The sequence below is a fragment of the Cynocephalus volans genome, chromosome 5 (genome assembly GCF_027409185.1).
Source record: "Cynocephalus volans isolate mCynVol1 chromosome 5, mCynVol1.pri, whole genome shotgun sequence".
NCBI classification, from domain to species: domain Eukaryota; kingdom Metazoa; phylum Chordata; class Mammalia; order Dermoptera; family Cynocephalidae; genus Cynocephalus; species Cynocephalus volans.
Window position 1 is genome coordinate 40979085 of NC_084464.1, and position 72089 is coordinate 41051173.

Here is a 72089-nt window from a genome sequence, read left to right on the forward strand (position 1 = left end):
GCAATCCGCATCAAAATTCCAGTGATATTTTTCTCAGAAATGGAAAAAACTATCCAGACATTCATATGGGATAACCAAAAACCATGCATAGTCAAAGCAATTCTGAGCAATAAATAAATAAATAAATAAATAAAATAAAAAATAAAAAATAAAAATAAAGTTGGAGGCATAATACTACCTGACTTTAAACTATACTACAAAGCTATAATAACTCAAACAGCATGGTACTGGCATAAAAACAGACACGCTGATCAATGAGAGAGAGATTTTTAAAACAAATTTTATTGGTTATGGATATTCATGGAGTACAGAGCTGAGTGTTACCACTTGTGCCCAAGATGTGACAGCCAGATCAAAACTATCAGCATTCCCATTCTAAACATACTCTTATCATACAATCCAGCAATCACGCTTTTTTGGTATTTACCCAAATGACTTGAAAACTTATGTCTACACAAGAATCTGCACATCAGTGTTTATAGTAGATTTACTTGTAATTGCCAACACTTGGAAAGAAAATGAAGTGTCCTTCAATAGGTGAGTGAATAAAAATACTGTGGTATATCCATATAATAAAAATATTTTTTAATTTTAAGAAAAAATGACCTATCAAGCCAAGAAAAGACACGTGGGAAACTTAAAAGCATCTTACTAAGTGAAAAAAGTCCATCTGAAAAGGCTATATTATATATGATTTCAACTACATGATATTCTAGAAAAGGTGAACCTATAGAGGCTGTAGAAGATCAGTGGTGCCAGGAGCTCAGTGGGAGGGAGAAAGGGTGAATGGGTGGAACACAGAGGAGTTTTAAGACAGTGAAGCTGTTCTGCAAGATACTGTAATGAAGGAGATACATCATTATACATTTGTCAAAACTCATAGATTGTATAACACAAAGAATGAACCCTAGTGTTCACTATGGACTTTAGTTAATAATAATGTATCAATATCAGTTCATCAATTGTGACAAATGTACCACACTAATGCAAAATTAGCATGGAGAAACTGGGAATGGGGGGAGAAATGGTATATGTACTTTCTGCTCAATTTTTTCATAAACCTAAAGCTTCTGAAAAGTATTTTATCAATTTAAAAAATGGAAGAGATTGACAGAATAAATCAACAAAACATGCTCCAACCATATGCTGTCTATAAGAGGTTTACTTTCAATTCAATAGCACAAATAGGTTGACACTGAAAGGATGAAAAAAAAAAACAATTCCATTTAAAGAGCACCCAGAGAGAGCATTAATATCTATACTGATATCATACAGTGGAGGAAAATGAAGGAGAACACCTATTGAAGACGGAGGAACTCTTGCTCTTCAGGATTTAGACCGTCAGTAGAAATGCAAAAAGTCTCGGTCAGCAAAAATTCACAAAGCTTAACCACAAACCACAGACCTCCTATTGAGTTACCTAGGAGACAGAGAGGTGTGGGAGGGGTTTATAGCTGACCAAAACATATATAAGACATGCCTGTGCCCAATAAATTTGCTTAATGCGTGTGCTAAGCCCCAGAACTTTGTGTCTGGTTTCTGGTTGACCACCTCCCCAGGCAGCAGCCCCTAGCCCAAGGCGTGCCTTGAGTAACTCACCTCGCTGCACTCTCTTGGCAGGGCTGCATGTGGCCCTGCTCCCTGGGGGACTCCTGGCAGAGGCTATGTGTAGTCCTGCCTCCTGAGACCCCCAGGACCAAGAGAAAAGTGCAATACAATATCAACAAAAAGACAAGAATTGTTACTTTAGACAAAGAAGGACAATTTATAATGATAAAATGGTTGATCTATAAAGAAGATGTAACAATTATAAACATGTATGTACTTAGCAAGGGATTCCCAGATTACATGAAGCAAAGACTAAAAGAACTGATTGATTCCACAAAAATAGTTGAACTTCAACACCCCTTTTTCAATAATGGATAAAACAACTAGATAGAAGATAGCAAGGAAATAGATGTGAACAACATTATAAACAAACTATTCCTAACAGACATCTAAACAACCTTCCACTCAATAGCACTACGAAACATTTTTTTTCTCAGAGCACATGGAACATTCTACAGGATAGACCATAAGTTAGGCTATAAAATAAGTCATAATGACTTTAAGATGACTGAAATCATATAAAGTATGTCCTCTAACCACAATGGAATGAAATTAGAAATGAATAACATAAAAATATTATAAAATATACATGTATGTGGACATTAAACAACATACTCCTAAATAATAAATGGCAGAACCTTACTTAATCATCACACATTGTATTCATGTATTGAAATATAACTCTGTACCCCATAAATATGTACAACTAATACATGTCAATTAATAAATAATCATTTTTTAAAAAAAGAATGGAAACAGAAACACAACATACCCCAACTTATAGAATGTAGCAAAAGTATATCAGATAGAGATGGGTTTAAAAGAAAAAAACTTCCATTATGGATTTGCCAATTTCTCTGAAATGAATAAGTACATGTGTGAGTGTGTATGTGTAAAAATCAAGTGATATAATATGTACAAGATGGTTCCATTGTATTTTTTATGTTACTATTGCCATGGAATTTACATTCTACAGGAAGCAAAATTCATTAGGAAGCAAAATAAATAAATAATAAAACTTTAACTCTTTTGCTAAAAATCAAAAGAGAATATAATGTATAGAGACTGGGTAGTATATATTAGGTATTCCATCGTAGATGTTATTTAAGCTCAAACCTGAAATACAGGAAGGAATCAGTTATGATAAAATCAGGGTAAGAGCATTTTAGGCAGAAGAAAAGCTAATTCAAAAGTCCTGAAGTAGGAAATGACTTTGGTCTGTTTGTAAGGAGAGTTATGTCAGCTATGGTTCCAGCAGAAAATAGATTGCACACTCCAATTGGGATATTGAGGGGTGATTAACAAAACAAAGTATTTACAAAGGTGTGGGGAAATTTTAGGAACAAAATCAGGTGCTATTTGTGTGTATTATATATGTACTACCTTGAAGCTAGCAACAGTGGGGAGCCTGTTACCAACCCACTGTCTGATGTAGCAAAGGGAGGAAGTGGTATTGGAAACCAGAAAGTGAGAGAGTGTCTGTATGTACATGGTTACCTCCAGGAGTTGTGACCTTTGGTTGAACAACACAGATAGATTCATGTGTTCCAGCTGAGAGGAAGCTAGAGGAACATACCTCAAATTACCTGTTCTCTCATTCTCTAATCCTCAGCTGATGACTCCCATTAGCTGAACCCAACCAGAAGCCAGATATTAGGGAAACCTATTGATTCAGCTTTGAGAGGCATAACACAGCGTAGAAACATATATAATGGGATAGAGAGTGGATCTGTGGCATGCGAGGGAAGGTAGAAAATATACAGCACATGAGTGATGTGGAAAGATACACACCCATATGATACTAGTGGTTACCTTTAGAGAAAGGAGAGGGATTATGGACCATGGGAGGAAGTTTTCAAAGAGAAACCTTTCCATTTGTACCTGCTATTTGATGCATTGGAATTTGTTTTCGAAGCTATAGTAAACAAAACGCCATTGTACTGGCATAAAAACAGACACGCAACAACGGAATAGAGCAGAGAACCAACTGATTTTTGACTAAGCCATGTGTTTACGGACACCTGATTTTCGACTAAGGCACTAAGAAATACACCAGGGACAGGGAAGTCCCTTCAATAAATGGTGCTGGGAAACCTAGATATCAATATTCAGAAGAATAAAACTAGTCCTGTATTTCTCACTATATACCCAAATCAACTCAAAATGGGTTAAAGACTTAAATGTAAGACCTGAAACTTTAAAGCTGCTGGAAGAAGACATTGGGGAAACACTCCAAGACTTGGTCCAGGCAAAAGTTTTATGGAAAAGACATCTAAAGCACAGGCATAAAAGAAAAAATAGACAAATGGGATTGTATCAAACTAAAAAGCTTCTGCACAGCAAAGGAAACAATCTGGAGTGAAAAGGCAACATGAAGAATGGAAGAATATATTTGCAAACTAGGCATCCAACAAGAGATTAATATCCAGAATATATAAGGAAATTAAACAACTCAATGGAAATAAAAAAGACAAACAATTCAATTAAAAAATGGGCAAATAAGCTGAACAGACATTTCTAAAAAGAAGACATACAAATGGCCAACAGGTATATGAAAATATGCTCAACATCACTAATCATCAGGGAAATGCAAACCAAAACAACAATGAGATATAATCCCATCCCAGTTAGACTGACTACTATCAAAAAGACAAAAAAAAAAAAAAAAATGCTATTAAAGATGTAGAGAGAAGAGAAATCATACACTGTTGGTGGGAATATCAATTAATACAGCCAGTATGGAAAATAGCATGGAGGTTTTCCCCAAAAAACTAAAAATAGAACTACCATATGATCTAGTAATCCCACTAACTGTGTATTTATCCCAAGGAAAAGAAATTAGTGAAACAAAGAGATATGTGTATCATCACGTTTATTGCTTCACTATTCACAATATCCAAGATATGATCAACCTAGGTGTCCGTCAACAGATGATTGGATAAAGAAAATGTTGCACATAAACACAATGGAATTCTACTCAGCCATAAAAAAGAATGAAATCCTATTATTTCTAGCAACATGGATAAGCCTGGAGGACATTATATTAAGTGAAACAAGTCAGGCACAGAAAGATAAATATCACATATTTTCACTCATATGTGGAAGCTAAAAATAAATAAGTTAAACTTTCAGAAGTAGAGAGTAGAATTGTGATTACTAGAGGCTGGGAAGGGGAGGGGAGATGAGGGATAAGGAGAGTGGTAACAAATACAAGATTACAGCTTCATAAGAAAAATAAGTTGTAGTGGTCTAGAGTAGTGATAGGTGTCTATACTTAACAACACATGTTTTAAAATGGCTAGAAGAGAGGAGCTCAAATGCTCTCACACAAAGAAATGATAAATTTTTGTGATGATAGATGTTCAAATTGCCCTGATTTGATCATCATACATTGTATACAGGTCTTGAAATATATAACTCTGTACCCCATAAACATATACAATTATCATGTTTCTATTAAAAACAAATAATAATGGATTAGGTATGTAACTGTTAAAATCTGATGTTATCTACATGTCTGACTAACATTAGGTGATGTGCATGTGGTGAGAGAGAGAAAGAGAGAGACATGAGGAGAGAGGATTGTCATTCCTTCTTTTTGTTGAAAAAACATTAAATATTTTGAAGTTTTTAAGTATCACTTGATTGCTTGTCATTGGAAAGATCACTTTTTATTATTATTTTTTCTCTTTTCAACTCACTTTTGTGCCCTTTTATTGTTATGACTAGAAATAACTGTCTTATGCGAGATACTCTAGGAACTAATGAAGTAGATATTCAAAGAATTCTCATTTAGGGCCGACCCCTTGGCGCACTCGGGAGAGTGCGGCGCTGGGAGTGCAGCTAGTGCTCCCGCCGCGGGTTCGGATCCTATGTAAGGATGGCCGGTGCGCTCACTGGCTGAGCGTGGTGTGGCCGGTCACAAAAAAAAAAAAAAAAAAAAAAAAAAATTCTCATTTAAATTCCCGAGAATCATTTATTCAAATTACCTTGTACCTTGTCTCTAATTGTATCCTATTTAAAACTGGTGTACTGTGTGCTGGGAATTTGAGTCAGTTTATTGTAAAACACATCTAACAGAAGAGATTTGCTCCCAAGCTCAATTCAGTAGGTAACTAATTGCACGTAAGAAGCTTTTCCATAGAGAGATCTGTCTCAGGGAACTTTCTCTGCTAACTCATCATTTGGGATAAGGGTAAACGGCTTGTTTGTAAACAATGCCCAAGAGAGCTCAGGAACAGCATTCAACTAACACACCCACAAAGCATTGCTGGTATTTTCTGCTGTTGTCTTCCTACCTCATGCTTTTTCGTCTTCGGCATCCTTTATCAACTGAAAAACAGTTTCAAGCTAATTCTTAAATACTCATCTGTGTACTACAGTTTTTTTGTTCTTCTCTGACAGTTTGAAAAATTCAAGTGTATTTCGTCACAATTCCTTTTTATTGATAGATTTTTTTATCAAAACAAGGTGAGTGAAAAGACACTTGATTTTAAAGTCCATGCATTCTTAGGGAAGGTTGCACTGAGTGTATATCATGGTGCTTAATAAGTATATGAAGGGCAGAGAACATTTCATTTTAGGGAACTTTTCTAAACTCTGGAAACAACTAGTTCAGTGATTCTAGGAAGCAACTAGATTTCTCTTTGTAGTTAATCTCTCTCTCAGTCTCTCACTTAAACCAACCTTAAAAGCATTTAAATCTCAATAAACACTATGTCTGACAGATATTAAATACCTGACTGAAGTAGGAAGTCTTCGTTCAATCATGTGAACTTTTAAAATATATGGTCAAAATTTGATGGATTGACTTGTTTACGTGGTGTTTCATCCAGATTTTTTGCTGTCAGATAAAAATAACTTTATTTCCTCTTATGATATTTTACTATACATAAAGCTAAAAAGTGGTGTAAATATAAATAAAATACAGTGTGTGATGAAAATAGAAAGTATAAAGATACATTAGATAAAAGAAAAGTCAGTGGAGATACAAAGAAGATGTTAATAGAATAGAGTCTGGTACTTTATTAAAATGACTTAAACACTTGTGGATAAATAATCCCCATATAGTAAAATAGTGATGGAAAACACTGCAAGGAAAAATTCATATGACAGTTGGAAGCCAAGAATTAAAAGTAATGAAATATCATGAGAATGACATGGGAAAGATTAAAGATCTAAGGATAGAATTGTACAGCTTAAACATTCTTCAAGAGTAATTTACCTTGATTAGTCACACCTACTCTGGTGTCTCTAGGGAAATATTCAATAAATGAAGGGGCTCTGGGGTGATCACCATTTACACTTAATATTTTTTGTTCTTAATATTCACTTAATAAGGGGAATAATAAGAATAAAATCCCAAATAATACAAATATAATAAAAATGCTGGAAGCATACTGGAATGAATACTGTCATTAGAATTAGATATAATTAATTATGTAAGAATTTATGGAAGATCAATTCTAAAATTATTCTTTAAAAAATTGAATGATGCTTCATGGTAAAATATATATATATAAGGTGAATATAACAATGTTAAGTAAATAGACAATGAATGTCTTCTAATTCAACTATTTAATAATGTGGGTAGTTTGAAATTTTCGGAATGTTTATTTTAATAATCAAATTAATTCACACCATGGCTTTATTTCATATACCATCAACAACACAGAATTTCACCTGAAAAAGAACTTGGGCCAAGATATGTTCCTAAATTTGGTGTACTCATATAATATCTTGTGCCAAGGATGTGTAGAGGGCCACACTCTTTCAAGGAATATCCCTTGAGTACAAATGCTTTCTTTAGAATCTTGAAACTCTGATCCATAGTCTCAGTATCTCCCTACCTCATTTAAGGCATTGATTGCTTTTTGATCTCTAGAGCCTCCCTAGTTATTAGCAGACTATGGGAATAAATGATTAACAATATCCTAAAATGTGGGTGCTAAAGTTTCCTTGGTCCTCAGGCTTGGGGGTGGATACTAAATGATTTAACGGATGTAAAGAGCTTGGAGTGTTTGGCCCAAAGGGCTCATTAAGGATTATTTGCTAGAGTTATTATTTGATTATTATTATTGGGTACTTCTGGCCTAGGATAGCAGAGAATCAAAAAGCACCATTCACATTTTAACTCTGAGTAGATTTGTGTGACACCTCAGATAAAGGCTTTGAGGATTTAATTAGAGAATGTGAAAACTGCCTTTAACCCCATGAACATATCTGTTACTCTTAAACCACTAATTGATTGGCAGAGTAACTCAGAATTTTTTCACTGGGATGCTATCTTAACTTCCCATCTGAATATCTCTCATCTTAAAGAAGATTGTGATTTTTATGAAACATTTCACCACTAAAGGAAAACATATATAAACAAAAAATGACTTAATCCTTATCAAAATACTGCTTCACTCAGCTAGTTCATTTTGATGTTTCAATGTGTCTTTTAGTTGAAAAACAAAGAAATATGTCTACAAGATTTAAAATATTTTCTGGATTTGAGTGAGTCTCTGGAACTGAATTGGGATATCAACTTTTCTTTTGACAGCAGTGTATTTACATAAGTGAGGCACAGAAAGAGAAATACTGCATGCTCTCACTCATGAGTAGGAGCTAAATAAATAGATAAATAAATAAGTAAATAAATAAACACACAATAATAATAATAAGTTGAACTTTCAGAAGGAGAGAGTAGAACTATGGTTACTAGAGACTGGAAAAGAGAAGATGCAGGGTGGCCAGTGAAGACTGGCAAAGGATACAAAACAGCTAGATAGGAAAAATAATTTCTATTGGTGTACAGTCAAGCTAGGCCTCTATAATAAATGATAATTTACTGCGTGTTATCAAATGGCTAGAAGAGAGGACATCAAATGTCTTCATACCAAAGAAATGATTGTTTTATAATAATAAATATGCTAATTACCCAGATTTGATCATCACACATTGTATACATGTAGTGAAATTGAATTCAACTCTGTACCTCACAAATATATAGAATGAATACGTTTCAATTAAAAAAAAAACCAAGAAAACCAAAAAAAATGTATTCGTAGCTATATAGAATTGGTGGGTCACTACTAAGTATCCAAATTCTTGTATTAAAACAGGATGATAAGCTCACTCAATATAGGAAAATCTTTATAAGATGGATAAATTAGCTAAAATTTAACATGAAACAAAGAATGTTCAGTTTGAACTAAATAGTTATGCAAAAATACACACATATGCAAAAACTAATTCCTGAGCACAGGGGAACCTCTGTTATTGTACCTCAACTCTCTCGATTTATGCTTGAAGAACTGGTTAAAAGTGTCTAAATTTCTTGCTCAACTCCACAGAGCTAAGATAAATTTGTTTAAAACCAAAGTCTTCTTACTCCTCATAGAGATGTTATAATCATTCTACTGACTAATTGGGGCTGAACAAGGCTATCTTGGTGAATCTTACACCTCCAGGTTTTCTCCTCCTTTGTCTTCTGCTGTTACTAACTCAATACTTTCACTCTTCCCAACACTTCAGTAACGCCTTGCAGCTGTGTTTCTGAAAACGAACCATCCCTCGGCTGCATACCACATCTACTCTATCAGACATCTCCAGATAGGAACCAATGAACTTCGTCTTAACAGCCTCCTCAGCTGATTTTTATGTCAGTCGAAGTTTGAAAACCATTGTTTCGGGGTTCTCAAAACATAGACACTTCTACTTTTCATTTACTCTTCACCATAATTTAAGGAGATAGTTATCATCATCCGTATTATATAAGCGAGGAAATTCAGTTTCAGAAAGGTATGGTTACTTGTTTAAGATAATTGCCTTTACTCTGTAGTGTCCTGAAGGGAAGTTAGATCACCTGGGGCCAGAACATTTGTTATTTTGATCTCAGGTTACTGCACCCCATCTCCTATGAGTGGACAGCCAATGCATCGTCATGTTTTGTCATTGCCCATAACTCTAACTTCCTTGGCAGTTCTCTACTACAGGTAAAATAAATTGAAGATGATGGCACTAATTAACAAAAGCCACCCTGAAGAGTTTATCCTACTGGGCTTTGCTGACCGACCTTGGCTAGAGCTTCCTCTATTTGTTATTCTTCTTATAACATACCCCACGGCTTTGATGGGGAACATCGCCATCATTCTGGTGTGCAGGTTAGACCCCCGTCTCCACAGCCCTATGTATTTCTTCCTCACCAACCTCTCCTTTTTGGACATGTGTTATACCACGAGCATCGTTCCACAGATGCTGTTTAACCTGGGGAGCTCTAAGAAGACCATCAGCTATATGGGGTGTGCTGTTCAGCTTTATTTCTTCCACATAATGGGGGGCACAGAATGTCTGCTCTTGGCTCTTATGTCATTTGATCGCTATGTGGCCATCTGCAGGCCTCTGCACTACACCCTCATCATGAATCAGCACATCTGTATCCTGTTAGTAGCCACTGTGTGGCTTACTGGAATGACCTATGCTATCTCAGAGGCCTCTGTGACATTACGGTTGCCACTGTGTGGTCTCAATAAACTGGATCACTTGCTGTGTGAGATTCCAGTTCTGATAAAGACCGCCTGTGGTGAAAAGGGTGTTAATGAGCTCACACTCTCTGTGGTATGCATTTTTATGTTGGCTGTTCCACTCTGCTTAATTCTTGCCTCCTATGCTTGTATTGGACGTGCTGTATTTAAGATTAAATCTTCTGAAGGAAGGAAAAAGGCCTTTGGGACGTGTTCCTCCCATCTCATTGTAGTTTTCTTATTTTATGGCCCAGCCATAAGCATGTACCTTCAGCCCCCTTCCTCCATCTCAAGGGACCAGCCCAAGTTCATGGCTCTCTTCTACGGAGTGGTGACTCCTACACTCAACCCCTTCATCTACACTCTGAGGAATAAGGATGTAAAGGAGGCATTAGGCAATCTGGTGCGGAGCATTTTCAGTTTCGAGTCATAGTGGGTAGATATCAAATGAAGTTATTTAACAATCAGAGCAGGTTTTTATGGGTTTCTCTAATAACTCATCCTTGTCTCCAATCTCATGTTATATGCTCTTTTTGCAGAGTAGGGCATGTTTCTTATATTCTTTATAATCCAGTTCCAAGTCAGTGGGTAGACGTCAAATGAAGTTATTTAACAATTAGAATAGGTTTATGTGGGTTTCTCTAATAACTTATTCTTGTCATCAAATCTTGTGCTACATTTTTTTTTTTGCAAATTATATTATATTCTGATATTTATAATCCAGTTAGGCTAGGATTATACCCAGCTAATATGCACCATTATGAGCACTCTGTTTTTGAAAATGTATTAAAATAGTTCTCTTCTGGTTGATACATACTGAAATAATAACTGCATTAAGTAGTAAAAAATACTATAGTATAAATTATAATATAAATTCATTAGTTGAAGCTAATTGGTATAAAAATAGCAGTGCGACATTCATCACTTGGTTTTCTATCAGGCTCATCTGAGAAACATTTCATCAATCTTTGTGAGTTGTCCCAAGTCCAAGTGTGCAGTGTGGCTCCACTGAGCATCCAGTGGGAAGAACAATGTGCTTCAGAAGAATCACGAGTCGCCTAAGTTTATCAACCCCGATTTATGTAGATGGTATTGTTTCTTCCAAAATGCGATGTAAATCTTAACAAATGTATGCAGCTGTTTTCTATTTTTAATTAAAGAATTTATCACTAAATATTAAAATGTTGAGAATAAAGGAAGAAAAAGTAAGAATAACTTTCTTTTTAAATTATACATACATGTGGGGTACAATGTTGATTTTGGATAATTGTGTAGAATGTGTAGTGGTTAGATCAGTATAGATAGTTTATTCATCATTATAATATGCAATCATTCTTTGTAAATGTTATAAGCAAGAATCTTCTAAATCAGTGAGAAAGCATAGAGATGTTATTAATCATGACCTGCAACCTGGAAACATTTCTGTGCATAAATTGGAAGAGCCAGGAATGCCTTGTGAAACTGCAAGAATCAGTGTGAGAAGGAAATAATTTGTATTTCTGTAATGAAAAGCAACTTGATTACTTCAACAAACAATATGAGTATCTTTTTATTGCTGTAAATTTTGGATGCAAATGATGTTCAAAGTCTGTATTATTAAAAATTGAAAAGTGCTGAAACTTAGTCTAGGACTCCAACCTAAAACTTAAAACTTTGTCATTTACAATTACACTTACAATTAAATTAAAACTTCATCATTTACAATTTATGAGAGCAATTTAATTGATTTGATAGTTATTTGGTGTTGAATTAATATGTTTAGAATTCAATATGATGTTGTGTGGAGAAGAAATAAACACTTGTAAGAAAAACAAGAGATCATTTGAACTTTCTGGCATGCCTTGTGGTGTGATCAAGATCTAAGCAAATAATTGGAAGGAAGATCTCCTGTTGTTCCAGATAAGAGTCAACTGCAACCCAGATTTCCTCTTTGAAAAATAACAGATCATCCCGTTCTGGTTCAGTTCTTGAGACCAGTGGTCTTTGGTATATTTAGATTGGAAAACAATCTAAGTAACTTTAAAAATTGGCTGATTTCTGGCTGATTGCCAGAAAACGTTTTAAAATTTTTCATACACACACACACACACAGAGGAAATAAAAATTCTGTGACGTTAAATAATATCTTTTATTGTTGGAAAAAAATGCAAAAGTAACTTTCTCATAAGCCTGTTTTGTCTCTGAAACTATATTTGCTTGCTCCACTAGTCTGAAATAATTTTCTCACCAGCCTGCTTTGTTCTAGATGTAATGTCTTGTCCTTGAAACTCTCCACTAGTCTGGCTATTACTCACTACTTGTATTTTGGGCTTCTGTAACTGAGCGCTTATCTGCACAGACCGCTTATTCAAGCCTAGTGAATGCTGAAATGCTGAGAAAAGAAAAAAAATATGCAAAGAGCCCTGGAAGAGTCCGCTTATAAAAACCTTGTGAGATCTAAGCTGGGTGTCCAGATTTTTCAAGAGGTAGCCGTCTGGACCTGCCAGTGTAATAAACTCCTGACTATCCAACCCTCTGAGTGTTGGGTGCTTCCTTGCTGAGTCCATTTCTACAACATTATTAGTTAAAGTACCATTTATCTAACTTAGTCTTACATACTGAGAAATACAGTATTTTCAGTTTTGGGGGAAAAACTCAGCAAGATTTGTGTTTAAAGCATAGGCATAGAGACTGGTTAGAGTTGCTGTGACAGCTCTCTTAAATTATCCTCTGTCTTGGGCTAATCGATGTGTATACTACTTGTAAGGCCTGTAAAGATTATTCACTTCAGTAGTGTGAATGATGTCCAGAATCTGAAAAATTAATACTCCCTAATAATTACATTCAGAAATCTTAGGATAAAGATTACTGAGAGTAACAGTGGGGGAAACCCATAAAAATGTCTTATTTATACTAGATTACTTCACATTTCTGGGGTACAAATGTTTAGTATATATGCCTTTTCTCTAGAATAAACAGAAAACAGCAAAGCATTTTAACCCAAGATGTAAAGAAACTAAAGAATGCAGACATGCATTTGGGAAATTCTTTAAGGTAGAAATCAAGCTGTTTTAACAATGTTTTTCTCCACACTAGAGATGTCGTCAGATCTGTACAGCACAATAACTGCAAGACAAGAAGTGCATCCTGCTCAAACAGGGATGATTAAAATAAATGTATGTCACCATTCTGGTTCAACAAATGCTTTCATGACTAGTATAAGGCTTCTCAAACTGTGATCCTCAAAATTCCAGTGCCTTGGAGGAGTCCCAGAGGCCACTGGAGCATGAGGGTGGGGTGGAGAAGCATCAGATACGGTAAAGTAGGAAAATCCACATCAGAGTTTGTTTGAAGAAATAACAGTAGATAGAAACACGGACAACCACTGCCGTAGTGTAATATGAGAAGCAACCATTTTAATTTATTTTCACATTATCAAAAGAATGTATTTTGATAAAATGCTCAAATTTTACCTGAGCAAAAAGTATGTATGTTGTACACATAAACAAAAATGAAACTTCGATGTGTAGTGAGAATTCAACTAACCATTTAAGAATTTATTTCACATAAAACTGTAGTCTAAGCATGTCTATTTTCATTAAGATTGTCATCATACCCCCAATTTTTTTAATGCTTTCAAGGTGTGTCAGTTTTTAACTATTGATCACGAGGTCTCAGTATCTTGATATGCAAGTATACTAACACTTAATTATTTTAGTAGACAGTAAGGGAATTGATCTAAATAACTACTAATCTTTCACTTTATTTCACCCGGAAATTCACCTCCTGTAAAGCCACCATCACCTCCCATAACAACCACAACGTGTACTGTAATACTTCTAGTTCCTAAACTCTTCTGCATTTTCTCCCTGCTGTGTATTTATTTTTGCCTTAAATAATGCCTCCTCCAGTTTTTCATCTCTCTCTAGTCTTCCTTAAAATAACTGTAGAATTATAGCATGCTGTAAGTACTAAAATGCACCTTCAAGAATATGCTCTAGAACAGAGCAGAAAGTTTAATTAAATGCCATAAGAAATGAAGAATTAAAGATACTTTCCAGGGAAAGTTAGCAAAAATTGGAATATTTAATAGGAGTATACAGGAATATATTACTGGCTGAGGGAGCACCATAACCAAGGAGATGTATAAGAAAGAGTAGCCACAAATACTGAACAGCTGCATGAGTTGGTGAGTGTGTTAGACACTTGGTATTTGTAATATTGTGTAATTTTTCAAGAACGCTTCAAGATGGTTATTACCCACAGTTGATAGATAATGAACATGTGGCTCATTGATTCTTGAGCTTACATATTTTATGTCAGAACTGGAATTTGAAAGTCTTTCAACGATCAAAAATCCATGCATTTTTCCACCTTATAACAAGATATTTGCAAAGACGAAGGATATTTAAGATTTTTACATCTGAAATCATGAATAACTTAATAGTTTCAAGCTGAAGATTATATGCGGCAGTATATAAGATTGAAAGGAGGATATATGTTGAACCAGAATCAAGGGTAATATTAAAAATGTATATTTCTATCGATGATGAGAACTTACAGAATTTTAAACCCTGAAATTACGTAAGACCTCTCTGTAGGAAAATATTGGAAATTGATTAATTAAGTTTACTGCAACAATCTATGCAACAGGTAATTAGATCCTTGATTAGGATAAGAATGGTGAAAATGTAAAAGATGGGAAATGTGTTACATAGGAGTGTTGGCTTGGGAATTTTATTAAATGTGAGTCATCTGAGAAAGAGAAGAGCCCAAGGATAACAGTGACGTTTTATGTCTAGAGGACTGAACAGGAGGTGTAGACGTTATCAAAGAGTTTAATATCAAAAAAAGTAGTTTGTGGAACAAAATACTCTAAAAGAACTGAGGTCAAATTCCAAGGAAGATGTTATTAATTATCTACAAGAAGAAATGGACTTCGGTTGCAAAAAGAGATAATAAATTTTTATCAAAGAGGATTTGGCTTATAAAGGATGAATATAAAAGAATTTGTAGCATTTTTGGAGGGAAACATTAAAGAACTTCAATCATTTAACAGGGTAATACAAGGGTACTTCAAAAATTTTGTGGAAAAAGACAATTAAAAGATAATATAAATCATTCCATGAGCTTTTTGAAGTATCCTTATATCTTACGATAAAAGATTTGTGCATGCAATATTTTAGTATGTTATATTATATATATTTAACAGGAATTAATGCTGGGAAGTGGAAAGGTGGACAACACTAGTTTCCATAGTCACTTCTAAGTCGTAAAATTTATAATTCTTTTCCCCCAGGAGAGCTCTTCACAATGAAATAAAAGTACTTAGGAAAAGTACTTATGTTTCAGGTTTAACACTCTTTGTATATATGTAATGTGTCATCTGTATTAGGATAGTGAGAATGAGTGGAGGGCCAGGTGGGCAGCAGAGGGAACTGAAATGCTTTGGCAGGGAAACTACTTTAAAATTTGCTTCTGAAATTTTTCTTTTGCTATTATCCCAATATCCTCCCATTGAACAAAGAGTAGAATTAACCACACCGTGGGGACCTCACCTCCTTCTACTCGCAGAAGTTTCACTATATTAAGTGCTACAAATCCTCTAGTTATCTCTATCTAGATTCCATAAGAAATTATTTTGAAAGAGATAATGCAAATTAATGACTGAATCTAACTGACTTTACTAAGTGACTCTTAGGAGAAATGGAGTCACGATCATTGGTCTATTAATAATTAATTTAACTGCTTGTTCATATATATTAATAATTCTGTTAGAATATGGTTTCTGTGTGTCATGTTTTGATAAGTTAATAAATATGTTAATTATGATCTAATTAATAATTATAATCTAACTTGTAAGTACAGCACAACCACAATTCTTGGTATGAACATTATATAATATTATAATTAAAATTATACTTTACAATTAGTAAATGTCATAGAGTAGCCAGGTAGTTTTGTTTGTTTGTTTGTTTTTTGCTATTTGAGAGAAGTATCTGGAAAAAGTCATAAAATTTTTCTGCAATTGCAGAATTGTTCATTGTACTCTTATGAAAAACAAATTTACTATCTAGATTACAGTATTTATGTACTATTACTTTTGTCTTTAGTCTTACATTTTTCAATCTAAAGACTATTTCCCAAAGTTACATAGGTCATTACTTATTTTTTCTCTACCCATTTCAGTGTGGTTATGTCATACATTTATAATACAGTTATATGCATTTGTCACGGTCTACATTCTATCCTAGGATCCTCTGACATCCTAATTGATATTTTTACTTATTTGCTTGCATATATTAAAGTTCACTTTTTGTGATGTGCACTGCTATGGTTTTGACAAATTACAAATGTGCAGAGTCATATACCTGCTAATGCAGCACAATTTAATAAATGCATAGAGTCATGTATCAACCAGTGCAGCATAATAAAGAACAACTTCATTATCCTAAAATTTCCCCTGTGAGTCTCCTTTATAATCAACCAATCCCCTCTCCACCAGACCTTGGCAACCGCTAATGTGTTTTTCACCCATACAGTTTTGCCTTTTCCAGATGTCTTATAAATGGAATAATATAAGGTTAAGCCTTTGAAGTCTGGCTTCTTCCATTTAGTAAAATGCATTTAAGATGCACTCACATTGTTTCATGTATTGTAGCTCATTTCTGTCCACTGATGAATAGTATTCCATTGTGTAGACATACCCCAGTTTATCTTTCCCCTTTGAAGGATATGGATTGCTTCCAGCTTTCAGTGATTATGAATAAAGCTGCTGTAAATGTTTGCATGCAGATATTTGCATGGACATAAATTTTCAGTTCACTGGGGTAAATAACTAGGAATGTCATTGTTGGATTGTATGGTAAATCTATATTAAACTTTATAAGAAACTACCAAAGGGTCTTTCAAAGTGGTTTTATCATATTGCCTTCCCATTAGTAGTAAATGAAAGTTCCTTTTGCTCTTCATTCTTGTTAGCATTTACTATAGTCAGTTTTTTGGATTTTAAGTAATAAAAAAAATTGTGAGAATTTTTCACTCCAGTTATATAAGTACTTTCATAATACCCAATTTTGCCTCTTGGCCTACAAAACCTAAAATATTGTCTATCTGCTTCTTTGTAGGAAACATCTGTTGATCCCTGGTCTTTCACATGGATTATCTGAACTCACTGAGGTTTCTTTCAGTTGACTGAACTGTAAATCAATTATTATAAGTGCTGTAGACTGTATGCCTCCTGCCCCTAACCTCATTGCAACTCAATCCCCACTGTAACTGTTGGGGGTGGGAAATTCTATTATGATAATTGAAAGGTTGGGCCATGAGGAGGTGATTAGATTATAGCACCATACCTAGTGAATAGATTAGAAATGGCGGTCATGGATTTGGTTTGGAAGGCATTAAAAGGGGATCACGAAGAGTCTGTCTCTCCATCTCTGCTGTGTCATTTTCATAATGTGATACCCTGCTGTCACTGTTGCCACCACCAAGGTCTTCATCAAATGCATACCCTGGACTTTGGACTTCCCAACCTCTGAAACTGCAAGCAATAAATTTCATTTTCTTTATAAATTTTCCAGTTCTGCGTATTTTGTTATAAGTGACAGAAATGGACTAATACAATAAGTTTTTTAATATGGGAAATAATATGTCTTTGAAAAGAATAAATGATTTTTTTCTAATTTTTCTTTAAGAATTTGGGCTTTTTTTCTGTAAGAATCTCTTGTTGATCATTTCATCTGCCTTGAAAGCTTTCTGTCTTTAAGTAATTATTCATTCTAATACAAATAATCTGTAATGCTTTATTCCATATTCTCAACACAATTTAGAAATTACTTTAAATTTTCACTGAAAGTTTTGAAACTCATTTCAAACTACATTCTCTGACTGGAAAAATGCTTAACTGGTTGTGAATATTTTTAATGTGATTTTTAAAGGCTTTAATAATTTTGGTCTTCAAATAATTTAACTTATATTTTGTTTCCTTCTTCATCAAGAGTCTTTAAAGAAGCATAAATTATTTTTCTCAAACTCCCCTTTGAATAATTAGTGATTGCTACTCATTTTCTGATTTTTTCATTTTATCTAAATTCCTGCTATTCATTTTATCATTTCCAAGTACAACAGAAAAGATTCATCAAGTGTTCAGAGATTTGATCTGAATTTTTTTTTTAAATCATTTATCACTTTTTACACAAATTCAAATGTCTTTTCTGCTCACTCTTTGCTCACTTGATCATGTCACCCTTAAGATTCTTTTGTGTGGTTTAGGTTTTCTTGAAAATTTAAATGCTCATCTTTACTTTCATTGCTATCCTGTTTTATTTTATTGCTATCTTATTTATTTATTTTTTTTACTCTTCTGACATATCTTTAAGGTTATTTTGGCATCAGCTTCTTGGGATTGAAAGGACTTGTACACATCTTCTAATGACAATCCTTATTCTAAAGCTAGCCATCAACTTAACTCATTGTGAACATTAAGATTACCTTCCTATTCATTCTTTTCCCAAAATGTCTATTTTAAACCCAAATTTCCTGTGGATTTAGAGCACTTGATACCTTGTTCTCAAGGCTGCTCTTCATTAAAGATAACTTAGGTCTTCATATTCTTTCTTAATCAGCCTATTTTGACAAAAACTTTACAGTTTTCTTCAACTAGAGCAGAAATTCTTATGGTAAACTCGTTCATCCCTATTTGGATGAAGTTGGCTTTTAACTATTAAAAAATCCAAATATAGCTGCATTTACCATCATCTGCCATGTTAAGCCACAGAGATCTGGCGTGAGTCTCATGTCTCCTGGCAACACTGACATGGCCTCACTCGACTTCCCCAGAACTCATATCAGCAAGTGCATTCTCCATAGCCTCAGATCTGCCTCGGGTGGGGAGGACCCTACCATTCCATTCTACTTGGAACCTAAATCAGCACCTGGCAAGCAGGAGAAACCATCAGTGAGGTGGCAATGGGGGAGGTTAGAGAGAATTTCCCAAACATGTTCACACCTAACATGGAAATGGACAAGGCTGTTCTTGATCAAAGAAGAGTGACCACAGCAAGTGTGTTTCTCCTAGGCCCTACCCCAAACCCTAAAGTCTAGAAGAATTAACATCTTTATACACATGGACAATTCAGGGATCTCTATTCAAGAAGCTAAGCAGGTAAGATCTTACATACCTATGCCAATAATTAATGTTCCTTCTGAGGCCCAGTAGGCCTCATATTAAAAAAATTTCAAACCAAGATTCCTCCACACAGAAAACCAATCCTACTTTGCTTTTGGTTGGATCACAAGAGTAAGCATGGGAGAGTTTGATTCTCTTTGTCATTAACTTATCAATCTGAATATTGAATATAACTCATGAACAATGAAGGTAATTTGAGATGCAGGAAAAGCATCTGACAAAATTCAAAATTTTTTAACAATTCAGGTGTAGAAGGAATGTACCTCAACACAATAAAGGCCATCTACGACAAGCCCACAGGTAACATCATACTCACTGGAGAAAAGGTGAAATCTTTTCCTCTGAGATCAGCAACAAGACAAGTATGTGCACTCTCATCACTTCTGTTCAACATAGTGCTAGAAGTCCTGTCCAGAGCAATTAGGCAAGAGAAAGAATCAAAAAGCATTGAAACTGGAAAGAAAGAAGGTAAATGATCTCTGTTTGCTGATGACATAATCATATGTCATTATAAGAAAAATCCCTAATCATTCCACCAAAAACTATTAGAATAAACAAATTCAGGATACAAAATCAACATACAAAAACCGGTAACATTTTTTCATACTAATAATGAACTATTCAAAAAAAATTTTAATCCCATTTACAATAGCTACAAAAATTAAATAGGTATAAATTAAAGCAAGGAGGTGAAACATATATATACCAGAAACTATAAAACACTGATGAAGGAAACTGAAGAAAACAAAAATAAATAAAAAGATATCCCCTCTTTATGGATGAAAAGAATTAATAGTATTAAAATTTCCATCCTGCCCAAAGCATATTACACATTCAATGCAATCCACGTCAAAACCCCAATGACACTTTTACAAAAATAGAAAAAGCAATCCTAAAATTTGTATGAAATCACAAGAGATGCCAAATATACAAAGTAATCTTGAGCAATAAGAACAAAGCTGAAGGCATCACACTACCTGATTTCAAACTATACTGCAAAGCTATAGTAATCAAACAATATAATACTGTCATAAAAACAGACATATTGAACAAATGAACAGACGACAGAACCCAGAAATAACTCCACACATTTACAGCCAATTGACCAACTGATTTTCAACAAAATTGCTGAAAACACACAGTGGAAGAAGGGCAGTCTCTTCAATCAATGGTGTTGGGAAAATTGTATATGCACATGCAAAATAACAAATTAGGCCCTTATTTCACACCATGCGCAATATTCAATTTAAAGTGAGTTAAGTCTTAAACATAACACCTGAAACTGTAAAACTACTAGAAGAAATCAGTGTGTTCTCATGAAAAAAAAAAAAGTATGTGAAGTAATACATATGTTAATTAGTTTGACTTAGCCATTCCACAGTGTATACATATATTAAAACATCATGTTGTACACTGTAAATATATACATTTTAATTTTCCTATTAAAGAATTTAAAAATCAGCGTGTTTTTATACACTAATAATGAACTATCTGAAAAAGAAACCAAGAAAACAACTCCATTTATAATAGCGTCAAAAACAATAAAAAACTTGCGAATAAATTTAACCAAGAAGGTGAAAGATATGTACACTGAAAGCCATGCCATTTATGAACGAAATTTAAGATGCGAATAAAGAGAAAGATATCCCAGATTCACAAATTAGAAGGATTAGTACTGGTAAAATATTCACATTGTTCAAAATGATTTACTGATTCCATGCAATCCTTATCAAAATTCTGTCATTTTTGTTCTTTAAAGAAAATGTAATTTTATTAATGTTATTTTTTACATTCTAGGATGTTGCTGCAGAGCAGTTGGGAGGGAGGGGAAGAGGGGAAAGAGGAAGGAAATGGATTGGAGGAAGGAGGAAGGAGGAGGGATGGGATTGATTTCTGTAGCATCCCCCTCATTCCCATAGGGGAGACCAGGGGGCTTCCATTGGTGGCTTGGTCATTGCTGGGCTTGGTGCAGATGTCAAGGGGGTGTTACAAAAGCCCTCACCCCCCACTGTCCCTATTTGGGAACCCAGGGTCCTTCCTGCTGTTGCTGGGTGGTTGTCGCTGGGCTGGTTGCATATGTTGGGGGAAGTGGCCAAAGCCCAAAGCCTCCCACCGCCCTGGCTTGGGATGCCTGGGGTGCTTCTTGTGGTGGCTTGGTGGTTGTCGCTGGGCTGGCTGCTGGTGTCAGAGGGCTGTGGTTGAGGAGCCACTGTCCTGGCTTGGGAGAGCCTGGGGTGCTTCCTGCAGCAGCTCAGTGGTCGCAACTGGGCTGGCTGCGTGTGTTGGTGGGGCATGAATGAGGCCTTCATTCCCCACTCTTGGGATTGGTTGTTAGTGTCAGGGGGCATTGCTGAAGCCCCCGGTCATCCCCTCTTTCTGGCTTGGTATCCCATAGGCCTTCCAGTCGTCTAGATGTTATAGGTGTTCTTTGGTGAAATGAGACCTTTACTAGCTAATATGAAACTCTGTCTCTGGTTGTGGGTACTTTGTTTTTTCTTCGTTTCTGTGTTGGATTATTTGCTGTTCCCACCATTTAAACTCTGCACGGGAGCTAATTTGTTTTTTTCATTTACTTCTAAAATGGGGGAACTTCCTGTGGGGACCAGTATTTGAGCTCTGAGGTTGAGCTAAATTGCTGCTTTGCTGCTGATTCCTTAGGGAAGGCATTTTTTGCAGCTCAAGTTTTGATGGTTGACTTTATAGGTACTTCCGGCTCTCAAGGGATCTGTTGCACCTGGGTTGTGTAGAAACTCTGGTCTGGGCCAGAGTCTTTTCATCAAACTGCACCACCTGCAGTTCTATATTCCTGACCAGTCTCCTCTGAGTGGTCCTTTGCTGATTGGGGTGCAGATCAACTGTCCTTGCTGTGCCCCAGTGTTCTCCCGGTGGGTCCGTCTCCCCCACTGCCTGTGCTGAAAACACTTCCCATGGGACGGGCAGTGCACCAGTCCCTTGCTATGACTCACCAGCCTCTGAGTGGCTCCTTTTTTTCAGTTGTTGTGTCTCCTCACTACTATGTGGATCCATAGGAACCCTATTAGTGGTATTGCTGTCCTGGGGGCCACCAAGGCCCTTTTCTCCCCTGCTGCCTCCAAGCAACTTCATCTGAAGGGCACAGCTGTGGCTTTTGCTGGCTCCTGCTCTGTGAGCTCAGCAGCTCCAGCCTCGACACGGCCGGGGCTCGAAATGATCAGAATGGTTTTTTCTGTCTCTCATCATTGCTTCTCCCACCTTCATGTACTCTGTAGGTCTCCAAAACTCTGTCATTTTTACAGAAATAGTAAAAAACAATAGTAAAATTAGTAAGGAACCAGAAATGATCTTGAATGGTCAAAGCAATCTGGAGCAAGAAGAACAAAGCTGGAGGCACCACACTTCCTGATTTCAAACTGTATTACAAACTATAGTAATTAAAACAATATGATACTGCATAAGAGAAGTCACATAAATCAATGGTGCAGAATCAAAATTCCAGAGATAAACCCCCACATATAAGGTGAGCTAATACTTTACAAAGGCACAAAGAATAGAGAAAAAGATAATTTGTTCAATAATTGTAATGGAAAACAGCATATCCACATACAAAGGAATAAAATCGGGCCCTTATATCAGTTACAAAAATTAACTCAAAATGAATTAAAAACTTAAATGTAAGTGCTGAAACCATAAAACTCTTAGAAGAAAATATATGGGACAACTATACAACATTGGTCCAGACAATGATTTTTTGGATATGACACCAAAAGCATACAAAAGCAAAAATAAATAAGGGCGTCAAGGCTGCACTCTAACTAACTAAAATAATGACTACTAATTTTAAACACATATTGCAATAACAGTTCAGGCTGCATTTAATAACATTAATTTCTCATGACCAAAAATAAATAAATAAATAAATGAATAATGGGATTACATAAAACTGAATAATTTCTGCACAGCTAAGTAAACAATCAATTAAATGAAAAGGCAACCTAAGAATGGGAGAAAATATTTGCAAACATAATTTATGATAAGGGGTTAATATCCAAAATATATAAGAAACTCAAACAACTCAGTAACAAGAAAACTAATAGCTTGATTAAAAAATGGGTGAAGGGCCTGAATGGACATTTCTCAAAAGATATTCAAATGGCCAGCAGGTACATGAAAAATGCTCAACATCACTAATCATCAGGGAAATACAAATTAAAACTACAATGAGATATCACCTAATTCATGTTAGGATGTATTATCAAAAAGACAAGAGACAACAAATATTGGTGAGGATGCGGAGAAAAGAAAACACTTGTGCACTGTTGGTGGGAATGTAAATTGGTGCAGCTATTTTGAAAATAGTAAGGAGGTTCCTCAAAAAATTAAAAATAGAACTACGATATGATACAGCAATTCCAGTTCTGAGTATATATTCAAAGGATATGAAATCAGTATGCCAAAGAAATATCTGCTCTTCCTTTTTTTTTTGCTGCATTACTCATAATACCCAAGAACTAGAAACAGCCCAAGTATTCACCAATGAATAAATGGAAGAAGATATTGTGATATATATGCACATGTATGTAAATATATGTATGAGTACTATTCAGCCATTAAAAAAATAGAAGGAAAATGCCACTTGCAACAATGTGGATGAACCTTGAGGGCATTATGCTTGGTGAAATAAGTCAGGTATACAAAGACAAACATTGTATGATCTCACTTATATGTGGAACCTAAAACAGTTGAACTCACAGAAACAGAGAATGGAACTAGAATGGTGATTGCTAGGGGCTGTGGAGAGAAGGAAATGGGGAGATGTTGGTCAAACAGTACAAAGTTTCAATTATAAGGGAAATCAGTTCCGGGGATCTAAAGTACAGCATGGTGAATATAGTCAACAATACACTATTGTCTACATGAAATTTAAAAGCGTAGATGTCAAATGTTCTCAATACACACAAAAAAGAAAGAAATTTATGTGAGGTGATTGATAGATTAAATAGTTGGTTTATGGCAATCATTTTACAATGATGTACATATATCAAACCATCGTGTTGTACACAGTAAATATATTTAATTTTTATTTGCTTATTATACCTCAATAAAACTGGGAGGAAAGGAAATACATTTAAAATGTCATATTACTTACATCAATAGCATAGCTGCATATTTTATGATTACTATGAGAATAGGGTTTTAAAATATTTTATTTCATATGCCCATGAAAAGGCAAATAGATTTTCTTTTCTCATTTTGTTTTGGTTTTGTGTTGTCCTTTTTTCCCCAAAATATACCAAAAAATTTAATTAATGTCATTTCTAATATTTCAGATATTTTGGTATTGTCTGTGGCTCACAAAAAAAAGTCAAACGACTCTAAAAATTAAAGCAATAATGTGAAAGCAATCTCAGAAATCAGGTCACCCTGAGATAATATCTGTCAAAATATAGAAAGCCTAATTCAGGATATTTCTTGCTGTCTGGAGCATACTCTTTCCACAGACTGATGATCAGTGTCATTAAATATTGATCTTTATCACCAAATCAATGTGTTAATATTATTACATTTTATGTATATATCATGTTAGATAACCTTTGTTCAATGGATACTTAATAAACACATCAAGTATTGCTCTAACTGCTTTATTGTCAACAAACATTGATCGATTCTTTGCATGCTGGACCCTCTTCAAGACACTGAGGAAGAGCCACTGGAAGCCAATATAGCAACATCAGGGAATGCCAAGCACAGCCTTACCATAGGTCTAACAGGTCCTGACCAATTATTATATGGAAATATTAGGAGACAATGTCTCTAAAATCACATGGGAAGAAATCATGATCCACATAGAACACTATTCCTGAAGAGAGAATATTCCTGTTTGGTGGGATATTATGTAAAAAAGGAATGTCAACTTTAAAGAAAAAATACTGTAAATACTATTACCGAAAAATTACACTATACTATCATAGTGGATTTGTGATTGTATCACCATTCCTGTGAACTGTCAAGTAGTACTATACAACACACCTACAGATTAATTCTGATTTTGACCTATTTGGTTGGTTGCGTAATTTTAAAATCATTCCCCAAATTACCTTCTTTCTCACTATGAAGAAAGACATATTCAAGCATATTAATAGTATCCAAATTTATCTGATTATCTTAGTGAGAGCCTTGATAACAGATATAGGCAGACACCCTAAAATCCTAAGATTTTAAATGGAATGATTGGGCTTTTAGGAATAATATTTATTACCGTTCTTTTTAAAAAACTTCCTTTAGGTCTTAGTTCGAAGGTTTCTCTTCTCTGAGAGGCCTTCCCTGACCAGGGACAAGCCGTCCACCACGCTCTCCCATCCTCCAACACACACACTTGGCTTTCGTGCCAAGTTTACAGAAGTAAACTCCATTAAGCGGGGATCTTTCTGTTTTGCCTATTTAGTTTTTTGCTATATCTCCAATGTTGTTAAACATAGGTTCTTACTATCTGGTGAAATGATTCATTCGGTTACAGTGGTAAATAAGAGTGATTAGATTTATATTCTTTTGGAGCTTATGTGTTAATTTTGGGAAGATATATAAAAAACAAAATTTAGAGTGATGGATGTTATGAAGAAATATAGAACTATGATAGAGAATGACTGGGAGAAGAGGGGTTTTAGTTTAGATTAGGTAGTCAAGGAAGGCCTCACTGATTAGATGATATCTGAAGAACTGTCACAAACAAGGAGGTTGACTTGGGTACAAAATCTTCCAGGTAAATGAAATCAGTGCAAAGACCCTTTAATGTCGGCATCCCTAGAAAAACAAAAGGTTGAGAAGACTGGCAGAAAGCGGGAGGGATAAAACAGGGGCCAGGCATGGTGGATATGGTAAGTCATGGTAAGGACTCTGAATTTTATATTAAGTGAATGAAAAATCCTGAAAGATTTCAAATAGGTAAATGAAAACATTTGTTAGTGTTTTTTTCTTTTGCTTTCTTTCTTTTTTTAATAACACTTTTGGCTGCAATGTGGAGAATGGATTGAAAAGAGAGCAAGTTAGAGTAGGGAAGCAAGACAGGAGGCCACTAGGTAATCCGGGAAAAAAGAAGAGGTTGGCTCAGTTTATGTTACTAAGAACAGAAATGGAAAGAAGAGGTAAAGTTTGGAAAGTTCATAGTTTCAAGGTGAGGGGAGGAGAGAAATTAAGAATAACTCCTAGGTTACTGGTCAGTAATAAGTCGATGTTTATATTATTTACATACTTTGATGAGGAAGACTGAGATGATAGACTTCATGCAATGGGAATCGAGTTCTATTTTAGTCATATTTGGATTCATATTTTTGTTACACATCCAAAAATGAGTGAAATTAGGCCGTTGAAATTATCTGTTTGATGCTCAGTGGAGAAGACTTGAAATATAAATTTGAAAGCCAGCAATATGTAGATAGGATTTAAAGCCTTGCAACTATGTAATATTCTCTAGGGAGCCAGTATAAACAGAGAAAATTAGAGCCCCTGGTGAGGGCATAGGAATTTCAGGACTCTGTATTTTGAAAATTTCCACACATCCCAGCTATTCTGATATGCAGTCAGTTGTGGAAACACTACTAATAACTTCATTTTAAATGTTTTTTTCACAAGTAAAGGGCTAAAGCAAGCAAGGAAAAAATGGGTAAATAAAAAGTGAATAGGAAAACATGTCTTGTTTAGTCAAAGGGGTTTAGAATGGCATTACACTCGTATTATAAGTTTTAGGCAAAAGTGCCTGCTTCACAATCTGGGTATACTCATTTCTGGATAATAATAAGAACATTGCCAAAAATTAATTCAAGAATCCAAATGATTCCTCTCTAATTTCTCCACAGTAGTAAACCCGTGGGTTAAAATCCATAGTAAGGAGCAAGGGACTAGGAAAGTCACTGTGCAGGAATGTAATTAAAATAGGTATGTATACATGACAACTTATATATATTTTTGGACTTGAATTATGAAATTCAATTATAACTTTAAAGCAGTTTTTTAAAGGAAAAGGAGAGCTGTAGAAAACTTGTCTATGGGGAAGAGAAAAAATACACGAGTGAAATTTAGATCTTTAGTGAAGATAAATAGGTTCAAGTTTCCATATGTTTAGAATTTTGATAGAAAAACAAATGCCATTTAAAATTTTAAATTTAAGTTTTTAAAAAAATGTGCAACTTTATGTTTCTTATTATCATTATCGATAACATATATAGAGAACACATACACAAATATATTCATATATACACACTGTATATATAATCCTAAAGGAAGTGGTTGAGAGAGGGAAAGTGTTTCTCAGATGCTTTGTCATGCAACAGTGTGAGCTTTCCCACTGATAAAAATGAAATATTTTTGTAGCATACAGACCCCCCATATTGATTGAGATTGTAACAGCTAATGCTTATTTGAGTGCTTACTGTGTGCCAACCAGTATTGTAATATTTTACATATATTAATTTATTTGATCCATATACTAACTCTGTAAAGTATGTGTTACTACTATCCCCTACTATGGTAAGAAATCTGAGGCACTAAAAGGTTGATCAATTTTCCCAGGTTCATACAGCTGGCAACTGGAACCACCAGGATCTCAGCCCAGACATTCTGGCTCCACTATCTATCCATCTAATCATTACACTATACTATATCTCAAGTGTAGAATATATTGATTGCTATCATACAGAAACATACAGTTAAAATTGTTTTATTGCTCAGTGATGAGAAGTCATCCACAACTGAACATGTGTCATGAAACAGTCGATTTGTGCATATGTATTTTATTAAATTATTGGTGATATGTAACTTTAATCCAAATAAGCTATTATAACTTATGATTATAAAACAACTTTTAAAACAGAGTACATACTTGCTCCAGGGTCTAGTGTCTAAATAGCGACATCTGAGACAACAATAAAACTAATTGCCATAGACACTGAAGAATTTGAATCACCTTTCATGGTCACCAAGGCAACTGAATAAAAATATAAATCTTATGATCCTGAACTTACTGGTTAGGGCTTTGGAGACTGAGCATCTTCTCCCTCAGAGACAAATGTTTTGAACGTGGGTATCAGAGATAATTATCAGAGGTATCTTACTTAAATGATATGTGTTCAGAGCAAGTTTATTTCTGAAATTATTATGTGTGCTATGAATGGTAAGATTGTTTTATACAGTTAATATTTGCTATGATTCTAGTGTTAGAAATGCACTTTATTTAAGAGTAAATGTTATTTGTAATATATTCACTACTTCGAGAAAAATTCCTGAAAATACGTTTCTTCATTTCCCTGTCCTATAGCTTTCCTTTTGCATCTATTTAATCTGTTCTAGTGAAATATTAAGACATGGTCTAATTCTCCAAATGTTTCATTAGCTCACATTTTCTATGGTACTTTAGTGAAGTCAATTGGATGTAGTCCCGATAATTTACATAATCTTTTTTGATGATCTGGGTTTTCTGGCAATATTCAGAAATTTTATTTAGTACTTATTGTGAAGTTGCTTGCTTTTCATAATGTTTGCCTATGATCAAGACCTATTTGCGTGTTGATTTCAAGTCAGAACAAACAGTAAGAATAAGTGACAGGTTTCATCCCCTTACCTGAAGTCACGTGTTCAAGAAGGAAGAGTCGTGTTGAGAATCTCTACCTCAACACACTTCAGAAAAGCAGAATCCACAGTGGCACTGCAGGGAAAACGTGAGAGCACTGCAATCCCCGACAGCAAACGCTTAACCAGGACCTATTTTCCACACAGTGGTCTTTACGTTGGTAAAGAAGTAGAACTTCAAAGGAACTCTCTCTGGATCACAGTAATATCAATATTTAATCTCTCTTTTTTTTTTTTTTTGTCGTGTTCGTGACTGGCACTCAGCCAGTGAGTGCACCAGTCATTCCTATATAGGATCCGAACCCGCGGCGGGAGCGTCGCCGCGCTCCCAGCTCTGCACAATATTTAATCTCTTTATTATGAAGATATATTAAACATTTCTTTTTTTTATAAGAGGAGGAAAAGAAGCTATGACTTGATTTGTGATATCAGACATTTTGATCCAGCAGTAATAAAAGGTGGAAATGTAGATTAAACTGAAAGTGAAGAGTTGAAATATTTTATTCTAGAAGATTGTAGAACTACAAAGGATGCAGATATTTTTGATCCATATCTATATCTTCTACTGTGCATGTAAGATTATTTGAAGATTTTTCTATGTCAGCTTTTTGATAGGCAGAAGAAAGATTTTTATCCCTTCCTGAATTAATCTGTGGGAGCTGGAGTGACAATGAAAATAGTTAAGGAATTAACAGCATGGCATTGACTTTAAATTGTAAAGAAATTTTCAGTTTTGTTTTTATATAATTTTTATTGAAACCCTGTTTTATTTAGAAGTTAGGCACAGTTACACACACCAATGAGTCTGTCAAAATAAATATTAATTATTTATCCCCCTGCTCAGACATTATAGAAATGTAATGGTGTGTGACAGCTTGTGACATTTCAGAGAGTTATTTTTCTTTCTATCCAACTTAATTAGTGGAAGAACTCAGGCTCAAATCATGATTTTTGAAAAGCTAATTCTAAGGAAATCACAAAATGGCTCTCTAAACGCAACTATCTTGACGAGCATATCCAGTTAGTCTGATAATTACGTCCAGTTTGGAATTGCGGTCAGTTTGGAATAATTTCTTCTTAATATCCTAGAAATGTATTTGAAATGCATAACAAACAAAAAGTACAACTTTTTGTACTACATTTACACAGGGAGAAAAAGAAAGGGAGAGAGAGGGGCACCAGTCTGACATTTAGCTAATATTTTTAATGGAATATTTTCTCTTAGCGTTTTGATCACTTTATTGAGGTATAATTGCCACACAAAAAGCTGTACACATTTAACATATATGACTTGATGAGTTTGAAGATGAGTATATACGCATGAGGCCATCACCACAATCTATGCCATAAACCTATCCATCACCTCCAAAAGTTTCCTCCTACTCTATTTAATTATTATTATTGTGTGTGTGATAAGAACGCTTCACATAATATCTGCCCTCCTAGTAAAATTTTAAGTATATAATACAGTATTCAGTGGAAACTTTCTGGATGTCACTTTTGCTTCCAGTGGTAAAAAGTTATCTTTTTATATTCAGTAATAGGAAACTCTGGTGAACTGTTGATAATCTGTCCAATTGTTAAAAGTTTTGGCAGTTCTGAGACACTAATGCATGTTTAAAGAGCTATATCTGTATCACACTACTGAATAATACTGAGCTCATTAGTTCTTCATCTACAGACTGTTTAAAATCATTTTTCACCAAACTGAATAAATCCATCGTTTATTATTATATAGATAAAATCACAGTCATTCCCATTCATCTGCCACTTTCTATTGCTCTGATCAGGTAACTTCACAAAATACCAGCCTAAGTTACAAATGTTAAAGAAAAGGTTAACTAATAACCTTAAGTGATTTTTCATTAGTATTCATAGTGTGTCTTACCTTTTCATTCATTCAGAAATGATGTATACACATTTTGGAGGAATGCTTTAAGTGTTCTGGAGAGAGTGATGAGCAATTGACATCATGTCTGCTTTCTTAAAACTTATAGAAGAGTGTTGAGGGAGAGGGTGTTGAACAAACATTTACCTTCATAGTGTATGATTGTAAGTTTTTCTTATAACAATTCTGGTAACTAAAGATTATTGAGATGTGCTGTTCTAAGCATTGTTGTAAGCACCTTACATTTACTATTTATTTAATCTTTATTCCAGTCCTAGGTATTTTTATTGTCCCCATTTTTTTTATAGATGAGAAGACTGAGCCCAGCAGTGTTTTATAACTCTGGGATCTCTCCCAGCTAAATAGCTGGCAGAGATGAGACATGAACATAAGTCCTCTGCCTATGCTCTTAAGCTGCATGTTATATTGGCTCTCTGTAGGAGTTCCCTATACATGATGTAAGATATCAAGCAAAAAGGGATTATGGGTTCTAGGATCTCTCTTTAAGCAAGAAACATTTAAAATGTAGTCTGAAGGATGAGTAGGAGTTACCAGAAAAGAAGGGGAAAGGTTCCAAGGGCTTTAGAGCAAGGAGATCTGTTATGTCAAAAGACTGAGAGAAGGCCAGTAGTTAAAATGGGTAAAGTGACATGTGAGACCTAGGCAGGAGCCAAAGCATGCAGGTCCATCAAGGTCATCTTAAAGAATTAAAGTATTTTTTGAATGTGATGGAAAGTGACTGGCAAGTTTTAAGCACATGGCTGACAAGATTTTATTGAATATTGTATCAGTGTCAAGGCATAAGACTGAACACAGGGAGTGAAGACTATTGCTAGAATCTAGAAAAAAAGATCATATTTGTTTGGATTAGGGCAATGGTGGTAGAAACTTTTAAAAGTGAGAGGACAGTTAACATATATTTCTGCATTCAAATTTACCAGTAGGGATGATAAATAAGGTATTGAGAATGGGAGAGATAGAGGGACCAGGGATAAATGCCAGATCTCTTATATAACAAACTGGGAGATTAAAGGTGCTAAGTCACTAAGATAAGGAAAAAGAAGAACACTCTTTTCCTCAATCTTTTTAAAAAAATTTTTAGTTGGCAAATAAAATTGTATATATTTATGGGGTGCAGTGTGATGTTTTGATACATGTTTACAATGTAGAGTGATTAAATCAGGCTAATTAACAATTCCATCACTTCACATACTTATTTCTTTTTTGGAGAAAACACTTAAAATCTAATTTTGTAGCAGTTTTTTTAATTAAGAATATGCATGAGTGTGAAGGTTAATTCTAGAGTGTCAACTTGGTTAGATGAAAGAATGCTGAGAAACCTGGTAAAGCAATCTTTTCAGGTGTGTCCATGAGGGTGTTTCCAGCAGAGATTAGTATGAGAGTCTGAGTGGCCTGGGTGTGAAAGACCCACCCTCAGTGTGGGTGGGAACCATCCAATCCACTTGGGGTCCGGAGAGAATAAAAGACAGAGGAAAGAGGTGAAGCTCTCTCTCTCAATCTGCTGGAGCTGGGATATACTCTTCTCTCCTTTCTGTGGACATCAGAGCTTGAGACTCTTCAGCTTTTGGGTTCCAGAACTTAACACCAAGAACACCATCAGCTTCTCTGGTTCTGAGGCCTTTGGACTTGGACTGAGCCATGCCACCGGTATCCAGTTTATAGAGGGCCTATCGTGGGTTGTTTCCTCATAGCCGCGTGAGCTAATTCCCCTAATAAATCCCTCTCATATAATTATAACATATCCTATTGATTCTGTCTCTCTGGAGAACCCTGACTAATACAGATTTTGGTACCAAGGAGTGGGGTGTTGCTATACAGATACCTGAAAATGTGGATGCACCTTTGGAACTGGGTAATGGGCAAAGGTTGGAGGAGTTTGGAAGACTTAGAAGAAGAGAGAAAGATGAGGGAAAGTTTGGAATGCCTTAGAGACTTATGTGGTGGCGAGCAGAATGCTGATAGAAATGTGGACAGTAAAGGCCATGCGGATGGTGAGGTCTCAGATAGAAATGAGGAACTTACTGGGAATTGGACAAAAGATCACCCTTGCTACACCATAGCAAGGAACCTGGCTGCATTGTGTCCATGCCCTTGGACTTTGTGGAAGGTGGGACTTAAGAGCTGTGAACCAGAGCATTTGACCAAAGAAATTTCTAAGCAGCAAAGCATTTAGGACGCTGCATGGCTACTTCTAACAGCCTACTCTGAGTTATGGCAGCAAAGGCATGATGTAAAGCCAGAATTTAAAATGGAAGCAGAGCGTAAAGATTTAGAGACTTTGCAGCCTGGCCATGTGGTAAAGAAGCAGAGAGCTGGAGAATAATGCAAGGGTGAAGCAGATAAGTTGATTGCTAAAGACATTATCTTGTTTCCCCTATGTTTTCTTTAAGAAGTTTTATTGTCTCAGGGTGTATATTTAAATCCTTAATCCATTTTGAGTTGATTTTAGTATATGGTGAGAGGTATGGATCTAGTTTCATTCTCCTGCATAACGATATCCAGTTATCCCAGCACCACTTGCTGAAGAGGCAGTCCCTTCCCCAGTGAATAGGCTTGGTGCCTTTGTCAAAGATCAGATGGCAGTAAGTGTGAGGGTTGATTTCTGGATTCTCTATTCTATTCCATTGGTCAGTGTGTCTGTTTTTATGCCAGTACCATACTGTTTTGGTTATTATAGCTTTGTAGTATAGCTTAAAGTCAGGTAGTGTTATGCCTCCAGCTTTATTTTTTTTGCTGAGCATTGCTTTGGCTATTCGTGGTCTTTTATTGTTCCATATAAATGTCTGAATAGTTTTTTCCATTTCTGAGAAAAATGTCTTTGGAATTTTGATGGGGATTGCATTGAATTTGTATATCACTTTGGGTAGTATGGACATTTTCACTATGTTGATTCTTCCAATCCAAGAGCATGGGATATCTTTCCATCTTCTTGTATCCTCTCTAATTTCTCTCAGCAGTGGTTTGTAGTTCTCATTATAGAGATTTTTCACCTCCTTGGTTAACTCAATTCCTAAGTATTTTATTTTTTTGGTGGCTATTGTAAATGGGCAGGCTTTCTTGATTTCTCCTTCTGCATGTTCACTATTGGAGAAAAGAAATGCTACTGATTTTTGTGTGTTGATTTTGTATCCTGCTACTGTGCTGAAATCATTTATCAATTCCAACAGTTTTTTTGTAGAGGTTTTAGGCTGTTCGATATATAGGATCATGTCATCTGCAAACAGGGACAGTTTGACTTCATCTTTTCCAATCTGGATGCCCTTTATTTCCTTCTCTTCTCTGATTGCTCTGGCTAGTACTTCCAACACTATGTTGAATAGGAGTGGTGAGAGTGGGCATCCTTGTCTAGTGCCTGTTCTTAAAGGAAAAGCTTTCAGCTTTTCCCCATTCAGGATGATATTGGCAGTGGGTTTGGCATATATGGCTTTAATTATGTTGAGATACTTTCCCTCTATACCTAACTTATAGAGGGTCTTTGTCATGAATGAGTGCTGAACTTTATCAAATGCTTTTTCAGCATCTATAGAGATGATCATATGGTCCTTGTGTTTGAGTTTATTAATATGGTGTATCACATTTATTGATTTGCGTATGTTGAACCAACCTTGCATCCCTGGGATGAATCCCACTTGATCGTGATGAATAATTTTTCGTATGTGTTGCTGTATTCTGTTTGCTAGTATTTTAGTGAGGATTTTTGCATCTATATTCATCAAGGATATCGGCCTGTAGTTTTCTTTTTTGGTTATATCTTTACCTGGTTTTGGTATCAGGATGATGTTTGCTTCATAGAATGAGTTTGGGAGATTTGCGTCCGTTTCAATCTTTTGGAATAGTTTGTAAAGAATCGGTGTCAATTCCTCTTTGAATGTTTGGTAAAATTCTGCTGTGAATCCATCTGGTCCTGGGCTTTTCTTTGTTGGGAGCCTTCTGATAACAGCTTCAATCTCCTTTATTGTTATTGGTCTGTTCAAATTTTCTACGTCTTCACGGTTCAGTTTTGGGAGCTTGTGTGTGTCCAGAAATTTATCCATTTCCTCCAGATTTTCAAATTTGTTGGCGTATAGTTGTTTATAGTAGTCTCGCAGGAAATAGGACTGGGCACAGACTTCATGAATACGACCCCAAAAGCACGGGCAACCAAAGGAAAAATAAACAAATGGGATTATATCAAACTAAAAAGCTTCTGCACAGCAAAAGAAACAATTAAAAGAGTTAAAAGACAACCAACAGAGTGGGAGAAAATATTTGCAAAATATACATCTGACAAAGGATTAATATCCAGAATATATAAGGAACTCAAACAACTTTACAAGAAGAAAACAAGCAACCCAATTAAAAAATGGGCAAAAGAGCTAAGTAGGCATTTCTCTAAGGAAGATATCCAAATGGCCAACAGACATATGAAAAAATGCTCAACATCACTCAGCATCCGGGAAATGCAAATCAAAACCACATTGAGATACCATCTAACCCCAGTTAGGATGGCTAAAATCCAAAAGACTATGAACGATAAATGCTGGCGAGGCTGCGGAGAAAAAGGAACTCTCATACATTGTTGGTGGGACTGCAAAATGGTGCAGCCTCTATGGAAAATGGTATGGAGGTTCCTTAAACAATTGCAAATAGATCTACCATACGACCCAGCCATCCCATTGTTGGGAATATACCCAGAGGAATGGAAATCATCAAGTCGAAGGTATACCTGTTCCCCAATGTTCATCGCAGCACTCTTTACAATAGCCAAGAGTTGGAACCAGCCCAAATGCCCATCATCAGATGAGTGGATACGGAAAATGTGGTACATCTACACAATGGAATACTACTCAGCTATAAAAACGAATGAAATACTGCCATTTGCAACAACATGGATGGACCTCGAGAGAATTATATTAAGTGAAACAAGTCAGGCACAGAAAGAGAAATACCACATGTTCTCACTTATTGGTGGGAGCTAAAAATTAATATATAAATTCACACACACACATACACACACACACACACAAACCGGGGGGGGGGGAAGAAGATATAACAACCACAATTATTTGAAGTTGATACAACAAGCAAACAGAAAGGACATTGTTGGGGGGGAGGGGGGGAGGGAGAAGGGAGGGAGGTTTTGGTGATGGGGAGCATTAATCAGCTACAATGTATATCGACAAAATAAAATTTAAAAAAAAAAAAAAAAAAAAAAAAAAGTAAGATGGCAATAATAAAAAAAAAAAAAAAAAAAAAAATAAAGACATTATCTTGGCGGTGCGGCAGCCAGATGCTAATAGCGGAGAAAATGAGAGGAAAGCCCTGAAGGCATTTGAGAAGTCTGGAAAGGTGCCTCACCCATCACAGGCCCTGAAGCCTAGAAGGACTGAGTTATCCTGGAGGACAGACCTGGGGCACAGCTGCCCTCGGGATCCTGCTCCCTGCATCCCATCTGCTCCAGCTAGAGTGGCCCCAAGTGTGGTTCATGCAGCAGCTCTGGAGTGTAGAGGCCCGAAACCTCGGTGGTGTCCACGTTAGGTTAAGTCTACAGGCCGGCAGGACAGGAGAGCAGTGGAAGTGTGGCAGCCTCCACCCAGATTCCAGAGTATGTATGGAAAAGCCTCGGGACCCAGGCAGAGACCTGCCGCAGGGGTGGAGCCACCACAGAGGCCATCTACTAGAGCAACGTGGAGCAGAAATGTGGGATCAAAGTTGCAGCAGAGAAACCCCAATAGCACCATGCCTACTGGAGCCATGAGAGTGGGACTGCCATGGAGACCCCAGACCTGTGCAGTTACAAGAGTGGAACACCAGCCTGGGAGAGGTGAAGTGTGGCCCAAGACCAGGAAAGCCATAGGAGCAGAGCTGCCCAAGGACTTGGGGACCCAACCCCCACACCAGTGTGCAGAGGCAGTTGAACATGGAATCAAGGTACCTGATTTGCCAGCCTTGAGATTTAATGGCTGCCCTGCTGGGTTTCAGACTTGTTTGGGACCTGTTTTTCCTTTCTTCTGGCCTATTCCTCCCTTTTTTAATGTCTGTTCCACTATTGTATCTTGGCAGTAGATAAATTTGGTTTTCACTTTTACAGGTTCTCAGTTGGAAGGACTTTTGATTTTGGTCTTAGAGGGGACTTTGGACTTTTAAGTTGGTGCTGGACCAAACTAAGACTTTTGGGACTATTGGGATAGAATTTTGGGGTAGTATTTTGTATGTGAGAGTGACATGAGTTTTGGGGGGCCAGAGGCAGAATGATGGAGTTTGGATGTGTTGTCCCCTTCAAAACTCACGTGGAAATTTGATCTCCAATGTGGCAGTGTTAGAAACTGATTGAGTCATGGGGGCGAATCTCTCATGAACTGATTAATGCTCTCCCTGGGATAGGGGGGATTAATGAGTGAGTTTTCGGTCTATTAGTTCCTGCGAGAGCTCGTTGCTTAAAAAAGACCCTGGCACCTCCTCTCTCTCTCTTGCTTCCTCTCGTCATGTGATCTGCTTGTACCCGCCCGCTGCTGCCACTTTCCGCCATGAGTAAAAGCAGCCTGAGGCCCATGCCAGATGCAGCTATCCCAGAATCATAAGCCAAATAAACCTCTTTTCCTTATAAATTACCCAGTCTCAGGTATTTCTGTTATAGCAACACAAAACTGACTAAAACAATGAGATACAAAGCTAATTGTCACCCCTCCTGCCCATGATGTGAGGGAGGGCCAGACCCACACTGGGGGCACATGCATCACCAGATATTACCACTGTACCCCTTGTCTCCACCCAGTTGTGCCCCAACCGCCCTCCCACTCCCCATTCTCCCCCACTCCACTTGTAGCCCTAGTAATGTTCCCTCCCTCTGTAAGACCGCAGCACTACTGTGGTCTTTTTTTCCTTCCTTCCTTTCTCAGCTCCCACATATGAGCATATGAGTGAGCACATGTGGTATTTATCCCTCTGTGTGTTGCCTATTTCACTCAACATAAGTTTCTCCAGGTTCACCCATGTTGTTGCAAATGGGAGTATTTCATTCTTTTTTATGGCAGAATACAACCACTGTGGAAAACAATATGGAGGTTTCTCAAACAACTACAGATAGATCTTCCATATGATCCATCTATCCCTTTTCTGGGTATATATCCAGAAGAATGGAAATAATCATGTCAAAGAGATATCTGCACTCCCATGTTCATCACAGCTCTGTTTACAATAGCCAAGATATGGAACCAACCTAAACGTCCATCGGTGGATAATTGGATAAGGAAACTGTGGTATATATACACTGTGGAATAATTTTGTAGCAGTTTAAAAATACACAGTGCATTTATTATAGTTGCCTTTCTGTGCAATAGATCACTAAAGCTGGTTCGTCCTGTCTAACTTAAACTTCGTACCCTTTGATCAATACCTCTCCTGTCCCCATCACCCCCTTCCCCAATGTCTGGTAACCCCCCTTCCACTCCGTTTCTATGAGTTCAACTGTTTTAGATTCCACATATAAGTAAGATCACGTGGTGTTTCTCTTTCTGGACCTGATTTATTTCACTCAGCATAATGTCCTCCAAGTTCATCCACGTTGTCCCATCTTTTCCTCATTCTGACATTAGCCAAATAGATTTTTTGGGTGACTCCTCTGAACAAGTAGAAGAATATGTGTATGTGCACTATATCAAGCTAAGTAGCTTTATAAAGAATCATAGGGTCACATCATTTTAGAGCCAGATCTATTTCAAACTTTCAAATCTATGTACGGGAATATTCAGACCCTGACTTGGAGTGAACTCTTCAAGGTCACGTGCAAGAAAAAAACCTAATATTAAACTCATGGCCATAAAAGATCTACAACAAATACCAGATTACTTGGCTATGATTTTTATTTCTAAAATGCATTAATTTTTTCAGTCATTAACATAAATTCTCTCCCTTTGTTTAGTTCTGTATTTCATCCAATTATTTCGATAGTCCATCGTGACAAGTTATTTCTTTTATTCTTCTCCTCCTCCTCTTCTTTCTTTTCTCACTCCAGAATTTAGGCACTGAAGGACTATGGACCAAAGCAATTATAGTTCTTTACATGGCTTTATTCTGCTTGGCTTCTCTGACCATCCCAAACTGGAGACAATCCTGTCAGGAGTTGTCACCATCTTCTACTTAATTACACTGGTAGGTAACACAGCCGTCATTCTCGCATCTCTCCTGGATTCCCACCTCCACACACCAATGTACTTTTTCCTCAGGAATTTATCATTCCTAGATCTATGTTTCACAACCAGCACTGTCCCTCAGATGCTGGTTAGCTTGTGGGGACCTGACAAGACCATCAGCTATGTGGGTTGTGTCATTCAACTCTATGTCTACACGTGGTTGGGTTCTAGTGAGTGTCTTCTCCTGGCTGTTATGTCCTATGATCGTTTTATAGCTATATGTAAGCCTCTGCATTATTTTATGATCATGAACTCACATCTGTGCCTCAAGATGATTGTCATGGTCTGGAGTATTAGTTTGGCCAATTCTGTAATATTATGTACCCTCACCCTGAATTTGCCTAGATGTGGAAACAAACTTCTGGATCATTTCTTGTGTGAGTTTCCAGCTATGGTCAAGATAGCTTGTGTAGACACCACAACAGTTGAAATGTCTGTTTTTGCTTTAGGCATTGTCATTGTCCTTACACCCCTTATTCTTATTCTTATATCCTATGGCTACATTGCCAAAGCTGTGCTAAGAATGAAGACAAAAGCAGGTCAACGAAAAGCAATGAATACCTGTGGATCTCATCTCACTGTGGTGTCAATCTTCTATGGAACTGTCATCTACATGTACCTGCAACCAGGTAACAGTGCCTCCAAAGACCGAGGCAAGTTCCTCACCCTCTTTTACACCATCGTCACTCCAAGTCTCAACCCTCTCATTTACACCTTAAGGAATAAGGACATGAAGGTTGCACTAAGGAAACTGATGAGAGTTCCCCACAAATCTTCAAAAAAGAAGAGGAACTGGAAGTCATAGAAAAATATTAGCGTGAATAAGGCAATTAAATATGTTTTCTAATTGTTTTTATACTAAAACAAGTCATTCTTAGATCATAAAGATCAATTAATATAATAATTCTTATATATAAACATTTTGTGGATGCAAATAATATTAGAACCATCCTACTTAGTTCTTTTTTGTCTCTAAATACTTATGTGTTTTCAGGGAAAATACGTCATTAGGAATTTTTATTTTTGCTTTAAATATAATGTAAAGGTGATGTAAACATAAACTCAAATGCATTTCATTTGTTGTAAAGCATAGAAACTGTTGTGGTAATCTAGTTTTGTATTTTCAGTGGTAATGTTTGGGTCTTCCAAAATATACTTCTAAATAAATGGTTTCGTATATGTTATAGTTTGTATATTAAATAATAATATACAAATAATTACTTTGTACATTAAATCCTTTGTGATGCCAACCAAACATTTATGTGTGTTTGACGCAGACAATGCAATTTATAATATTGTAGTTTCCATGACCCTACCTAAGACAATCCACTCTTTATTCAATGAAATTTTGTATCAGCATCTCGAGTAAATGATCTTCGTTATTGAAGTCTATTACTACTTTATCATGATACAGGGAAGTGAGAAAGCACAAATTAAAGGGTTTTAAAGGTGACGACACAGTCTTATTCATATTTCATTCAATCAAGAAACATTTATTCCATAATTTTCTCAACCTCAATGGAAAGAGAATATGATTAGTCTGAGATCAGTTAGGCTTTTGGCACAGATCTATGGAATCACAGAATTTATGTGAGTTTTGAGAAATGTGGTAATAGCTGTATGTAGTGAAACTTCATAAAAGAATAAATCTTTTTATTCCCACTTATTGTGGTATAGTATTTAGCTTTTATGAAAAAATGTGATGACTTTAGATTAAACTCTGATATTTTTCATGATCTATACCTTTCTCTAAAAGAGTTCATTATTTAATAATTATAATCAATTTAAATAGATTTAGATAGATTGCTGGAATCTAAAAGTACATAATATTTTCCTCTCTATCATTTCATAATTCTTGAAAGGTGAAGTGGGAGGGGTCACTGGGTAATTATTTACTTGCTCAGTTGGAACAACACAGTAATGACTCTCATAAAATAAGTTTAATATGATACAGGATACTGCTGATGTCGTTATCTTTCTCATGATATCTCTTTTAGAGTTGCTTTTAGAAACAGCCACCGGGCCACAAAAATAGCCCACGAAGATAATGCAAGTTCTGCAGTGGTAATGTTTATAGTCTACCCACCCCACCCATTACTCTTATGTTTAGAAATTTTGTTCTTACCTGATAAGATTCATAACTAATAATGTTAGGAGATTTATTAAGTTGTTTACTAACTTTGATAATCTAATTACACCAAAAATATAATAGTAATGGTCTCCTATAAGAACATGACATTTCATACCTATAGCTGTTTGTTTACTTGTGTATGTCTAGTTTTATTTTCTCTTTGGTTTAAGTCTCTTCTGCATTTGGGCTGCAATTATTTTTAGTTGATTATACATATTTATGGGGTACAAAGCTGACCATAACCACCTGAGCCCAAGATGTGATGGTCAGATCAGTACTATCAGCATGCGCGTTACTACAAACTGCAATTATTCCTCATGTCACAGATGCAATTAATCCCAGACCTTCCTCCCCTGCTCCCCAACCCTAGGTATGCTCTCTCCCTCTGCAAGTCCCACATGGCACTGTGGTCTTTCTTTCCTTCCTTTCTTGCCTCTTAACTCTCACTTATGAGGGAGGACATGTGGTATTATTCCCTATGTGCCTGGCTTATTTCACTTAACGTAATTTTCTTCAAGCTCATCCATCTTGCTGCAAATGGCAGAATGTCATTCTTTTTTATGGTAGAGTAGTATTCCATGGTGTATATATACCACATTTTCTTTATGTAGTTGTCTGTTGATGGACATTTATGTTGCTTCCATATCTTGGCTACTGTAAATAGAGCTGCAGTGAACATGGGAGTGCAGGTATCCTTTTGACATGATGATTTCAGTTCCTTTGGGTTTATAGCTAGAAATGGGATTGCTGGATTGTATGGTAGATCTATCTGTAGTTGATATCTGTCTCCATACTGTTTTCCTTAGTGGTTGTACTATTTACAGTCCTGCCAACAGTGCAGCAGCATTCCTTTTTCTCCACATCCTGGTCAGCATTTGTTATTCTCTGTCTTTTTGATTATAGCCAGTCTAACTGGGATGAAGTGATATTTCAGTGTGGTTTTAATCTGCATTTCCTTGATGCTGAGTGATGTTGAACATTTTTTTAAGTCCCTTTTGGCCATTTGTATGTCTTCCTTTGAAAAATGTCTGTTAAACTCCTTTACTCATTTCTAAATTGGGTTATTTTATTGATTTCCTGCCTTGATCTCAGGAAATCAAAGTCCAGATATTCCCTGTCCCTACACCATGGAAGTCTATGTTTGAGCACTAGACTTAGGGTTTGATGAAATTATTTAGCTGTAGAATTGAGAACACATGATGGAGGTAAAGAAAACAAAATAGATTGTATGGTTATATGCTCTTAAACATAGATATACAATTATAAAATGGGAGAAGGAATGAAAAAGTATATGAAAAGTAAAACAAGCTCAATAATCCCCTTATAAGTATTAATTGGAAGAAAACATATTACTTTAAATTAGCTATTGTGGAAGACAGAAGGGAGGAAAGAAGAGCAATTTTTGTACTGCTTATAATTGGGAGCCTGCAAAGTATATCTAAAAATAAAAAACTAAGGTTATTGGTAGAGTTTGGATGTGTTGTCCTTGCCAAAACTCATGTGAATGATCTCCAATGTGGCAGCGTTGGAAGCTGTTTGAGTCATCAGGGTGGATCCCTCATGAATGGATTAATGCTCTCCCTAGGGGAGAAGGGCCTGAGTGAGATCTCTCCCTATTAGTTCCCACAAGAGCTGGTTGTATAAAAGACCCTGGCATTTCCCCTCTCCCTCTCTCTCTCTTCCTCTTGCTATAGATCTGCTTGAACCTGCCGGCTGCCTGCCACTTTCCACCATGAGTGGAAGCAGCCTGAAGCCCGTGCTAGATGCAGCTGTCCCAGAGTCATAAGCCAAATAAAGCTCTGTTCTTTATAAATTACCCAGTGTCAGGTTTTTCTGTTACAGCAACACAAACAGATATTATAGAAAAATAACCATAAGAAAAAAAAATACAAACCTTCCTAAATACTAGAAGATCTATCCCCAAAAGGGAAAACATATAGAACAAACCAGATGGTGAAAAACTACTTATGTGTATTTGTATAGTTTCATATATAAAAAAATATGACAGACATAAAGCAAAACATATTGGTCATATTGATAAGCTATTACCACATGGATTAAGAAAAAAAAATTGTTTTTTCATATTGGCTAACAAAGTAAAATTCAACTGAATGTAATATATAAGATACATGCCCAATAAAAGATTCAGAAAAGTTAGAGATAAAGAAAAATATGCCAGCAAATGCAAATAAAAAGAAAGCAGAGCTGATGATGTCAATATCTGACAAAGTGACAAGTCTTTAAAAGACACAAAGAAACGACCTAATAATGCTAAATGCTACCATTTACAATTAAAACATATTAGATATTGATATCTACGCATATCAATAACTTTCATTTGCAGGAGGATAGGTCCCCAAATGTCCTTAGCCAACCCAGCTCTTCCCCCTCTTTCTTGCAAATCTCAGACAGAATGTTCCAAAAATGCAACATCTTGAAATAAGCAGAAACTGTTTAGAACATGCTAGCATTTGCCCTTGTCCCTCGAAGAGCAGGGTGATCTGCAACATTTCAGCTCAGTGATACCAGTCTTCCCTGGAGTATAAATTCCAGAGTGGAGTGTCTTTGGGGGTCACTCAGCTGTGGTACAGAGTGGGGCACACAGTGACAAGACTTCGTCTCCCCTGAGCAGCTTTCCTAAGCCTTGGAGGACTGGCTCACCATGGATCCTAGGCTCCTGTTGATTCTTTCTGCCCATCTGTGAGTAATAAGGTTGATTTGTCTGACTTGTGTAAGTGTTCAGTCTCATCAGACTAGACATAAGAATGCAAGTGGTAGAGGTATGACTGCTGTGACAGCTGGATCTGCTTTGAACACCTGCCAGAGACAAGAACGCTTGCAAACATCTGGCAGCTCTGTTTGTACAAAACCTCCTGCCAGACTCAGGAACCTCAGCAGAAATTGGTGAGGTGATGAGAGTTCTTCCCTGGGAGTGGCAGCCAGTGCATGGTGTTCCCCTCCTGGAGATTGACACCCTTGCATGGTATTCTGCTTCACATTCATAAAATAGAAACTAAAGGAGACACTAAGAGAAATAGATGCATCAATATAACTTTAAGTTGAACAAAAAATAGTATGGCTACAGAAAACCATAAAATGTATTCAATAAGGAAAATCTTCCAGAAAATCCCCCTGCTACCAAGCCACGTGCTTGCCCAGCATCCCAAGGTATGGAGCCGGGGGATGCCATAAAAATAGACACTTGGACCAATGGAATAGAATAGAGAATCCAGAAATCAACCCATAAACTTACAGCCAACTAGTCTTTGACAAAGGCAGCAACAACATACATTGGCAAAAAGATTGCCTCTTCAATAAATGGTGCTGGGAAAACTGGACATCCATATGTGGAAGAATGAAACTAGACCTGTACCTCTCACCATATACCAAAATCAACTCAACGTGCATTCAAGACTTAAGTATAACACCATAAAATATAAAAGTACTAAAAGACAATGTAGAGGAACCAATTCAGGCTGGAGGACTGGGCAAATAATTTATATTAAGACCTCAAAAGCACAGGTAACAAGAAAAAACTTAAAAAGGGAATTTTATCAAACTAGAAAGCTTGTGCACAGTGGAACAAACTATTATCAGAGTGTAAAGACAACCTACAGAATGGGAGAAGATATTTGCAAACTATGTATCCAAGAAAGGGTTAATATCCAGAATATTCAAGGGACTCAAAGAACTTAACACTAAACAAACAAGTAACCTGTTTAAAAAAGGGCAAAGGAGCTAAACTGGCATTTCTCAAAGGAAGTTTACAAATGGCCAACAAACACATGAAAAAATACTAGCCATTATCAAAAAGATGGAGAATAACAAATGTTGACAAGGATGCAGAGAAATGGGAGCGGTCCTACACTGTTGGTGGGACTGTAAATCAGTGTGACCATTATGGAAAACAGTATGGAGGTTTCTCAAACAACTACAGATAGAACTACCATTCAATCCAGCAATCCCACTCCTAGTGTATACCCAAAGGAATGGAAATCTTCATGTTCATTTCTTCTTGGGATTGAGAAACTATTTATGGTTTTATACTTTCCCAGGATTTGAACACTTTTCCCTTAATATGAACTACCTTTGTAAATCTGTTGGGTGATATAGCACTGTGTAGAATGTAAAGAAACATATATATGACCATGGAAACTGTATAAGATAGTAACAAAGATTTTGTTAAAACTTGGGGCCATTGAAATCTAATGTTTCATTGTTGATTTTCTGTTTGATTATCTGTCCAATACAGACAGTGGAGTGTTAAAGTCTCCAACTATTATTACATTAATGCCTATCTCTCTTTTTAGATCTGACAATATTTGCTATATATATCTGGATGCTCTGGTATTGGGTGCATATATATCCATAATTGCTATATCCTCTTGCCTTGTTGATCTCTTTATCATTATATAATGCCCTCCCTCATCTCTTAGTACATATTTGATTTAAAGCCTATTTTATCTGATATGAGTATAGCTACTGCTATTTGCTTTTGTTTTCCATTTGCATGGAATATCTTTTTCCATCCCTTCACTTTCAGTCTATGTGTGTCTTTGTAGATAAGTTGTATTTCTTTTAGGTGGTATATGGATGGGTGTAGAGCTAGAGCTGGGTCTGGGTCACCAGACCCCTCACAAGCCAGGCTGGGTCACCAGACCCCTTCATACAGGTCTATGAGCTAGGTGACCAGCCAAAAGGTCGTTGGAGCCTTGTTTGAAGAAGGAATAGTCTTTATTCAGCACACACAACACTATGAGCCAAGCAGTCCACAGAGAAACTCAAAAACTCAACTGCTATGGGCAAAGTCCAAAGAAAAACTGAAACTATGCAGCTGCCAGCAGAGTAAACATGTTCTATTTTTAGACTCCAGCTCTCCTGGCTGGAGCAGCTTCCCAAACTCTGTAGAAAACACAATAGCAGTTAACTACAAAGATACAGGGGTGCACATGGACACTAACTCCACCCACACACAACGTGTTTAGAAGAAATGTGGAGGGAGCCTGACTAAATTATCCTATTTTCCCCACAATGGGTCGTGTTTTTTTATGTTATTATTTTATTTTTTCTCCATTCAGCCAGTCTATGTCTTTTGCTCAGGGCATTTAATCTATTTACATTCAAGGTTATTATTGATATATGAGGTCTTATTCCTGTCTTTTTGTTGGTTGTTTTCTGATTGTTTTGTGTGTCCTTTGGTCCTTTCTTTCTTTTTGTTTATTCTTGAGGTTTGGTGGTTTTCTGTACAGATAAGATTTTACTTCTTTCTCTTTCTAATTTGTGTATCTACTCTACCCATAAGTTTTATGTTTTCAGGTGTTTTCATGATGGTCATTATTTATTTTTTTCTCTTCTAGCTTTAGGACTCTCCTAAGCATTTGTATTAAGGCTAGTCTGGTGGTGATAAATTATCTTAATTTTTGCTTGGATGAGGAGAACTTTATTTCTCCTTCATTTCTGAAGGATAGCTTTGCTGGGTATCATATTCTTGGTTGTCAGGTTTTTTCTCTCTCAGTACATTGAATATATCATCCCATTCTTTCCTGGCCTGTATGGTTTCTGCTGAGAAGTCTGCTATTAGTGTAATGGTATTCTCTTATAAGTGACTTGACATTTTTGTCTTACTGTTTTTAGATCACTCTCTTTGGCTTTAACTTTGTATAGTTTGACTACAATGTGTCTTGGAGAGGACCTATTTGGTTGAATCTATTTGGGGACTTTAAAAAATTGAAACATAATAGGTTATACATATTTTGGGGGTACAGAGTTGAGTATCAATACCTGCTTACAATGTGCAATAATCAAGTCAGGATAATTAGCACATTCATCATTAGGAAATGTAATCTTTTTGGGATGAGGACATTCAGTCTCTCTTCTAGTCACTTGGTAACATGAAGTAACATATTGTTAGTTATACATGCCTAGCTCAGCTGTACATCAGTAGGACTTATTTTTCCTAACTAGCTATTTTATGTCCGTTAACCCATTTCTTGGTATCCACTTCCCTCTTCTTTTTATTACAATTCTAAATTCCACAGTTTTGGTCTCTCCTTCTAAAAGTTAAATGTATTAGTATGATTGTTGTTTGCTTGTTTGTTTGTTAGCTCCCATTTATGACTGAGGGCACATGGTATTTCTCTTCCTGTGGCTAAATTATTTCATTTAATATAATTTTCTCCAAGCTCATCCATGCTGCTGTGAATGACAGAATTTCATTCTTTTTTATGGCTGAGTAATGCCACATTGTGAATACGTAAATTTTCTTTACCCAGTCATCCATTGATGGACATTTATGTTGGTTCCAAATCCTGGCTATCATAAATAAAGCTGCAATAAACATAGGAGTGCAGGTATCCCTTTGACATGATGATTTCATTCTTTTGGGTATATACCAACTAGTGGGATTGCTGGATCATATGGTAGTTCCATTTGTAGTTGTTCAAGAAACCTCCATACTGTTTTCCATAATGACTGCACTAATTTGCAATCTCAGCAACAGAGTAGGAGGGTTCCCCTTTCTCTGAATCCTTCCCAGCATTTGTTATTCTCTGTCTTTTTGATAATAGCCAGTCTAATGGGGGTGAAATGTTATCTCAATGTAGTTTTGATTTGCATTTTCCTAATGATTAGTGATGTTGAGCATTTTGGTATGTACCTGTTGCCCATTTCTGTCTTCTTTTGAGAAATGTCTATTCAGCTCCATTGTCCTTTTTTTTTTTTGACAATTATATTTTCTTTCTTTCTTTCTTTCTTTCTTTCTTTCTTTCTTTCTTTCTTTCTTTCTTTCTTTCTTTCTTTCTTTCTTTCTTTCTTTCTTTCTTTCTTTCTTTCTTTCTTTCTTTCTTTCTTTCTTTCTTTCTTTCTTTCTTTCTTTCTTTCTTTCTTTCTTTCTTTCTTTCTTTCTTTTCTTTCTTTCTTTCATTTTATTTTGTTGATATACATTGTGGCTGATTAATGCTCCCCATCACCAAAACCTCCTTCCCTCCTCCCTCTCCCCCTCCCCCCAACAATGTCCTTTCTGTTTGCTTGTCGTATCAACTTCAAGTAATTGTGGTTGTTATATCTTCTCCCCCACCCCCCCCCGGTTTTTTTTTTTGTGTGTGTGTGTGTGTGTGTGTGTGAATTTATATATTAATTTTTAGCTCCCACCAATAAGTGAGAACATGTGGTATTTCTCTTTCTGTGCCTGACTTGTTTCACTTAATATAATTCTCTCAAGGTCCATCCATGTTGTTGCAAATGGCAGTATTTCATTCATTTTTATAGCTGAGTAGTATTCCATTGTGTAGATATACCACATTTTCCATATCTACTCATCTGATGATGGACATTTGGGCTGGTTCCAACTCTTGGCTATTGTAAAGAGTGCTGTGATGAACATTGGGGAACAGGTATACCTTCGACTTGATGATTTCCATTCCTCTGGGTATATTCCCAATGGTGGGATAGGTAGGTCGTATGGTAGATCTATCTGCAATTGTTTGAGGAACCTCCATACCATTTTCCATAGAGGCTGCACCATTTTGCAGTCTCACCAACAATGTATGAGAGTTCCTTTTTCTCTGCAACCTCGCCAGCATTTATCGTTCAGAGTCTTTTGGATTTTAGCCATCCTAACTGGGGTGAGATGGTATCTCAGTGTGGTTTTGATTTGCATTTCCCAGATGCTGAGTGATGTTGAGCATTTTTTCATATGTCTGTTGGCCATTTGTATATCTTCCTTAGAGAAATGCCTACTTAGCTCTTTTGCCCATTTTTTAATTGGGTTGCTTGTTTTCTTCTTGTAAAGTTGTTTGAGTTCCTTATATATTCTGGATATTAATCCTTTGTCAGATGTATATTTTGCAAATATTTTCTCCCACTCTGTTGGTTGTCTTTTAACTCTGTTAATTATTTCTTTTGCTGTGCAGAAGCTTTTTAGTCTGATATAATCCCATTTGTTTATTTTTCCTTTGGTTGCCTGTGCTTTTGGGGTCGTATTCATGAAGTCTGTGTCCAGTCCTATTTCCTGAAGTGTTTCTCCTATGTTTTCTTTAAGAAGTTTTATTGTTTCAGGGTGTATATTTAAATCCTTAATCCATTTTGAGTTGATTTTAGTATATGGTGAGAGGTGTGGATCTAGTTTCATTCTCCTGCATATGGATATCCAGTTATCCCAGCACCATTTGCTGAAGAGGCAGTCCCTTCCCCAGTGAATAGGCTTGGTGCCTTTGTCAAAGATCAGATGGCAGTAAGTGTGTGGGTTGATTTCTGGATTCTCTATTCTATTCCATTGGTCAGTGTGTCTGTTTTTATGCCAGTACCATACTGTTTTGGTTATTATAGCTTTGTAGTATAGCTTAAAGTCAGGTAGTGTTATGCCTCCAGCTTTATTTTTTTTGCTCAGCATTGCTTTGGCTATGCGTGGTCTTTTATTGTTCCATATAAATGTCTGGATAGTTTTTTCCATTTCTGAGAAAAATGTCTTTGGAATTTTGATGGGGATTGCATTGAATTTGTATATCACTTTGGGTAGTTTCTTTTCTCCAATAGTGAACATGCAGAACGAGAAATCAAGAAAGCCTGCCCATTTACATTGCCCATTTTTTAATTGAGGTTTTTTTTTTTTTAATATTAAGTTGTTTGAGCTCCTTTTTATATTCTGGATATTAATCCCTTTTTCAAAGCATAGTTTGCAATTATTTCTCCCACTGTGTAGATTGTCTTTTCACAGTGTTGATCGTTAACTTTCCTGTGAAAGAGGTTTTTAGTTTGATACAGGGCCATTTGTTTATTTCTTTTTTTTTTTTCCTGTGCTTTTGAGTTCTTATTCATAAATTCTTTGCCTAGTCATACATCCTAAAGTGTTTCTCTGAGTTTGCTTCTAAGAGTTTTATAGTTTCAGGTCTGATGTTTAAGTCTTTAATCTCTTTTGAGTTGATATGATATTGTACATGGTGAGAGTTAAGGATCTAGTTTTATTCTTCTATACATGATACCGAGTTTTCCCAGCACCAATTATTGAATAGGTTGTCTTTTCTGTAATGTATGTTCTTCGACTTTGTAAAGATCGGTTGGCTGTAAATATGTGGATTGATTTATTGGTTCTCTATTCTCTTCCATTGGTCCTTGTGTCTGTTTTAGGTTTTTCTATACATCATCTGTAATAGGGACAATTTGACTTTCTTTTTTCCAGTTTGGATGCATTTTATTTCTTTCTGTTGATTGATTGCTCAGGCTACTACTTTTAATACTATGTTAAATAGGAGTGGTAAGAGTTGCCTTCCTTGTCTTGTTCCTGTTCTTAAAGGAAAATCTTTTAGCTTTTCCCCATTCGGGATGATTTTGGCAGTGTGCTTGTCATATATGGCTTTTATTGAGTTGAGATTCTTTCCTTCTATACCTATTTTGTTGAGGGTCTTTATCATGAGGGGATGTTGAATTTTGTCAAATTTTTTCCTGCATCTATTAGATGATCATGTAGTTTCTGTCCTTGATTTCGTTGATGTGATATGTCACATTTATTGATTTGTGTATGTTGAATCTTCTTTGCACCCCTGGGAAAGTGTACAACCATTCTGATGTGCTGTTGAATTCTGTTTGCTAATATTTTGTTGAGAATTTTTGCCACTTGATCGTGGTGTATAATTTTGTGTGTGTGTTGCTGTATTCTGTTAGCTAGTATTTTATTGAGGATTTTTGCATCTATATTCATCAAGGATGTTGATCTGTAGTTTTCTTTTTTTTACTGTGTCTGTCTAATTTTGGCACCAGGATGATGCTGTTCTCATAGAATGAGTTTGGGAGAATGGCCTCTGTTTTGACATTTTAGGATAGTTTAAAGACGATTGTCATTAGCTCTCTTTTCATGGTTTGGTAGAATTTAGCAGTGATGCCATCCAGTCCTAAGCTTTTCTTTTTTGGGAGACTGCTGATAACTGCTTCAATCTCATTGTTCTTTATTGGTCTGTTCAGGCTTTCTATTTATTCTTGGGGATCAGTCTTGGTAGTTTGTATGCATCCAAGAATTTATGCATTTTCTCCAGGTTTTCAAGTTTGTGTATTTGCTCATAAGAGTCTCTAATGATTGTTTGTATTTTTGTGGTATCAGTTGTAATGTCTCCTTTTTTATTTCTGATATTTGTTATTTGGGTCTCTCTCTCTCTCTCTCTCTCTCTCTCCCCCCTCTCTCCCTCCCTCCCTCCCTCCCCCCCCCCTCTCTCTGTTATTCTGGCTAATGGTTTGTCTATTTTACATACCTTTACAGAAAGCCAGGTTTTTGTTTCATTGATCTTTTGAAGGGTTTTTTTCTCTATTTCATTTAGTTCCTGTCTAATTTTTATTATTCCCTTCCATCTAATAATTTTGGGTTTTGATTGTTCTTGTTTTTGTAGCTCTTGGAGGTGTAATGTTAGGTTACTTATTTGAAGTCTTTCTAATCTTTTGATGTAGGCACTTATTGCAATAAACTTCCCTCTTAGAACTGCTTTTGCAGTATCACATAAGTTTTGGTATGGTGTCCTTTTATTTTCACTTATTTGAAGAATTTAAAAAAATTCCTTCTTTGACTCATAAGTTGTTCAGGAGCATGCTTTTTAATTTCCATGTACTTGTATAGTTTCTAGTTTTACTTGTTATAGATTTGTAGTTTTATTTCATTGTAGTCTGAAAATATACTTGAAATTATTTCAATTTTTCAAAATTTGTTGAAACTTGATTTGTGACCTAACATGTGGTCTATCCTGGTAAATGTTCCATGTGTTCATGAGAAGAATGTACATTCTGTAGAAGTTGTAAGAAATGTCCTGTAGATATCCATTAAGTCCAATTGCTCTAAAGAGTGGTTTAATTTCTGTGATTTTCTGCTGATTTTTTGCCTAGATATCTGTCCAATATTGAGAGAGGACAAATGAGGTCACCAAGTATTGTTGAATTGGGGCCTGTCTCTCTCTCTCAATTTAATAATATTTTCCTTATATATCTGGGTGCTCTGATGTAGGGTGATTATATATTTATAATTTTATTTCCTCTTGCATGATAGATCCCTTTATCACTATATAATGACCTTCTTTTTCTCTTTTTACAGTTTTTGGTTTAATGTCTTCTTTATCTGATGTAAGAAAATCTACTCCTTGTTTTTCATTTCCATTTGTGTAGTTTATCTTTTTCCATCTCTTCACTATTAGTCTGTGTGTGTCTTTATAGGTGAATTGAGTTTCTTGTAGGCAGCATATATTGGGTCTAATTTTTTAATGCATTCAGACACTCCATGTCTTTTAAATGGGTAATTCAATTCATTCATACTTAGAATTATTACTGAGAGGTATTATCTTACTCCTACCATTTTATTGTTTTTTTTTCTTGGTTGTTTTATATATCTTTTGTTCCTTTTCCCACGTCTTATTGTTTGTCTTTGGTGTTTGTTGCTATTTCATAGTGGCAAGATCTAGTTTCTTTCTATTTTTTGCTTGCATATCTGCTCTATCAGTGGGTTTTATTCTTTCTCATGTATTTATTATTGTTTTTGGATTCCAGATGTAGGACTGTCTTGAGGATTTCTTGTACGGCTGATGGTATAGTGGTGAACTCCTGCAGTTTTTGTCTGTAGAATACAATATTTCCCCTGTTTTTGTGAAGGATAGCTTTACTGTGTATAGTATTCTTGGGCTGGCAGGTTTTTACTCTTAGACCTTTGAATATATCATCTCATTCTCTTCTTGCCTGTAAGGTTTCTTCTCAGAAATCTGCTGTTAGTCTGATTGGGTCTCCCTTATAGCTGACTTGATGCTTTTCTCTTTCTGTTTTTAGGATTCTTTCTTTGTATTTGATGTTTGAAATATTGACTGTGATGTGTATCTTTTTGGACTGAATCTGTTTGGGGATCTTTGAGCCTCTTGGATCTGGAAGTTTGTATCTGTCCCAATACCTGGGAAATTTTCTGTGATTATTTCATTGAATAGGTTTGCAGTGCCTTTCTCCTCCCCTTCTGGAACAACCATAATTCAAGTATTTGTATGTTTAAGGTAGTCTGATAGCTCTTGTAGATTTTCTTCCTTAAATTTTTTTTGTCTACCTATGTTATTTCAAAAAGACTATCTTCAAGGTCAGAAATTCTTTCTTCTGCTTACTCTAGCTTGTTGCTTAATCTCTCTGTTGTATTTTTTACCATATTGAATGAATCCTTCAGTTCCATGAGTTCTGCTACATTCTTTTTTAAGGTATCTGTCTGTTTTCAAAATTCTTCCTTCAGATCCTGGATTGACTTTTTCATTTCATTGTGTCAATTATCTGAGTCTTCCTGTATCTCATTGAGTTTCCTTAAGATTGTTGCTTCGAATTTCTTTTCAGTCATTTCAAAGGTTTCTTGCTGTGTTAGGTCTAGTACTAGAGAATTATTGTATTCCTCCGGTGGTGTCATATTTCCTGTTTTTTTTTTTTCATACTTCTAGTGTCCCTACATTGATGTCTGGGCATCTGGTGAAGCAGTTTCTTCTTCTATTACTCTGGAGTGGCTTTTGATGATAGAGACTTCCTCCTGTAGATGTTTTTTATATTGACTATTGAGTAGGGTGTTTTAGTTTTGGTTCCAGGTAGATGCAGTAGTGTAATCTCTGTGTGTTACTTCAACTATATTCAGTGTTGGAGTTATTTTTGTCTGTGTCCATGGCCTAGGCACATGGATGGTCAGTGGTTTCTTGCTGAAGTGAGTGACAGAATGTTGGGTCATTTAGGTTATGGGTGAGATTTCCAGCTCTTGGGAGAGGGGCCCAGGTGCCCTGTTGTTTCTTGGCTGACATGGGTGACCCTGAGTGGGTTTGCTGGCACTCCAGCTACTGTCCCATGATCCTTATAGGTGCACTGGGGTGTGCTGAAGCTACTCAGCTTGAATAGATGACCTTGGGCAGGGTTTTTCTTTCCTCTTTCCTGCAGTAAGAGGCTCCTCTTTTCCTCTTGGTTGGGGCATGTGTTGCTGGTGTCTGGGAATTTTCTTCTTTACTGTGTTTGTTTATCCTGAGTCCCAGCACTCACTGGTGGCTGCATGCATGTCCCTCCTTAGGTCAATGCAGTCATGTGGGCTTTGTGACTAGTTTGCCCCACCAGGTGCTTGATTTCAAGGGCAGTGTACTTTCCGCTATGGGTTGGGCTTCTGGCTTGAGGGGCTGTGCTTGCTCACCTCTTTCTGACAGCTCTGCATGTGTTTCTCCATGGGTCAATGCAGTTGCATGCTGGGTGGGAGCTAGTAGCACTCTGCTCATTCACCTCTTTCCTCCTGCCTGGTAAAACACAGGAACACCTGGATCTGGGTGAGGTTGAGCTGGTGGTTCCCCCTTTAGGAGTCAGTGGACTAGTGTGATGAACTGCTGTTCAGGGAGATAGGCAGTGGTTGTGGTAGTGCTCTGGGGTCAGGTGGTGGTGGCAGCAGTGGTGCAGTGGTGGCAGTGAGCTGGGGCACAAGCAAGAGTAGTATATCCCCTAGGATGTGCTCAAGGTTGAGCAGATTCTTTCTGCCAGAAAGGAAAATTCCTCCTGCACCAATTCCAGTGTCAGAGACACAGTGGCTGATTCTGTGTGTTTCTTTCTCCTTTCTATGCTGCCATCCTGGGCTTTCATTATCCACAGGGACCTCACCAGTCTCCTGGTGCACCCTTATACTCTCCCACCAATGCCCTTATCAATATTTAGCTATATCTTTGTTGTTCTGGTCTTTTTCTGTGGGAAGAATGTGCCCTGGGCACCTCTAATCTGCCATCTTGCCCAGAACCTCCTATTTGGGCTCTTCAAGATTCCTACATTTGAATGCTTGTATCTTTCCCTAGAGTAGGGAAGTTTTCAGCTATCATTTCATTAAATAAATTATCAATATCTGTTTTGTTTTCATCTCCTTCTCATTCTCCTTTTGTAATTCCAATATTTGTTCACTTAATAGTATGTCATAGACTGTAAGCTTTGTTCATTCTTTTTTGTTTCTTTGTCCTCCTGTGTTATTTTATAACTGCTATCTTCAAGATCAGAAATTCTTTTTTTCTGCTTGATCTAGTGTGTTGTTGAGACTCTCAGATGTATTTTTTATTTCATTCAATGAATTCTTCAATGCAGGATTTCTGTTTGATTAAAAAAATAATTTCTATCTCTTTGGTGTATTTCTCATTCAGAACATGAATAGTTTTTCTGATTTCATTGAATTGTATTTACTCTCTTGCATCTCAGTGAGATTCCTTAGGATAATTAATTTGAATCATTTTTCCAGCAAGTCAGCAATTTCCAGTTCTTTGGGATTAGTTACTTGAGCATAATTATTACATTTTTTGGTGTCATGTTACCTTGTTTTTTCATGTTTTTTGTTTTCCTATGTTTATATCTGTGCTTCTGGTGTAACAATTGCCTCTTTGAGTTATGTAGAATGGCTTGCATGGGGAAATACTTTCACTTGCAAATGCATCCTAGGGTGTTGGTTGGCTAGAGTGCAATAGTTTTGCTCAGGATACATGCAGTAGTGCAGACTCTGTGTTTTTTCTGCTGTAATCCACCTCACTATGTCTGCAAGTGAGTCAACAACCTATGCTTGGGAGATTTGTGGTGGCAGTGGCACAGCTTTGCCAGGGGAGGGATTGCTGGGTTGGTTTAGAGGCTGGAGGTATGCACATACACCATGTGGGTCAGTTGTCTTGACACAACAGTTTGAGAAGACATTGACCTTATATTAGTCAGAAAGGCATTTGTTGAACCAGAATGGTGGTATACATTTATTTTAATCATCCCCCTTAGAGCAGGATGCACATCTTGCCTTGCAGTTATCTTGTTATGTAGATCTGAGGACATTTCTAGTGTGGAGAAAACCATTGTCAAAACATCTTGATTTCTACTTTAAGGAATCTCCCAAATGCATGTGAGCATTCTTTAGTTTCTTTACAACTTGAATTAAAATGCTTTGCTGTTTTCCATTTATTCTTCAGGAAAGGCCTGCTTGCTTGGGAAAATGAGAAAAGTTTTAGATTATCTTCCTTGAAAAGGCATCTCAGGATTGCTCATGCTTTACATCAAAGGTAGAACACACTTTCATCTTCAAATATAATATGTGTATTCCCTTCACCAGAGCTCCTCAAAAGCTAACTAAAGTATCCTTTATGCTGGAACATGCTTAACATATATACCCGAGAATTGTTCAGTAATCCAGTATGAATAAAACATTTCTATGGATTTTCCCCACCATTACTCTCAGTATTCTTTATCCTGAGATTTCTGCATATTATTAATAGGAAGTCCTAATTTTTCACAGTGTGGATGTTACTCACACTTCTGAAATAATCTTTAAAGGCCTGTATAGTAGTATACATATTAATTAGCCCATGATGAAGGATTAAGAAAGCAGTCAGAACAACTCTAACCAGCCTCTATGCCTATACTTTTGGCACAAATATTGCTGGATTTTATGTCCCAAACTATATTTTCAGTATTTAAGACTGAATTAGATAAATGCTACCTTAACTAATAAAAATGATAAAAGATATTATTTAACATCATAGACTTTTTATTTACTTATTTGTGTGTGTGTATATGTGTGTGCAAAATTTAAAAGCAACTTCTGGTGATCAGCCAGAAATCAGCCAATTTTTAAAATTCTCTAGAATTTTTTACAAACTGTATATACTGGTATATATATATATATATATACCATTATATACCACTGGTCTCAAGAACTGGACCAGCACAGGATGATCTGTTATTTTTCAAAGAGTAATCTGGGTTGCAGTTGATTCTTTTCTGGAATAATATGAGATTTTCCTTCCAATTATTTGCTTAGATCTTGATCATACCAGAAGGCATGCCAGAAAAGTCCAAATGATATCTTGTTTTCTCTCACAAGTGTAATTTTGTCAGCACACAACATCATGTTGGATTCTCAACATTAATTTAACACCAGAGAACTTTCAAATCCATTAATTTGCTCTCATAAATTGTAACTAATTTGGTGACACAGTTTTAAGTTTTAGGTGTGAGTCCTAGAACTAAGTTTCAGCACTTTCAACTTTTAATAATACAGATTTGGAACAAATCATTTGTATCCAAAATTTAAATGAAAAGAAGATACTCATATTGCTTGTTGAAGTAATCAAATTGCTTTTCATTTCAGAAATACAAATTATTTTCTTATCATACTGATTCTTGCATAGTTTCAAAAGGCATTCCTGATGTTCCAATTTATGCATAGAAATGTTTCCAGGTTGAGGTTCATTATTAATATCACCTCTTTGTTTTCTCACTGATTTGGGAAATTCTCACTTAAGACAATTAAAAGGAGTGTGAAGAAACGTGTATACTTTTTGTCCCTTTATTCTCATCATTTTAATATTTAATCATAAATTCTTTAATTAAAAGTACAAAATCACTGGCAACATTTATTGAACAAGATTTATGTCACCTTTTATTAATTTCTTTTTCTTTTTCTCTTCTTTTTAAAAATTTTTATTGAATCAAAATTGGTTTTACATATTTTTGGGGTTCAACATTGAGATATGTTGATCAAATCAATATTACTAGCATATATATTGTTACAAATCATAATTATTCTTTATGGCCCTTGTCCAATCTTTCCCCATCCCTCTCTCCCTTCCCCCTCCCCACTCTAATTACCATAGATTTCTTCTCTCCTTCTGAAAGAATAATGGTTACTCTGTTGATTTGTTGCCTAGATGATATGTCCAATGCTGAGAGGTGTGATCAGGTCCCCCAATATTATCATAGAGCAGATGCTTCTTCTGTCACTTTGAAATGGGCTTTGTTGAGGGAGACATCCTCTTCTGTATCTCTTCTGGCGATTCTCCTTGTGTCAATGCTCTCTAGTGGCTGGTGGGCCATCTGTACAGTGGTTGGGGAATCTAGCCACATTCACAGAAGCCATGGTTCAATAACAATGGTGGCTGTGGTAGGCCACCCACATGGAGGTGATGTTTTTGGCATGCTCCTTGGCACTGGTGGTATGCCTGGTTGTGGGGAGTGTCTGGCCCCTGGATCCATGCCTCAGGTCTCTGGGTGGGCCCTGAGGCACTGGTATGCTGTGCCTGGTTGTGGGTGGGGGTCTGGTCCCTGGCTCTATGCCTCATGTCCCCTGGTGGGCCCCAAGGCTCTGGTGGTGTGCCTGGGCCAGAACTAATTTTTTGTTCTTTGCTTACTTCTAAAACAGGGGAACTTCCTGTAGGAACCAGTACTTGAGCTGTGTGGTGAAGCTAAACTGCTGCTTTGCTGCTGTTTTCCCACGGAAGGATTTTTGTGCAGCTCAGGGTTTCATGGTTGACTTTTTAGGTACCTCCCATTCTCCAGAGTCCTAGTGCACCTGGGTTGTGTAGAAACTCTGATCTGGGCCTGCGTTTTTCATCAAACTGCACCGCATGCAATTCTATATTCCTGACCAGTCTCCTCTGAGTGGTCCTGCACTGATTGGGGGGCAGATCAGCTGTCCTTACTGTGTCCCAGTGTTGCCCAGTGGGCCCATCTCCCCCACTGCCCATGCTCCAAACACTTCCCATGGGATGGGCCCTGCACCAGTCCCTTGTGATGACTCACCAGCCTCTGAATGGCTCTCCTTTTTCAGCTCTTCTGGTTTCTTGCTCCTGTGTGGGTCCATGGGAACCCTATTAGTGGTCTTGCTGTCCTGGGGGCCACCAAGGCCCTCTTCTGCCACCTCCAAGTAACTCCATCTAAAGGGCACCGCTGTGGCTTCTGTCAGCTCCTGATCCATCTGCTCAGTAGTTCCAGCTTTACAGCAGCCACGGCCCGAAATGCTCTGAGAAGTTTTTTCTTTCTCTCATTGTAGTTTCTCCTGCCTTCATGAACTCCATAGGTCTCTCCTCCTCTTCCCCTGAACTCCAGCAGCTCCAGCTTGGCTGTTGTCACATTTTTATAATTGTAAATTTGTTAATTTGTGGAAGACAGTGACGCTGGGGACCATCTATTCTGCCATCTTGACCAGAACTCCTCTACATCACATTTTAAAAGAAACAATAGCATCTACATAAATCGAGGTTGTTAAACTTAGGAGACTCATGATTCTTCTAAAGCACATTGTGCTTCCCACTGGATGCTCAGTGGAGCCACACTGCCCACTTAGACTTGGGGCAACTTGCAAAGATTGATGAAATGTTTCTCAGGTAAGCCTGATAGGAAGCCCAGTGATGAATGTTGCCCTGCTATTTTTATAGCAATTAGCTTGAACTAATGAATTTATATTACAATTTATACTATTAGCATTTTTTACTACTTAATGCAGTTATTATTTCAGTATGTATCAACCAGAATAGAACTATTTTAATACATTTTCAAAAACAGAGTTCCCATAATAATGCATATTAGCTGTGTATAATCCTGGATTATAAGAATATCAGAAACATGACATAATTTGTGAAAAGAACATGTGACATGAGATTTGATTATGAGACAAGAATAAGTTATTAGAGAAACACATATAAGCCATCTCCGATTGTTAAATAACTTCATTTGATGTTTACCTACTATGACACAAAACTGAAAATGCTCCACACCAGATTGCCTAATGCCCCCTTTACATCCTTATTCCTCAGAGTATAGATGAAGGGGTTGAGTGTAGGAGTCACCACTCCATAGAAAAGAGCCATGAACTTGGGCTGGTCCCTTGAGATGGAGGAAGGGGGCTGAAGGTACATGCTAATGCCTGGGCCATAAAATAAGAAAACTACAATGAGATGGGAGGAACACGTCCCAAAGGCCTTTTTCCTTCCTTCAGAAGATTTAATCTTAAATACAGCACGTCCAATACAAGCATAGGAGGCAAGAATTAAGCAGAGTGGAACAGCCAACATAAAAATGCATACCACAGAGAGTGTGAGCTCATTAACACCCTTTTCACCACAGGCGGTCTTTATCAGAACTGGAATCTCACACAGCAAGTGATCCAGTTTATTGAGACCACACAGTGGCAACCGTAATGTCACAGAGGCCTCTGAGATAGCATAGGTCATTCCAGTAAGCCACACAGTGGCTACTAACAGGATACAGATGTGCTGATTCATGATGAGGGTGTAGTGCAGAGGCCTGCAGATGGCCACATAGCGATCAAATGACATAAGAGCCAAGAGCAGACATTCTGTGCCCCCCATTATGTGGAAGAAATAAAGCTGAACAGCACACCTCATATAGCTGATGGTCTTCTTAGAGCTCCCCAGGTTAAACAGCATCTGTGGAACGATGCTCGTGGTGTAACACATGTCCAAAAAGGAGAGGTTGGTGAGGAAGAAATACATAGGGCTGTGGAGACGGGGGTCTAACCTGCACACCAGAATGATGGCGATGTTCCCCATCAAAGCCATGGGGTATGTTATAAGAAGAATAACAAATAGAGGAAGCTCTAGCCAAGGTCGGTCAGCAAAGCCCAGTAGGATAAACTCTTCAGGGTGGCTTTTGTTAATTAGTGCCATCATCTTCAATTTATTTTACCTGTAGTAGAGAACTGCCAAGGAAGTTAGAGTTATGGGCAATGACAAAACATGACGATATGTTAGCTGTCCACTCATAGGAGATGGGGTGCAGTAACCTGAGATCAAAATAACAAAGGTTTTGGCCCCAGGTGATCTAACTTCCCTTCAGGACACTACAGAGTAAAGGCAATTATCTTAAACAAGTAACCGTACCTTTCTGAAACTGAATTTCCTCGCTTATATAATATGGATGATGATAACTATCTCCTTAAATTATGGTGAAGAGTAAATGAAAAGTAGAAGTGTCTATGTTTTGAGAACCCCAAAACAATGGTTTTCAAACTTCGACTGACATAAAAATCAGCTGAGGAGGCTGTTAAGACGAAGTTTATTGGTTCCTATCTGGACACGTCTGATAGAGTAGATGTGGTATGCAGCCGGGGGATGGTTCGTTTTCAGAAACACAGCTGCAAGGTGTTACTGAAGTGTTGGGAAGAGTGAAAGTATTGAGTTAGTTACAGCAGAAGACAAAGGAGAAGAAAACCTGGAGGTGTAAGATTCACCAAGATAGCCTTGTTCAGCCCCAATTAGTTAGTAGAATGATTATAACATCTCTATGAGGAGTAAGAAGACTTTGGTTTTAAACAAATTTATCTTAGCTCTGTGGAGTTGAGCAAGAAATTGTAACACTTTTAACCAGTTCTTCAAGCATAAATCGAGAGAGTTGAGGTACAATAACAGAGGTTTCCCTGTGCTCAGGAATTAGTTTTTGCGTATGTGTGTATTTTTGCATAACTATTTAGTTCAAACTGAACATTCTTTGTTTCATGTTAAATTTTAGTTAATTTATCCATCTTATAAAGATTTTCCTTTATTGAGTGAGCTTATCATCCCGTTTTAATACAAGAATTTGAACAGTTATCAGTGACCCATTGATCATATATAGCTACAAATATATTTTTTTTAACTCCAGGTAACTTGTCAAAAGGAAAGTCAATATCCCAACTCAGGCCCAGGGGCTTACTGAAACCCAGAAATTAGTTTACATTTTATGGATATGTTCCTTTGTTTTCAACTGAAAGATACATTGAAACTATAAAATAACTAGCTGAGTAAAACAATATTTTGAGAAAGATTGATTTTTTTTTTTATTTTCACAAACTAAGATATGCAACTTTTTATTTTTTTTTTTAATTTTTTATTTTTTTTAGTTTATTTTTTTTATTTATTTTTTTTAAAATTTTATTTTGTCGATATACATTGTAGCTGATTATTGCTCCCCATCACCAAAACCTCCCTCCCTTCTCCCTCCCCCCCCCCAACAATGTCCTTTCTGTTTGCTTGTTGTATCAACTTCAAATAATTGTGGTTGTTATATCTTCTTCCCCCCCCCCCCCCGGTTTGTGTGTGTGTGAGAAAGATTGATATTTTGTTTATATATATTTTTTCCTTTAGTGGATGAGGTGTGTTCCATAAAAATCACAGTTTTTTGTAAGAATAGGGATACTCAGATGGGAACTTAAGATAGCATCCTAGTGATTAAATTCTAAGTTACTCTGCTAGTCAATTAGTGGTTTAAGGGGAACACATACATTCATAGGGTTACAAAACACAGTTTTCATATTCTGTATTTCATTAAACACTCACAGTCATTTTCTTAGGTGTCACACAAAGCTACTTAGAGACAAGATGTGAATGTTGACTTTTGATTACATGCTATCCTAAGCCAGAAGTATCCAATAATAATGATCATATAATAACAGTACCAAATAATCCTTAATGAGCCCTGTGTGCCAAACACTTCAATAAGCTCTACACACGTTAAATCATTTAGTATCTACCCAAAAACACTATGACAAAGGAAATTTTAGTATCCATATTTTAGGATATCATTATCATTTATTGCTGTAGTCTGCTAATAATTAAGGAGTCTCTAAAGATCAAAAAGCAATCAATGCCTTAAATGAGGTAATGAGATATTTAGACTATGAATTCAGAGTTTCAAGATTGCAAAGAAAGCATCTGAACTCTAGGGATGTTTTCTGAATAAGTTAAATCTTGGCTAAGTTCTTTTTCAGGTCAAATTCTGTATTGTAGGCAGGATATGAACTAAAAGCATGCTATGAATTAATTTGATTGCTAACATAAATATTCTAAAATTTGTAATCTACCCTCACTATTAAATAATTGCATTATAAGACATCTATTGTCTATTTACTTAATATTGTTATATTCACCTGTAGTGATTTTTTTTTTTTTTTTACCATGGACCATCTTCCAATTTTTTTTAGAGTAATAGTAGATTTGATTTTCCATAAATTCTTCCATAATGAAATATATCTAACTCTAACGACAGTATTCACTTCAGTGTGCTTTCAGCATTATTATTATATTTGTATTACTTGGGACTTTGTTCTTATTATTCTCCTTTTTAAGTGTAGCTTTATATGTGAATGGTGACCACCCCAGAGCCCCTTCATTTATTGGAATATTTCCCTAGAGACATCAGAGCAGGTGTGTCTAATAAATGAGATTTACTCTTGAAGAATGTTTAAACTTTATAATTCTTATCCATAGATCTCTAATCTTTCCCATGTCATTCTCATAATATTTCATTGCTTTTAATTCTTGGCTTACATCTGATTTTTTGAGTCTTTTACTTTCAGTGGTTTTCCATCACTGTTTTACTATACAGGAATTATCTATCCACGAATGTTTAGGCCACTTTAATAAAGTGCCGGACTCTATTCCTATTAACATCTTTGTACCTCCACTCACATTTTTTTTTCTAATTTGTCTTTATACTTAATTTTCACCATACACTGTATTTTACATATATTGATACCACTTTTTAACTTCATATATAGTAGAAGACCATAAGAAGAAATAAAAGTTACTTTTACCTGACAGAAAAATATCTGGATGAAACACAAGAAAAGTCAAGCTATCAAATTTTGACCATACATTTAAAAAATTCACGATTAAATGAAGGCTTCATCCTTCATTCAGGTATTTAATACCTGTCAGACATAGTGTTTATTGAAATTCAAATGCTTTTATGTTTGGTTTAAGTGAGAGACAGAGAGATTAACCCGAACAAGAACTCTAGATGCTTCTTAGAGCCATTGAAGTAGGTGTTTCCAAAGCTTAGAAAAGGCTCCCAGAAATGAAATGCTCTCCGCCCTTCATATGCACATTAAGCATCATGATCTGCACACATTCCTCCCTTCCCTAAGAATGCATGGATTTTAAAAACAAGAGTCTTTTTACTCACCTTATTTTGATAAATGTCTTTAATAAAAGGAATTATGAAGGAATACACTTGAACTTTCAAACTCTCAGAGAAGAACAAAGAAACTGTAGTACATGGATGAGAATTTAAGAATTAGCCTCAGAACTGTTAGCTTTTCAGTTGAGACAAGGATACCAAAGAAAAGCATGGGTTAGGAAGACAAAGGTAGAAAGTACCAAAAATGCTTTGCGGGTGTGTTATTTGTATGCTGTTTCTGAGATCTCTTGGGCATTGTTTTCAGCTATTTATCCTTTTCCCAGATGATGAGTTAGCAGAGAGAGTTCATTGAGATCGAGGTCTCTATGGAAATGCTTCTTACGTCCGATTAGTTCTACTGCATTGAGCTTGGGAGCAAGTCTCTTCTGTTGTTAGATGTGTTTTATAACATTCAATTTCCCAACACACAAGGAACCATTTTAAATAAGATACAATCAGAGACAAGGTAGCTGGAATAAATGATTCTGGGGAATGTAAATGAGAATTCCTTGAATGTCTACTTCATTAATTCTTAGAATATCTCATATAAGACTTAAGTATTTCTAGTCATAACAATAAAAGACCATAAAAATGATGTGAAAAGAGAAGGGAAAAAAGTGATCTATCCAATGAGAGAGAATCAAATGATACTTTAAAAAGTCAATGTATTTAATGTTTTTATAACAAAAAGGTGAAATGACAATCTCTCTCTTCTCCTCCTGTCTCTCTCTCTCACCAAGCATACCACATGTTAGTCAGATATGCAGATAACATTAAAATTTAAAAAATCACATACCTAATTCATGGGTACATTATTTATGTATTTTTAATAGATATATAGTAATTGTACGTATTTATGCAGTACAGAGTTATATTTCAATGCATGTATCCAACGTGTGATGGTCAAATCAGGGCAATTAGCATATCTATCATTGAGAAGTTTATAATTTTCTTTGTGATGAGAGCATTTGAGCTCCTCTACTCTAGTCATTTAAAGACATATATTGTTACGTGTAGACACCTAGCCCTGCTGTAGACCACCACAATTTATTTTTCCTATCTGGCTATAATCTTTGTGTTAACCAACCTCTTCCTATCCCCATCTTCCCTACCCTTTCCAGCTTCTAGTTACCACAATTCTATTTTCTGCTTCTGAAAGTTTAACTTATTTATTTATTTTTAGCTTCCACATATGAGTGAGAACATGTGAAATTTATCTTTCTGTGCTTGTCTTATTTAACTTAATGTAATGTCCTCCAGGCTTATCCTTGCTGCAAGAAATGATAGGATTTCACTCTTTGTTGTGGCTGAGTAGTATTCCATTGTGTGTATACACAACATTTTCTTAATTATTCATCTGTTGATGGATGCCTAGTTCGATTCCATGTCTTGGATTTTGTGAATGGTGATGCAATAAACATGTGGGAGCAGATATCTCTTTGGCATACTAATTCTTTTCTTTGGGATAAATACCCAGTGGTGGGATTGCTAGGTCATATGGTAGTTCTATTTTTAGTTTTTTGAAAAACTTCCATACTGTTTTCCATAATGGCTGTATTAATTTATATTCCCACCAACAGTGTATAAGAGTTCCCTTTTCTCCACATCTTTACCAACATTTATTTTTTGTCTTTTTAATAATAGTCAATCTAACTGGGGTGAGATGATATCTCATTGTAGTTTTGGTTTGCATTTCCCTGATGTTAGTGATGTTGACCATTTTTTCATATACATGTTGACCATTTGTATGTCTTCTTTTTAGAAATGTCTGTTCAGTTCATTTGCCCATTTTTTAATTGAATTATTTGTCTATTTTCTGTCAAGTTGTTTGATTTCCTTATATATTCTGGATATTAATCTCTTGTCAGATGCATAGTTTGCACATATTTTCTTCCACTCTGCAGGTTGCCTGTTCACTCTTTTGATTGTTTCCTTTGCTGTACAGAAGCTTATTAGTTTGATGCAGTCCCACTTATCTATTTGTTGTTGATGCCTGTGCTTTAGAAGTCTTCTCCATAAAATTTTTGCCCAGACCAATGTCTTGGAGTATTTCCCCTATGTTTTCTTCTAGTAGTTTTATGGTTTCAGGTCTTACATTTAAGTCTTTAACCCATTTTAGTTGATTTTGGTATGTGGTGAGAGATACAGCCCTATTCTCATTCTTCTGCATATGGCAATCCAGTTTTCCCAGCACCATTCAGAGACTGCCCAAATGCTTTTGTCATTTAGAAAAGTCTCTAAATGAGACTTTCCCAAATGTATTTCTTGTTATCTTTATTGAAAATCAGTTGACTGTACATACATGGATTTATTTCTGGGTTCTCTATTCTGTTCCACTTGTCCCTGTGTCTGTATTTATGGCAGTGCAATGCTTTTTTGGTTACTATAGCTTTGTCAATGGGTACATTAGTTTGAAAAAATAATTCAAATACATTGACTAGCAGGAACAAATGGAAAGATTTCCCTTTAACAACCTCCTCCCATGGTCCATAATCCTTTCTCTAAAGGTAACCTCTAGTATCAGATAGATGTGTATTCTTCTATATTAAACATGTGCTGGACATCTTCTACTTCTCCTCTAGTGCCCCACTGCCTATACCATTATATATGCTTCTATCCTATGTTGTGCCTCTAAAGGCTGAATCAAGATGTTTCCTTAATATCTGGCTTCTAATTGGGTTCATCCAATGGGAGTCACCCACTGAAGATTAGAGAGTGAGAGAATAGCTAGTTTGGGGTATGTTCCCATAGCTTCCTTTCAGCTGGAACACATGAGGCTGCTTGTGTTGCTCAAACAAAAGTCATAGCTCCTGGGGGGTAGCCATGTACATACAGACGCTCTTTCTCTCTCTGGTTTGCAAAACCACATCAGGTCTTCTGTTGGTAACAGGCTCCCCACTGTTGCTAGCTTCAGCCTACTGCATGTATAAAACACATATAGAAATCCCTTGTTGGTGTTCCTAAATCCTCCCCACACCTTTCTAAATACTTTGGTTGCTCATCTTCCCTCAATATCCCAGTTGGAGTGTGCCATGTATTTTCTGCTGGAACCATAGCTGACGTAACTCTTCATTATAAACAGAACGAGGTCATTTCCTACTTCAGGACTTGAATAAGATTTTCTTCTGCCTAAAATGCTCTTACCCTGATTTTATCATGACTGACTCCTTCCTGTCTTTCAGGTTTGAGCTTAAATTACACCTAAGATGGAATACCCAATACATACTGTACTACCCAGTCTCTCTATATTATTTTCTCTTTACTTTTTAGCAAAAGAGTTAAAGTTTTCTTATTTATTTATTTTACTCCTAAGTCTTCCTCCCTCAGATGTAAATTCCATGGCAACAGTAACAAAAAAAAAAAAAAAAAACAATGGAACCATATTATACATATTATTATGTCACTTGATTTTTATACACAACACACTCACACATGCACTTTTTCATTTCAGAGAAGTTGACAAATCAATAATGGAAGATTTTTTTCTTTTAAATATCTCTATCTGATATACTATTGTTGTATTCCATCAATTTTGGTATGTTGTGTTTCTTTTTCATTCTTTCTAAAATATTTATTTATTTTTTAATTGACATGTATTGATTGTACATATTTATGGGGTACAGAGTATATTTCAGTACATGTATACAAGGGATGATTAAATAAGAGCTCTGTTTTAATTCTTCTCAAATTATTTGCTAATTACCCTTGTGATTTGTTCTGGGCCATTTATTGTTTAGGAGCATGTTAATTTCTACATACACATGTATTTTACAATTTAAAAAATTGATTTATAATTTCATTCTATTGTAGTTTGAGGGCATACTTTATATGACTTCCATCATTTGAAATTTATTGTGACTGACTTTATAGCCTAACTTATGGTCTATCCTGTAGAATGTTCCATGTGCTCTGAGAAAAAAGTGTATTCTGGTGTTATAGGGTAGAGTGTTTCATAGATGCCTGCTAGACATAGTATGTTTATAGTGTTGTTCATATTTTCTATTTCCTTTCTATCTTCTGTCTAGTTGTTTTACCCATTATTGAAAATGGGGTGTTGAAGTTCAACTATTATTGTGGAATTATGTATTGCTCCAATCAGTTCTGTTAGTGTTTGCTTCATGTAATTTGGGGATACCTTGCTAAGTAGAAACATGTTTATAACTGTTATATCTTCTTGGTGGATCAACCATTTCATCATTGTAAATTGTCCTTTATAGTGACAATTTTTGTCTTTTTGTTTGTATTATCTGATATTAGTATAGCCAGTAGCTCTTTCTCAGATACTCTTTGAACAGAGTTTTTTTTATCCTTTCAGTGTCAACTTATTTGTGCTTTTGAATCTAAAGTGATCTCATAGACAGCATATGGTTGGAATATGTTTTGTTGATTTATTGTCAATCTCTTCAATTTTTTAAAATTGATAAAATACTTTTCAGAAGCTTTCGGTTTATGAAAAAATTGAGTAGAATGTACATATAGCCTTCCCTCGCCTAGTTTCTCCTATTATTAACAATTTGCATTAGTGTGGTACATTTGTTACAATTGATGAACCTATACTGATACATTATTATTAATTGAAGTCCATAGTTAACATTAGGATTCACTTTTTGTGTTGTACATTCTGACTTTTGGCAAATGTATAATGACCTATCTCCTTCATTACACAATCATGCAGAATAGCTTCACTGACTTAAAAATCCTCTGTGTTCCACCCATTCACCCTCTCTCCTTCCCACTGAATCCCTGGCAACCACTTGTCTTTTACTGTCTCCATAGGTTTGCATTTTCCCAAATATCATGTAGTTGAAATCATTTATAGTGTAGCCTTATCAAATTGATTTTTTTTTTACTTAGTAATATGCATTTAAGTTTCCCTCATGTCTTTTCTTGGCTTGATTGTTCATATTTTTCTTAAGACTGATAATATTTTATTGTATGGATGTTCCACAAACTGTTTATGCATCCACCTACTGAACTACACTTCTTTTTACTTCTTAGCTTTAGCAATTTTGAATAGAGCTACTGTAAACATTGGTCTGCAGGGTTTTGTATAGACATAAGTTTTCAAATCAATTGGGTAAATACCAAGAAGCATGATAGCTGGATTGCATGATAAGAATATATTTAGTTTTGTAAGAAACTGCTAAATTGTATTGCAGAGTGGCTGTACAATTTTGCTTTCCCATAAGCAATGAATGAAAGTTCCTGTTGCTCCACATTCTTGACAGCATTTGGTGTTGTCAATGTTCTGGCATGCTTGATAATGTCTCCCATTTCTTTAGGCTCTGTTTATTTTCTTTATTCTTTTTTATTTATATTGTTCAGACTAGATAATTTCACTTGGGCCATCTTTAAGTTTGTTGGTTCTTTCTGCTTGTTCGCATCTGGTGTTGAGGTCCCATGCTGAATTTTTTTATTTCAGTTACTCTAGAATTTTGATTTGGTTCTTTTTTAAAAAATAATTTCTATCTCTTTATCAGTATACCTTCCTTTAGTACTTTAGACATGCTTTCCTTTAGCTATTTAATTATATTTTATTAGTAGCTGCTTAAAGTCTTTATCTAGTAAATTCAACATCTAGACTTCCTTCTCTTGATTGCTTTTAGGTCACTCCCTATATGGCCCATACTTTCTTTTTTCTTTACCTCTTTCAAAATTTTAGGTTGGAGTATGGCTGAGGTTTTTCAAGATGGCGGCGGCTGCGGCGGCTGGCGCAGAGTAGCTGAGGTGGAAAAGGTGGCCACTGGGCCTCAGGCGGCCAGAAAACTTGTGGACCTTCCTCTTGCCATCTCTTAAGGGAGGACCACTGCTGCTGGCCAGTCGTGGAGGGTGACCGCCACTTTACCCCCGGCAGGAGAGGCTGCCTCATTTACAGGCAACAGCTTTGAAGTGTGGAGCAGGAAAAGAACTGTTTCTTAGCTGCAAAAGTGAGTCTCTAAACAGGGAACGTGTTGCCAGGGCTGCTGTGGATGCAGACAGGATCCCGGAGGCCGGGGCCGCGCTGAAGGCGGCCAGCTGCCCTATTCAGGATTCGAGGTTTCAGGCCGGCATTAAAGAAGATTCCTGGGAGCGCCCGAGCCACGCCGCAACTGAACAGCCCGAGGTGGCAGCGGCCGAGAACTGGGAAGGCAACAAACCAGAGACAGAGTGAGTGCCCGACCTGGCACAGCACTGTGAGTGACCCCTGGCACAGCTCTGTTCGGGGGATGGATGCCCACCCGGCTCCCACCTGCACCACCAGGCCACTCACCGCCCCGGTGCTGCCTCCATTTTCCCAGGTGCAGGCAGCTCTGCCCGGCTCGGCTGCCACTGAGCCCTCCCACTTGCTTGGCCTGGCGTGGGGCTTTCCGGAGCCTGCGGACCGGCCTCCGCTCCCACTCCCTCTGCGGTTCTCTGGCAGGGCTGGTGGTGGTGGGCGTCCCCGGCCAGTGTTGGGAGGGCAAGGAAGTACGGGCGGGCCGACTGTCACTCCACCACACCCTGGACTCCGGCCCAAGGTAAACTCCCTGTTACTGGGAGGCAGATACCATCTCTGCGGCCACCAGTTTGGAAAAAAGCCTAACGAATTTCTGGTTGGGAATAGTGTGGTAGGAGAGTTCCCAGGCCCGCTTGAACCTGCTGGAGACCAGGCTGCAGGTGGGCGTTAGACTCGGTTTATACTGGGGGGATACAAAGGTGAACAAGACCCGAGAAAGATCTACATAGTGCTACAAAGGCACCCAGAGAGACCGGTCGTCTGTGCCTAGCAGAAACCTGGTAGACTTCCTGGGCGAGGCGGTGCCGAGAAGGGTCTTGAAGGCCCAGCTGATAGACGAGGGGTGCAGAAGACACACCCCAGCCCAGCACAGTGCGCACAGAGTGGGGAGACGTGTGGCCAGGGAGGCGGAGACTCAACAGAAACCACACACCCGGTGGGGTCGCCACTGCATGATCTAACAGCCTGGGCCAGAGCACACGGAACGGGGAGAAGTCCTGTACAGGAAGTGAAAGCTCAACAGAGATCACATACCCTGTGGTACCGTGATCCACCAGCCCAGCTGAGTCCAAGCTGACCAGAAAGGTGGCTCCCCGGAGAAGCCCAAGACCTGAGGCAACCACACACACAAGGCACTAGAGGCCAACTGAGCAGTCATGGAGGGAGCCATACGAAATTGGCAACCACAGCAACATCCTAGTCAGTCATTAGTCTCAAACCGGTGGACTGTGAAACTCCCTGCCACAATGAATAAACACCAAAAAAAAGATACCAGAAATACAAAAAATCAAGAAAGTACACCACCAAAAGTTAATAAATCTCAAACTCTAGATCCTATAGAACAAGAAGTCCTTGAAATAACTGATAAGGAATTTCGAGTGATAATTCTAAGGAAACTGAATGAGATACAAGAAAACTCAGCTAGACATCATGATGAAATGAGGAAAAGTATACAGGATCTGAAAGAGGAAATATACAAGGAAATCAATGTCCTGAAAAAAAATGTAGCAGAACTTGCTGAACTGAAGAAGTTATTCAACGAAATAAAAAAAACAACGGAGAGTTTAACCAGCAGGCTTGTCGAAGTTGAAGAGGGAACCTCTGAACTTGAAGATGGGCTGTTTGAAATAACACAAGCAGACAAAAAGAAAGAAAAAAGAATCAAGGACATTGAAGAAAATCTGAGAGAGATATCAGACAACCTTAAGCGATCAAATATCCGAGTCATGGGTATTCCAGAAGGGGAGGAAAATGGAGATTCCATTGAAAACATATTCAAAAAAATAGCAGCAGAAAACTTCCCAGGTATAGGAAAAATCACAGATCTTCAGAAACAGGAAGCTCAATGATCTCCAAATGTATTCAACCCAAAAAGACCTTCTCCAAGACATGTCATAGTCAAATTGGCAAAACTTAGAGACAAAGAGAGAATCTTAAAAGCTGCAAGAGAGAAGCGTCAAATCACCTATAAGGGAGCCCCAATCAGGTTAACATCAGACTTTTCATCACAAACCCTAAAAGCTAGAAAGGAATGGGATGATATTTTCAAAATACAAAAACACAAAGATTGCCAGCCAAGAATACTCTACCCTGCAAGGCTATCCTTCTGAAACGAGGGGCAAATAGTATTTTTCTCAGACAAACAAAAACTGCGGGAATTCACTACCACACGACCACCCTTACAAGAAATCCTCAAGGGAGTATTGGGTTTGGTTCCTGAAAAATAACTACCACTGCCATAAAAACCCAAGAAAAATCTAAACCCGCTAGTATAATAAAAATGGCATTCATGAAGAGAAAACAAGCTAACAAAAACACTATCTA

At 36.7% G+C, this 72089-nt stretch overlaps 3 protein-coding genes across 3 annotated transcripts; 2 read left to right on the forward strand and 1 right to left on the reverse strand.

Moving 5' to 3' along the window:
* Positions 1 to 9609: 9609 nt before the first annotated feature.
* On the forward strand, positions 9610 to 10551 carry LOC134378959 (olfactory receptor 2B6-like). Its single transcript, XM_063098242.1, has one exon. The coding sequence runs from the start codon at positions 9610 to 9612 to the stop codon at positions 10549 to 10551; it is 942 nt and encodes a 313-aa protein (XP_062954312.1).
* Positions 10552 to 38806: 28255 nt separating this feature from the next.
* On the forward strand, positions 38807 to 39769 carry LOC134378732 (olfactory receptor 2W1). Its single transcript, XM_063098039.1, has one exon. It carries the CDS (start codon positions 38807 to 38809, stop codon positions 39767 to 39769), a length of 963 nt encoding a protein of 320 aa, XP_062954109.1.
* A 19811-nt stretch (positions 39770 to 59580) lies between these two features.
* On the reverse strand, positions 59581 to 60522 carry LOC134378960 (olfactory receptor 2B11-like). Its single transcript, XM_063098243.1, has one exon. It carries the CDS (start codon positions 60520 to 60522, stop codon positions 59581 to 59583), a length of 942 nt encoding a protein of 313 aa, XP_062954313.1.
* Between the last annotated feature and the right edge of the window lie 11567 nt (positions 60523 to 72089).

Excerpts from the sequence above, each read along its gene's own strand:
- LOC134378959 (XM_063098242.1), top strand. The coding sequence starts at position 9,610 with ATGGCACTAATTAACAAAAGCCACCCTGAAGAGTTTATCCTACTGGGC.
- LOC134378960 (XM_063098243.1), bottom strand. The coding sequence starts at position 60,522 with ATGGCACTAATTAACAAAAGCCACCCTGAAGAGTTTATCCTACTGGGC.
- LOC134378732 (XM_063098039.1), top strand. The coding sequence starts at position 38,807 with ATGGACCAAAGCAATTATAGTTCTTTACATGGCTTTATTCTGCTTGGC.